This window comes from Natrix helvetica (assembly GCF_964273705.1).
Source record: "Natrix helvetica genome assembly, chromosome: 1".
NCBI lineage: Eukaryota > Metazoa > Chordata > Lepidosauria > Squamata > Natricidae > Natrix > Natrix helvetica.
This window is the reverse complement of record NC_138548.1, coordinates 311,465,899-311,537,987: the sequence shown is the minus strand read 5'-3', so window position 1 is coordinate 311,537,987 and position 72,089 is coordinate 311,465,899. Positions and strand designations below refer to the sequence as shown.

The window sequence follows — 72,089 nt, the reverse complement described above, 5'->3', positions numbered from 1 at the left end:
ATTTTTTAGAGGTAGAAATTATTAGTATCAGGCTACACCTAGCATGGAGGGATAAAGACTGTGGTTGCTTCCAACTTTAAAAATACACCCTGTCTCTTGTTCATGGGAAAATGCACAGAGAGAAGTAACAATGAAACACTTTTCATAGTAACTTTGTGCTACCCTACCAAATGCAGAAAGAAACTGTGTAGATAAACAGTTAACTAAATCAAATTGGTCTACAGTTTATTGCTTAATAGAGGGTCAAACGTTAAAATTATTTCTTCACCCTGCAGCATACTATGCATAATCAAGCACCAACAATGCCTGCCATTTATTATTACTGTTATTACTATTATTGCTACTATTATATTTTCTATTTGGAGATTTAATTTCATTGCTAAAATAGTAAGCTTAGACAAATAAGATTAGATGTAGTAAATGAGACATGTTCGCATTATTTGTGTAGTCACATTGTTATACACACGTTATAAATTTCCACAATAACATGCTTATATATTTTGGAACACCTGGGAATAGTGTTGTCCCTTTGTCCAAGTAATGTGCAAAAAGAGGTTTCACTGTGTGTGCATCTACCGTATTTATTCGAGTATAACGCGCACACATGTATAACGCGCACCCCTAATTTTCGATTAAAAATCGGTATAAAATTTTGTTTCACACCAAGCATTGTAATTGACAAAAAAACGTTGTTGAACACGTGCGGCCATGATAAAAATCATTTATTGACAACGTAAACTGGTATAAACACAATACCGAAATAAAATTACCGGTAACAATATTTATTTAAAATGCTTCAAAGTCAAATTCATCATCAGATACACTAAAGAGTTGTTCCCATTCTACACTGAATTGTACAAAAGCAATGCTTACCGTAATGTGTGAGCTAGGCGAGGAAATGAAGCGGCGACCATACAGCGGATAATAAGAATTCTCACCCCCAGTTCGGGCCGCCCACTGTACGCGACGAGGGGACGTTTTTTTTTCTTCGCCCTCGCATACAGTGAGCGGCTGCAGCCCGGAAAAGGCGCAGTGCGAATTTACAATTCGCCTGCGCCCTCAATGGACCGGCCGCCACTGCCACCCCACCCCTCGTTTATAACACGCACCCAAACTTTGATTTCTTTTTTTGGTAGACAATTTTGCGTGTTATACTCGAATAAATATGGTATATTTATATACAAACATAAAGCCATATAAAATACAAATAACAGAAATTGAAGATAGCAAGATTATCTTCAGAAACAGTATTTCATAGAAGGGTGTGTGTCTTCTAAAACAACGGCTTTGGTAACATGTATGTATCATCTAAAAAATAAACTATGCTTCTGAAAGTGCAGTTTCTGTTTTTTTGATAAACTTCCTGATTGCTTGGAGCTAATAAGGTAATATTCTTTATAGTGGATGGTGGACTACAAATTTCCCAGGGAGACTGACAGGTGCCTTCTATAAAGCCAAAAGGAGCAGGAAGTTACATAACTCAAACAAAAAAAGAGACCCGTGGGGTCTGGGCTTGCAGGTTTACCTTCTGCAGAATGTTCAATTTAGACATCAGAATGTGCTGGGTGGCACAGAAGAAAGACTAGCAAACATTTTAAATAGAGAGGAATTCAGGGGAAATGTTACTTTCATTACACTTTTCGCAAGAAAGAAAAGCCTGCTCAGGAGGTGTTAAAATTGAAACTGCATTAGGACACACACCATCTAGTTGGGCCACCAAGTTCCTTCGAAGAACTTTTTTGCCTCTCTCCAAGTCGTGTTCGGGCAAGTCAGTGCAAATGCGCATCCTGTACAACGAACAGAGTTGAAGAAAGATATTAATCAAATGTAATACATCTTTAAATGACAATTCCCTTCCATTTTAGAAAACCTATGCTTGTTGATAGCAAGGAAACTAGGTTTGTTATTCTACATCAGGGGTGTCAGACTGGAGGGTCGGATCAGCATTGTACTTCTCCTCCGTAGGTTGGCTTGGGAGGGGGGGGCAGACAGGACAGATGCCTCCTGCAGTACCCTGCCAGTCAAAATGGGCCACGGGGAGGGGGGGAGCACACGGCCCCCTGTGCCCCATTTTGGCTGCCAGAGGCACTGCAGGCCAATCCTTTGCTATTTCCAGGCTGGCCCCGCAGGCCAGATTTAAGCACCCCGCGGCTGATTTTCACACCCCTCTTCTACATAAAAGCTGAAGGAAGAAGATCATCACAGTAGAAACATATAGACAGATGAAACAGAAAGAGTAGTATACACTTGAGCTAATATTTAAATCAAAACTCTCTGTAGAGGCATAACAAATACAATTAGATTCTAATATAGAAGCTGCAATACAGTATATCACACTAGGATCTTTCAGAAGAGGTTTTGAGATTATTTTGCTTCTGCTTCATTTTCCCATTTGCAAATATTTTTTTCCCATTAATCCTTGGAAAGCTATTTCCTGAAGTCCATTTTCAGGCCCATATAGCACCATTTTCTTACAAAATAAAAATAACAAAACCAAAATGAAACCATCCTTACCATTCATATCTTCCCCAATCACTTGAGTGTAAAATATTTAAAGGACCCGTGACAAAATAAAAACCAAAAAGTCCTGTATCAGAGTAGGAAAGGTTGAAGGTCTGGAAACTTTGACAGAGGTTATGCTCCGCAAAATCAGCAGCCATTTTGCTGTACAGATTCTACAAACAGATAGTTAAGATTTACTTTGCAAAAATGAAGACATAGCTCATTACCAACAAAGTATTCATTCACAGTAATTAACTTTGAAATAGCCAAGTGATGAAGCCTAACGAAGTCATTAGAGAATTTCTTAAACATAACACGAAAAAAATCCTTGCCACAGAATTCAGATACCATAATGCAAATCAGCACCTGTCCAACAAAATTGGATTCCTAGAAAAAATAAACTGAATGCAAAAAGGGACTTTACTTAAACCAGAATATTAGCTATGCTGTTCATCTGTAACTTTAGAGAAATTAAATCAGCAGTAGATAATCAAGTGTTCCGGATCAGAATGGCTAGTGGAAGAAGGAATGCTCCAAGTTGGCAAAGATTCCTGAAAATTTCAGGCACGGTCAAGAAATGGATCATCATACAAATCAACTCAGAGTTCTCACTCAAGGCATAAAATATCAGGTACTTCGGACACATTATGTAAAAACCCAGCTTTCCGGAAAAGGCTCTAATGCAGGGAAAGGTGGTAGATAAAGAGAAGATGATGATGACCAACAACAAGATGGATGGATTTAGTTACAATGGACATGGGTGCACTAAAGAAGACTTGAAGGACCAGATTAGGGACAGATTGTCATAGAGGAAATGTATCTATGTGGTTGCTAAGTGTCAACACTGACATCATAATCAATCAAAACGAACATGCCAATCACGATGCCTTACCTTACTTCCACCAAAGGTAAGGTCGTAGCGTCCTATGATTGAATTAATTAACAGGAGAACAAGGTTGTCTGGGCTACCCCAGCCAGGCCCCTCCACTGCGAAAGCAACGTGAGCCAAAGGTAATTCATCATCTCTGACTGTGACCTAAAATGTGTATGAAGCAAGAAAAGAGAATAAAAAGCCCAGTCTTATCTTTTTGCAGATAACATTTCCCTTTTTATTTATTAAACCAAAACCAAAACAGAGAATTCATGTTTTATTTTTAAAATATTTTCATCCCACTTTTTTTAAATGAGCATATCTTGCATTGAGAACTTGAGAGTGGCTGTGATAAGCACGGACGTTCAGCCTTCTTATTGCTGTGATAGCCAAGAAAGGGAGGCCAGGAATTTAAGTGAAGAAGTGAACACAAAGAAAGGGCCAATATTAATACCTTAACCTGCTTCAACACTAAATGTATTTCAGATGTAAAATAAGTAGCTACTTCGCAGGAAAGTGTTGAGTTGCTAAAAATAGCTATACTATGCGAGGAGAATATTCAAGGCCAGATACACATTTATTTAAATGATTTATATGGCCGCTCATCTCACAACAGTGATTCTGGGCTGTGTACAAGAAATAAAGTAACAGCTACAATCAGTAAACCATGATGCACAAGATAAAGCAATATACCTCAATGACAAAAACCTACATCAGCAGCAGAGCTTGCTTAACTTTCTGGCCAAAAGACTTGTGTGTGTGTGTGTGGGGGGGAGACAGGATAAGGGCTATCAGAATAGCCAGAGGGAAGCTCTGAGGGCCAGAGGGGCCCAACAAGATGACGTTGTTTAATAGGGAAGATCCACAGCATACTCTGATAGATCTGGCAGTCCGAGCAAAAACAATGGAAGAGCTGGTCTCACAAAGAGCTTGGCCTAGGCCATGTAGAGCTTTATAGATCAGACCTCCCCAAACTTCCTGGCTTTGGAGACCAGAGAGTGGGACGAGAGTGGGTGGTTCTGTGCAAATGGAGCGCCCACAGCTGCCCACCGCTTGTGCAAATGGAGCGCCCACAGCTGTGAGTGGGGATTCATATGTGTGTGCTCACCCAGCATAGAGAGTCTTCCCACAGCCAGCCCACAACCATAGAGTGTAGTCCCAGAGCGGTCTCTGCCAGAAGACTCGGCAGCGGATCTCGAGTTTGGAAGACTGTTAGGCTCGGAGCATGGTGGCGCCGGCGGTAACAGGGCTGTGGTGGAGCCCTGGCCCAGCCCTGCAGGGAGAGCTGGGCATGGTGAGGCTGGGAGGCATACGAGCTGGAGGCAGAACAAGTGCTCGCGCAACCTCTCTTTCCAGCCGGGCAGAGCGCCATGCGGCTTAGCACCTTTGGGATATTACTGGGTCGGTGAGTGGCCTTTCCAGCTGGAAAGGGGCGTTGCTGGGCAGCTGCTCATGAGCGTGGTCACCTCATGGCGGCTTTGTTGCACTGTTGCATCAGCGCAACACAGCTGTTTGCCCGAGACTGTACCCAGCTCTTCGGGTGCCCGCTCGCAAGAGAGCAGCCACCCGGCAACCCCAAACCAATAAGCCTCCCCCCCCATAAGGCCCAAGCAAAAAAAAATTTTTTTGGGGGGGGGGGGGGCAAAAGAAAATAAGATCCTGTCTTATTTTCGGGGAAACATGATAAGTAAAATTTCTATTGCATTTATTTCCATGCACATTTTATTTTATGATAATGCCAGGCCAGGAAGACTCTTACCTGACTCCCACTGAAACGACTTCGGGACAAAATAGGTACGGTACCACTTTTGTAATTAAGAGGAGCATTGCTAAAATGCTGCTGGGCAAGATCCACCAGCTCTTTATGACCAACATCTATTAAAAAACAGGGTCCATATGAATACTGTTTCTTCCAACAGAGGATGCTAAGAGAGAAATCTTTGCTAAACAGCTGCAAGCTATTCTTCAAATTGATATAAAATTAAAACATCCCCACTCATAACTTTTTCTGAACATACCCAGTGAAATCTCCTCTGGATGACAGCCCATTTAACAGACTCTACAACTTAGATCGTGGCTACAGGCAGTAGTAGCAGAATCTTAAAAGTCTGTATTTTTACTCCCCTCCCTCTTATACCCCAGCAAATAACAGTACATCCATTCTGAGCTTCTTTCGCATTCTTTTTCTGTTTCTTGGGCTTAATGCGTTTTCTATCATTATTTCTGCATAGTTTCTCAAGGCCAACTCTGTGGCTCTCTATACTAGGCCCTTGGTTCCATTAGAAATGGTAGCTCGGATGGTAGATGTTGGGGGTGGTTTTTTTCTCTGAGCTTGTTTGGAAATTAAACAACAAGCTTGGAGAACAAACTACCACTAACCCTTTGGTTCTATTGTCTATTCCTAGTGATAGCATTTTTTTACTGCCTTCCTATAATTTCAGTCCATTATTTGGGGTTCCTCAGTAGAGCATTTGGGGGCATTTTGGTTCATGCACAGCATGAAGATATTCTGGATAGAAATTATCGGGGGGGGGGGGGGGGGACAGAAGGGAGAGAACAGTGAAAAAGCCAAAGATATCAGTGGTAGAGGAAGAGGCCACTCCCCTTACAGCAGCCTATTTCCCAGAGAAGTCCATCCCCAACTTTTCCAGTGCTTTGCTTCTGCCATAATAGAAATGTGTATATTCCCCTGGTTTACTTTTTTAGGGCTGAATCTGACTCGATGTGCTTCATTATCCTAAACATATATCTTTGCTTGTATCATATAGTCATGATTACACCCCTCTAGCATTAGAGCTTATTTATAAAAGATGACATTAAAAGAAGACCAGCTTACACTAACCTCCAGCAGCTACTAGGACCATGCGAGGTGCTTTGATATGAATTCCCATGTATTCTGCTATATCTGAACGAGTCAATTTCCTAGAAGAAATAAAATACTTTTAATAATTTACAATTTGTAAAAAGTATGGTGTTGTGTTGAATGTGATATCTGTGAGCTTAGAAACATACTGTCTTTTCATTTTTTTTAAACATATATATTACTTAGTATAATCTAGGGCTGGGCGCCATATTAAAATCGAAAGGGGCAAAAACCTTTTTGAATGTCCAAGAGGACTCTTCAAACCAACTGTCTTCCTTGGATTGCTCTGCATCTGTGTAGAGAAGCCATGAAAACACTGAAAAAGACACAATAACTTTATGTGCCATCTTGTTCTTCTGTCCAAGGTAGCAGCTGGAACTGGAGTTGATTTTACGATTTGGGAAAGGTTCAACTTTGTATTATGTTGGTTTTAATGTTGGATTTACTATTTTGCCTTTTTTACGTATGCTAACTCTTTGCCCCAATAGGATTTTTCAACTTAAATGTGTCTTAGAAATATTTTACAAAAGCCATCAGGTGTCTCTTTTGTTTTATACCAACTTCAGCAGTATGAGGATAATGCTGAACTAATTTCAGAAATACTAAGTGAAGGGAAAAAAAACACAGAATTATTTAAAACAAAGTTCGAACATCTTCCTCACATATTCTCTCAGAATTTGATGCATATATATGTTGTGCACGCACCAGACATTTCCACAGATCTCCATGGAATCTGAGTAAATTAATTTAAAAAGTAATCATGCCTGGAGAAGACCAGTTTCCAGCAAAGCTATTTTATCTCATTTTGCAGAAGGAACTGAGACGGAGGAGAAAACATGGAGGGATATGAGTCTGCAATGAGCAAAGAACTACAATTGTGTGACTGTGTACTTCCGTTTGTGTGATGTGGAAATGTCAGTTGGTCTTACCTGAACTGCATGTCTCGAAGGTGGCGTGGGAGTAGTCACAGCTGGGTATTAACACGGCCCATTTGCCCGGAGACTGAGGTAAATCTTGAGGCCACATTTCTGCTCCTCCTCCTTACTCCCCCAGATTAACCGATGGTCTGGTTGAAGAGACACCTGGGAAGGAAGGGAGCAGGACGGACGGACACACACACACACACACATACACACCTTTCCCAGTCCCTGACTGACCAGAACTAATTACTCAGGCCCCTACGCGCAGAGCCCACCTAACAGGTGGGACTACTCCCACGCCACCTTCGAGACATGCAGTTCAGGTAAGACCAACTGACAGTCTCTGAAGTGGGGCATGGGAGGGGTCACAGCTGGAACATACCAAAGCTAGATGTCCATAGGAGGGATCATTGGGCCTGAGTCCCTCGAGAGTCCAGGACTCCCTGCAGAACCCGCCTCCCGAAGGCAGCCTCCGCGGAGGCAGAGGCATCCAGCCGGTAGTGTCTGATGAATGGCGAGGGCGGCTGCCATTCAGGCAGCTGCTCTGCAGATCTCCTCAATGGGTGCCTGGGTGGCCCAGGCCGTGGAGGTGGCCGCACTCCTGGTGGAATGAGCAGTGATGCCCTCCGGTACCTGGAGCCCTTGTGCCTCATAGTCCTTGGAGAGGGCTAGTCTGATCCATCTGCTGATGGTCGCCGGAGAGAACTTAGCTCCTCGGGTTGAAGGTTGGAAGGAGACGAAGAGCGCCTCCGACTGCCTGAAGGCTGCCGTGCGTTTCAGTTATATGCGCAGGGCCCATCTTATGTCCAGGCAATGCCAGGACTTTTCCCTTTCCCTGGAGGGGTTCGGACAGAAGTCCGAAAGAACTATCTCATGAGCCCTATGGAAGGGAGAGTTGATTTTGGGTATGAAGGCAGGGTCAAGTCTGAGGACGACCCGGTTGTCGTGGAAGGAACAGAAATCCGCCTGTTGGAAAGAGTGTTAAGCTCGGGCACCCTCCTGGCCGAGGTGATCGCTACCAGGAAGACTACCTTGAGGGTCAGGAACTTTAGGCTCACCTCCCTCAGGGGCTCGAAAGGAGCCTCCAGCAGTGCCTGGAGCACTATGGGAAGGTCCAAGGTGGGAAAGAGGTGGACCGCTGGTGGCCGAAGGTTCACTGCCCCTCTGAGGAATCACCTTATGACGGGGTGCTGCGACAAGGAACAGAAGACCGCCCCACCCAAACTGTGGCTAAGGCTGAGACCTGCCTCATGTGGGTACTGTGGGCCAACCCCTTCTCTAGGCCTTCCTGGAGGAAGTCCAGTACCTGGGACACAGAGGCCGAGGTCTGGTCAATCCCCGCAGCCCGGCACCAGGTCGCAAAGGCGGCCCAGGACACGTTGTAGATGCGGGTGGTGGAACCCTTTCTGGAAGCCTCAATGGTCCTGATGACCCTGGCGGAAAAGTGGGCTTCCCTTAGCTGCTCCCGCTCAAGCGCCAGGTGGTCAGATGGAGCCACAGTCACAGGGCAACCTCCCCCTGTGGGATCCTCCAGTGGGGTAGCTTCAACATGTCCACCAGATCTGCGAACCAGGACGACGGGGCCAATAGGGGCCACTAGGACGACCTCGGCCCTTTCTACTACTAGCTTCCTCAGGACCCAGGGGAGGAGGGGAAGGGGAGGGAAGGCGTAGAGGAGGCCTGCCAGCCATCTGCAGCGTAGGGCGTTGGTGTCCACTGCTCCTCGAGATGGGAACTTTGAGATGAATCTTGGAAGCTGGGTGTTCGACGGGGAGGCGAAGAAATCCACTGTCAGCCGATCGATCTCTGGCAGATCTGTTCGAAGATTCTGGGATGAAGCTGCCACTCCCCGTTGTCCACTGTCTCTGCTGAGCCAGTCCACCTGTTGGTTCTCTACCCCGGAGATGTGCTTCGCCTGGATCGATCGGAGGTTCCATTCCGCCCAGCTCCCCAGCCGAAGAGCTTCGTTGCGTAGTGCCTTGGAGTGCTGCCTTCCTTGGCTGCCACGTTGTCCGTCAGGACCAGGATATGCCAACTGGAGACTGCCTTGAAGTGCCGAAGGGCTAGGTGGATCACTCTGATCTCCAGCCAGTTGATGTTCTTCCACAGGTCCGTTGGGGTCCAGTGGCCCTGCGCTAGCTGGGACTCCAGGTGTGCCCCCAGCCGAACAGTCACTGAGTCAATGATGGTCCCTAAGTGTTGGAGCCTGGTGGAGGGGGCCAGATGGCTCTTCTCTACGTTAATGGAGAACCCTAGGGACCTCAAGGTGCTGATTGTGATACCCAGATCCTCCTCGACCCTGGCAGCTGACTTGGCCAGGACGAGAATATCATCTAGGTAGCAATGTAGCCGGACTGGGATGGAACAGAGGTGCCCCACTGCTGCGGCCAATACCTTGGTGAAGGTTCCGGGGGCCGACGCTAACCCAAAGGGAAGGGTCCTGTATTGATAGTGGGTACCCTCATGGGAGAATCTGAGGAACCTAAGGTGCTCGGGGGCGATCATGATGTGTAGGTAGGGCTCCGTGAGGTCTATGGAGGCTAGGAAGTCCCTTGTCGGATACCTTCCAGGATGGACTTGAGGGAAGCCATCTTGAACCAGCGGTAGACCAGTCTGTAGTTTGCTGGGGAACTCCCTCCTTGCAGCCTTAGAGGTGCTCTTCTTGGAGGTAGACCTCCTCCTGGTGACTGGAGGAACCTCCCTGGATGTCCCCTCGCCTGGATCAGAGTCCTCTGGGGATCTAGGGCCAGCTGCTCCCCTGCTTCTCGTGGCCTCTGCCACAATCCTTACTCACGGTCACGCTCACCACCTCGCTCCTGTTGTGCCGGCCTCGGCTTGATTGCACATCCTACGCCTTTAAGAGTTCCGCTTGCCTTGAGCTGCCGATCCGCGGTGCGTTTGCTGGCCTACTGCCAAACAGTTGGGCCCTCCCCGGATTACTGGCGGAGCAAGGACCAAAGAACTCCCTCCCGGGTTCCGGCGGTGGCTTTTGAGCACCCGCGGCGTCTGTGACCAGGCACGCCAACTACGCGCTCCACTCACATGCTCCTCTCAAGATGGCCACAGTCCAAGATGGCAACCACCGAACATGCAGTCTGAAACTGCTCCGATCGGTTGTCTTCCGCCATCCCTCGGACTTCCTGCGATCCTCCGGCCGGCTGTGACTCCTCGGGGATCGCATCGAGCAGCACCTGTGGCGTGCGACTGAAGCCCCCCTCCCCACAACCACCCAGCCGCTCAGAGGCGCTTTGCTAGTGCAGCAAGCTCCATCTGTGCAAAGCTAGCAATCAGAGAAGCGCAAGTGAGGAGAGGTGGTCAGAAGTTGAAACAATGGAAAGGTAAGTAATCTTCAAATCGAAGGGAGAGTCAGAAAAGTACTCCTTCTGGGCCAAAGACTGAGGTTAATCTGGGGGAGTCAGGAGGAGCAGAGGTGTGGCCTCAAGATTTACCTCAGTCTCCGGGCAAATGGGCCGTGTTAATACCCAGCTGTGACTCCTCCCACGCCCCACTTCAGAGACTGAAAAATATAAAATACAAGGCTGGAAGTGAGAGAGGATGTTATGCTAGTGAGTCTGGATTGGGAAAGAGGGTCAAAAGCAACTAAGTGTTTTAAGATGTAGATTTTTAAGAGCGGTTTCTGAGTGCTTAAGGCAAAGTTTAAGAACCCCCATTTTAAAGGATTGTACTAATAAAGATTTAGCTGTAGTTTGTAACAATGAAAACTTATTTCACCACTGTATGAGACACAGACAAAAAAACATTCAAGTACTCCTAGTGACTTACTGCCTTTCTTAAAAATAGCTGGTGAAAGAAGCCAAGCAACAGCTTATTAAGGGTCATAGCTTCTTTTTTAGTACATGTGTATATGTGCACGTATAAGTTATCTACAGGCAATATTTTATAATTATGCCTTAGCCATGTGGGTATTAGCATAAGAGCTAACACATTGGATTTGAATTAAGACACTATCTTCCATCCAGGACATGGCATATAAGCGATGCTTGACCAGGGTCTGGGATGCTACACATCCTCTCCCTGACCTGTTTTCTTTGTTACTTTCTGGGAGGAGGCTTTGCAGAACCTGAAGCAGAACAAGTAGATACTGTAATAGCTTTATACCCATATAATAGCAACCTTGCTAACTCTTTTTTCTGCTATGTATTCTAAATGGTCTGTGATTAATACAGCGGTTCTCAAATAGTGGGGGGTGCCCCCCCTGGGGGGGCGCGAGGCTCCGTAAAGGGGGGCGCGAAGGCTCCCTTTCCATCTGGGTGCAACGGCGGCGAAGGCGTGGGCGAGGCATAATATATCCCGCCTGGAAGTGGCAGCACTTCGGACTGTGGATTTTCATTGGAGCCGCGGGCTGGAGCTGTGCAAGAAGCCTGCTCGGGCGGGGGTGGGAGGGAGGGAAGCATGGGACCGCCCGTCTTCGCCACCACCTCTCCTTCGCCCCTCGTACCGGGATGCCGCCAAGGGCCTGGCAGAATATATCCCGGCTGGAAGAAGCAGGACAACAGCCACCGCTACCAGGGGGGGGCGAAGGGGTGGCGATGGCGAGGACGGGCTGTCCCAGGCTTCCCTCCCTTTCCCCCCCTCCAGCCCAAGCAGACTTTTTGCACAGCTCTGATGAGTCTCTGAGCAGTCCCCAGCGCTGCCATTTCAAGCCGGGAAGCGCAACAGCCGCTGTTGGGGAAGGGACAAAGGGGCGGCGGTCGCCCGATCTTGCCACCGCCACCCCTTCGCCCCTGGTAACGGCGACTGTTGTGCTGCTGCTTCCAGCTGGGATGCCGGAGGAGCTGCTGGCAGGGAGGGAGGGAAGAAGGGGAGGAGGGCAGAAGGGAGGTGGAAGGAAGGAAAGAAAAGCAGACACGCCGGAGGGAAAGAGGAAAGAAGGCAAGCAGGCAGGAAGGAGGCAGAAGGAAGGAGGGAAGAATGGAACTGGAAGGGAGGCAGGGAAGGAGGGAGGGAGAAAGGAAGGATAGGAGGATAGGGAAAGAGGAAAGAAGGCAGGCAGGCAGAAGGGAGGGAGGTGCAAGGAAGGAAGAAAGCATAGATAAGCAGGAGGGAAAGAAGGCAGGCAGGCAGGGGGAAAGAGGAAGGAGGGAACTGGAAGGGAGGCAGGAAGGAAGGGAAGGAGGAAGGGAGGGTGGAAGGAAGGATAGACAAGTAAGAGGGAAAGAGGAAAGAAAGCATGTGACTACGGTGGGAGACGAGGAAAGACCGGTGTGCTATGTTATGCAGAGGTGTACTTATAACAATTTTATAGACAAATGATACTATTTACAGTCGTGCGGGGGGGGGGCGCGAAATGTTTTCTTCTTCCTAGGGGGGGCATGACAGAAAATAATTGAGAAGCACTGGATTAATATATGTGTGTGTACAGCATATGTATGTGCATGCATATGTACAGTATGTGATCATGAAACACCAGGCGAGATCTTCTACTAATCTTCTTTTTCAGCCTCTCCCAAAAGTTTAATAAAAATATTTATTTATTTTTTAAATAAAATATTTTAAAATATTTTCAATTCTGTTCTAGAATTTTTTAAAAATCAAACTGTCACTGGTTTTTTTTCCTTTCAATCAATTTCTTCACCCCACCAGTCATAGTTTATGTAGACAATATTTTTGAATACATAGAACACATACACATTTACATTAACTACTCAGAGATATTTCTTTAGAAGCCAAAAAAAGAAAGAAAAAAGCAGTAAGCAAGTAGAACTGTGTATTTCAGATCTGTATCATAATGCTTGCACCAGGTTGATATTGCTAGAGCAGGAAAGGCAAACCTTTCAGACTTGGCATGTCAAAAATTCAGAATATGCCTAACTTGACTCTTGGACCTCAAGTTGTCCTAGTGCTACCCCTGCCACTCAAAAAGGCCACCTCATGCTGTTCCTCAAGGGGTACAAACCTTGGAAATCGGTGCAATTGCCCCATGGCCCAGAGCTTCCCAGAAAATTGTGTGAGAACCGAATATTCTTTTGAGAATCATTGTTCTCAGATGTTGGTAAATGTTGGCTGGTCATCCAAAAACTGGTGGTGTATCACCTTTGGCATGTGTATAATAGGTTCACCATCACTGGTATAGATTCTTTAACTATAACTCCCAACACTCAGTTTCTCTAATGTATATTGTAGTAATTAAGATAAATGGCTGGCTTTTTTTGTGTGCAAATTGTTGTGTAGACATCTGCAACTTAAATGAGACTTATATTTATCTCACCCTTTCTTTCAATTAACTAACTGAAACCTGTGTGTCTTAATCATGTCACTTCTGTTCAACTCACTTTATATTTGCTGTTGTCCCTTCAGCTGTCTGGGCCAAAGCTGTGCCTTGATAAGCCGAAGCATGAAGATAATTGAAGAGGACATTAGACAGACAAGAATCGGATTCTTTCATCTCCTGAAGGATGACATTCCGCTCCTTTTCAACCTGAGAATCTTCCAAGCTGCAGTTCTGTGTTATATCAGCCAGAATCTCCATTGCTAAAAAAGACGTGCTATTGAATCATCCAGTCAAATTAAATTAAAAAGTTACCACGACATTCCAAGATGAGATAATCAAAAACAAAACTAGAGAACATTTATGGCATTGCAAGCCACGGCCAATGTCAACCCTTTTGTATCTTCTGCCCATAAATGCATTCCCCTCCTAGCCTACTAATTGTCTTCTTCTTCTGCAAATCTTTTGATTTTAACTTCAACCACCCATCTCCTTTGCTTCAGATGCCAATTGCTGAGAAAGTATAAATTATTATTACTATTTATGGAATAGCAATAGTAATGGAAGAGAATAATAGTATTACTACTACTGTTCAATGAAAGCAAACATGCAAACAAAGCAATTTTGTCAAACTCATAGACAATTGTATTACCTTTGGGAAGATCTTTGGGTAGAATTTTCATGTAGAAAGCTGTCTTTTCACGAGAGTAGTAGCTGTCAAGATGTGCACCAATGCTTTCCACTTCCTTTTCAAATTGGGCGTGAGGGTATTTACTTGTGCCCTAATAAAACATTAATAATCAATGCTGTGTTTAGTGCTTGCAGCAATTTCAGTATTTACGAAGTTCATATTATATCGCAAGGATTTTCTTTCTAAAGGGTCTATGGCCACATCAACTAAGTTAGAATACAAGCTCTGGTTTAAATGAAGACTACCTTGAGGTGGCAAATGGTGATATGGTATTACATTCATCTTAACAGACAAATTCAAAGAATCAAAATTCTAGTTTTCAGCCAATAAGATGTCCCAGAAAGCTAATGAGCTTCCTCACTGAGAAAATAGGGAGAGGAATATGAGTTTGTCAGGAAGTTCAAGAAGATAGCCCTAACAAATATTACTCCCAGGTGTCATAGCTAGATTGAGCAGGAAACAAGAAGAAATGAAAACTTTTCTAAATGCATTTACTGTATTCTTAAGAAGCAGAAGTGAAGGAACATGATTCTTCAGTCCTGGTCTGCTGTGGCAGGTTCGTGTTCTTACACAGAGAAAGTTAGAAAGGCCAAAGCTCAAAATGAACTGTACTTGGTAAGGGATGCTAGAACTACTGTGTTTCCCCCAAAATAGGACATGTCCTGATACTAAGCCCAATTGGGCTTTTCAGGGCATGATCTAAAATAAGCCCCCCCCCCCCAAATCGCAGCAAAAAGAGCGCCTGCCCTGCCTCGTACCCCACTTGCCACATGATGTAAAAAAACCGCCGGAAAGACAAGCTTTTCTTCCCTCCCTTCTGTGTCTGTCTTTGAAATCTGGAAGTGAAGCTTGGGAGGGAGTCGGAAGTGCTCTCTCCTCATGTTGGGAGAAGCACTCAATCCATGCCCCAGGCAGGCTGATAAGAGAAGGCCTTTCCTGTGATCCTGAGTCATCTTGGATGGCCTTAGCCCGGGTATCCACCCTCTCCTCCCAGCGCACGGCTGATGTGTACAAAGATGGGGTAGCTTTTCTATTCTGACTCCTTTTTCTCCAGCTACAGCCAGGACTACAAGGCACTGAAGTCGGGCATGGCTTTGAACTTGTCGGCTGAGCCGTTCCGCAGCCTGAAGTCCCAGCTTCCCCATCACCTTCATGGCCAACAAGAGAGCCCCATTGGCTACTTCCCGGGCTCACTTCAGCAACAATCGGCTGAAGCAATGAGCTCTTCACTTAAGCTAGGTGCCCCTGAGTTGGAGCACCTTAACATTCAGAACAGCAACGGTGTGATCAGCACCACTTCCACGCCACCGGGACAATGCTACTATCCATGGGGAGGAGGAAGGCTTCACTGACGGTTTCATCAAGACGCTGGACAATCTCCATAAGATGAACCACATGCCATCCCCCAATGTCTCGAATGGTAGCAGCTTCATTGGCCAGCAGCAGCTGCAGTGCCTCCCTTCCCCAAGAGTCATCTCCTATCTACACCAACCTGACCAGCTATAACTGGCGTCCTGAGTACCATGTCCAGCTTCCCCAGTGCCACCCTGAGTTACACGCCGCAGCCTCACGGCCTTGCTTTGCCCCACTCCGCACGGGGTTTCAAAGAGGAACCCCAAACGGTGCCAGATGTGCAAAGCCCGCCCGTGTCTCCCATTAACATGGAAGACCAGGAGTGCATCAAGGTGGAGGGAAAAGGCTTTGCAACTGCCTGGGCGTCACCAAATGCAGGAAGAGGAAGCTGGAGCGCATCGCTCAGCTGGAGGACAAGGTGAAGAGTTTAAAGAACAAGAATGTGGGACTGTCTAACGCGCCCCACCCACCCTACCCCATCTGCTACCTCCCAAATTGTGTCCAGGCATGAGACGCGTTTCTTACCCTTCCAGCTCTGTCGGGTCTCTTGGCCTGTCTGTGCAGGGAAACACGTTGTTGAAAACCTTCTTACCACACATCTTACCAGAGACTGGCAGCACCGTTGTGTCCAGGGAAGCACCTTGTAAAAAAACCCCTTCCCACAAGAAGTTTGATTGAACTCACGAGGTTTTTTTTTTTTTACATGTTTCCCTGGACACAACAGCGAGAGCTGGAAAGGTAAGACACGCGTCTCAGTTCTCGCCCGCCCCACCTGCCAGAAAATAATAAGCCCCCGCCCGATAATAAGGCCAAGGCCATATTTTTTTTTGGGGGGGGGGGGAGTCAAAAGAAAATAAGACCCTGTCTTATTTTTGGGAAAACACTGTATCTTTTATATATAGCCTTAAATCAGTTGTTGACTCCTGGAGACTACTTCGGCTAGGTACTCTTTTACAATATCTCTATTTTCTTTCAATTCATGTATATAATGAATCCTATTGGATAAAATCATTTATATATAGTTTTGTTAACTGAAAATGATATAAGAATTTTATTCCTTTAATTTTTTCAAAAGGCTGTAAGCTGAACAAATAATATTATCTATATAGTACCGTGTTTCCCCGAAAATACACCATGTCCTGAAACTAAACCCTTGCGACATTTTTCGCGTGCGCAAAAATATAAGCCCACCCTCGAAAATAAACCCTCTGGACAATCCCCCCCCTCCGACCAGGCAGAGCACCGCTCGCCGACCTAGCGGTATCCCGAAGGCACCAAGCCACGGGAATGAGGTGGGGGCAAAGGCGCTTGCGTTGCTTGGTGCTTTCGGGGTACCGCTAGGTCAGTCAGCGGCGCCGTGCCCAGCTGAAGAAGGGGGGGTTGCTGGGCAGCTGCTCTCTTGCGAGCGGGCTCCTGAAGAGCCGGGCACAGCCTCAGGGTCGAATGGCTGTGTTGCGCTGTCGCAGCAGCAACGCAGCAGCCATGAGGTGACCAAGCTTATGAGCAGCCGCCCGGCAACCCCCCTTTCCAGCCGGGTACAGCGCCGCTGACAACCATAGAGCGTACTTCCAGAGCGGCATCCATCCTCCGTGCTTTGAAAAAAAAAACCAAGCGGCGGACGGCGCCAGCAGCGCAGATGCCCTTCGCGCGAGCGGGGAGAGGAAAAGCCGCTGCGAAACTCCCCTCCAGCCATGCAGAGCCCCATTCACTCACCTAGGGGCATTCTGAAGGCACCGAGCCACGGGACGCGGAGGGCGGTGAACAGGCGCTCGCGTTGCTTGGTGCCTTCCGGGTACTGCTAGGTCGGTCAGCGGCGCTGTACCCGGCTGGAAAGGGGGGTTGCCGGGCGGCTGCTCATAAGCTTGGTCACCTCATGGCTGCTGCGTTGCTGCTGCGACAGCACAACACAGCCATTCGACCCTGAGGCTGTGCCCGGCTCTTCGGGAACCCAGTCACAAGGGAGCAGCCGCCCGGCAACCCAAAAATAATAAACCCTCCCCTTTAATAAGCCCAAGGCCATATTTCGTGGGTCAAAAAAATATAAGCCCCTGGCGTATTTTCGGGGAAACACGGTAGTATTTGTTCCTTAATCTTTTTCATTTAAATATAATTCAACTCATACTCATTGAAGGGACATACATTTAAATTTCAGAGTATCACGGCATACAAATGCACTGAATATGTTACCTAGTTTGGTAACGAAATGTCTACAAGAAAACCACCAAGTTCAGATAGGACCAAGACTCCACACAGAGAAATTTCTTAGGAATAAAACTGCCCTAAATAAATTTAAATCAGACTGGCAAGTGACATAATAATGACTAAAAGTCTGTTTCTGAAATATGGAAAGCCTTTTCAAGTTTCTCTGGATTCAGAGCAGTAGATAGCACAAATGTAGGAAGCAATACAATTCAATCATATTCAGCTCACCTTGAATGCCAGGTGTTCCATAAAGTTCCCAACTCCATTATTCTTCTCAGTTTCATAACGACTTCCTACGTTAATCCATACTCCAACCTGATTAAAAAAAGAATTTATTAAATATATTAAATATCAGGGCAGCTTTATAGGAAATAATCCGATAATGTATTTACATTTTTGTACCGTTGCTTTTTTTAAATTTTGTTTGATGGCCAGAGTCACTTGAGATGGGCAGACATACAAATTGAATGAATTATAATAAACTACTGAAAGCAAGAACTTCAACTACATAGAGAATAATCACCCTTAAATCCCTATTGGATATAATCTTGCCATTTAAGTAACTTCCCTTAATTTGCCTAGAAATATAGAAACTGTATGTGTCAGTACCAAGACAGTGTTTTTTTCGGTGAACAAATCAAAATCTAAGCAGAGGCTGAAAGTAACACCAGGATTTGGCCTAAAAACCAAAGGGAGGACAATCCTATGCTGGGGTACATGAGGTTTCAGTAAGCTCCCAAAATGTGCGTGGGACAGACTAAACTTCCTCTTGACCCATTCCATGTGGAAAATTTCCCTTCCATATCAAGAGTATGGCAAGTCATTGGGAAGGTTTCAGATCCCAAGTTCCATCTCTGAATATTGCTGAATTGTATCTCATAGCTATCCCAGCTAACATGGCCAATGCATTCGACAAATCCTATCAAATCCCAGCCATTCAACAACTCCTAATGTAGTCCTGAACCTGCATTCCTTTTAATACTTCTAGATCTTGTATGATTACTATATGATTACTATACCTTTTTAAAAAATTACATTAACTATAGCTGCACTATATTATAAGCATATTTCGTTGATATTGTGGATTGAGTTCCAGACCACTGTAATAAGGTGAGTATCACAATAAAGCAAGTCAAATATTTTTTTTTGTTTCCCAGTGCACATAAAAGATATGATTACGCTATACTATAGTCCAAGTGTGCAATAGCCATACCTTAAAAAGATACATATCACAGAGATGCAAAAAAATAAAAAATAATAATAATGGAAAACAGGGGAAGAGGGGAAGATGAAAAAGTGCAAGATAAAGGGGAGAAGATTCTTTTTGGTGCAGTAAAATAAGATAATAATATACAAACTTAATTTGTTACTTTTACATAATAATATATATTAGCCATTTTATTTATTATTTATTTATTTATTTTCTTGGATTTCTAAACCGCCCCCTCTCCCAAAAAGGGACTCGGGGCAGTTTAGAAATCCAAGAAAATAAATAAATAAATAATAAATAAAATGGCTAATATATATTTTGATAACAACCTAGCTAATTAGAAAAACGCAAAATCAAAGTTTCATTTTTTCCCCACCTCAACAACAAAGTGCAAAAGTGGTTTCCAAGTAGAAATGAAATTAATTGTATTCGTTAATCCAAACAATCAATTTAGCCATCTCTGCTAACTCCATCAATGTTTGCAGCCATTCAACCTTCGTGGGAATCGAAGTATCCTTCCATTTTTGTGCATAGTCTTTCTGGTATCAGCATATTCAGTATAACATCATAGTTCCATTTTTCCCCACTTCTTTATCCATTAAGTGAAAAAGAAAAGTTTTATCTTTATATTCACTTTGAGTATTAAGATGTGAATACTAACACAGTATTACTTTGCTTTATCACATGTTCACCATAAAAGGTAAAAGGTTCCTTCGTTACATTCACATTCCCAACATTCATGTGAAGTATCTTTATAGATTCTTGACAATTTATTTGGTGTTAGAATAAGCAGTTTGAATGTTATTTAAATGGTATGAATGTAAATTTTAAACCTGTCCATATGGAAAAACATTTTTCTCATTGTTCAAGCATTATATTATATCCAAAATTCTTTGCCCACTGAATCATAAAATGCTTCATATACTCATTCTCCAAGTTCAATTTCAATATCAATTTATTAAGCTTAACAATAATATGTTCAACAGACTTTCCAATAAAATATTGGAAATTTTGATATTCTACACTGAAAGAATTCTACCAAAGAAGACCTGTGCTAGCAGAAATTTCAAAGTAACCTAAAGCATGCTACAAATTCACAACATGAAATTGCAAGTCTAGCTGAGCTTTGTAACTGTTCTATCTGAATTGAAAATTAATTATAGAATACACTCACTAGTTAGACATTAAGAAAATAAAAGCAGGAATTGAAGCTATCTACAGGATAACGACCAAACTCAGAGAACTCCATAGTGATATTTCAGAAATCTTTCTGCTATCTTGGCTTTTCTACTGTGGAATCTCTGACTTCTCTAGAATAAAAAAGTATAGATTATATTTCTCTGAATAGCTTGGAAGCAATAAAAGATTCACTTGGGACTCTGCTATTCATTAAGTTGGTTTTAGAACTTTCAGTTTAAGGGAGTTATTTTATTTTGGAAATATATAAATGTAATCAGTCTAGCCACTCTATGCATCTGATGAAATGAGCTGCAGCTTAAGAAAACTTATACCTTTTAATAAAAGGTTTTACTTGTTTCCTTCCATTAAAAATATCAAGCCTGAATTGAGTATAGACCCAATTGAAAAAAACAGGAATTCCAACATTAAAAAAAACCAAATTAAAACTTACTGTACATGTAGGGTGGTTTGACTTTTCTGATGCTATTTGTAAGCCATTGTCTAAAGTAGTAACTTCTGTCTCAGGAAGATTGGATAGCACATTAGCATAGGTTGCAGTGCTGCCTCTTTTCACCAAGCCCTGCAAGGATATCTAAAAAATGTTTATTAATTAATATAATATAAAAGAACAAACATATATATTAAAATTATAGAATACCTATAACAAATTATATTTTATTCTGGGATTATATATTTCAACCACAGTATCTTATGTGTAAGTTATGACACAAATCAAGAGTAAGAAAAGTTTTTTTTAAAAAAAATCAGGCACCAGTCTATGGAAAAGGAATACATTAACTAAACATTAATATCACACAAATATATGAGACTTCAGAAGCTATACAATAAACTGCAATTATACTAAAAAGTCATAATTATTAAGAATGACTTTGACAAGAAAATTAATGAATATTTGAACACAATCTTATATTTCTCTCTGATGAACAAAGGACAATTGGAAAATACAATTGTTAGTACATATCCTCCTGAAGCAAACCAAAATAAAATTCATTTTACAATGCAGAATAATTTAATGCAAGAATATTCACTAAAAGTATTGCTTTCAAAACAAAGATCTATATTTCCAAATTGACACAAAAATATAAATATATTATTCAAAAATAAGAACACTATATGACATAAAAATATGAACAATAACCAATAAACCAAAACATATTTGCACATTTCAGATTTTTTATATAATTGCTCTGATACTTTTTGAATTAAATAATCTAATAATCTAATCCAATGTAGGCTAAAATATTAACAAAGCCTACTTGATTGAGTTTGAGTTCATACAATGTGCTAAAACCTTGCTCATTCATTCATTTGAATGACTAAAGCCACCTTGGGTGGATTCAAAACCAAACATACAGATTATACCTTACAGTATGTTGTATGTTCGTACAGTACAAATAGTTCTAAGATTCCCTAACAAGATTTATATCCCAATTTTCAAATCAGTAACATATCCATATATTCCTTAATAGCTCCTTGATAGTAGCTGCAACTTTTTCCAGACACAACTTTTTTTAATTCAGAAGGCTGAATTAAAAGGGGCAGAGATTTTATTATCATCCATTCCTTCTGCTATTGCTGACTGCTGGCTGCCAGCAGTTTGGCAGTTCAAATCTCACAGGCTGAAGGTTGACTCAGCCTTCCATCCTTCTGAGGTGGGTAAAATGAGGACCCAGATTATTGGGGGCAATATGTTGACTCTGGAAACCTCTTAGAGAGGGTTGTAAAGCACCATGAAGTGGTATATAAGTCTAGGTGCTATTGCTACTTCAAAATTTCTATTTATTGTATCTTTTCAAACAGGTCTTTGGCTAGAAATATGTGGCAATTAGGCCTGAATTCAACAGCGGAACAAAATAAGGCAGCATATAGAGAAACATTAGCATTAAGAAATAATAAGTCCCTTGGCTGTTTCCTCCTATGTCCAACTCACCCACTTGAGCTTTTATTTCCATATTCTTGGAATCGTAACACCAGCAGAAACTTAAATTGTCCTATAATGTACAGAAAACCTGCTTGTAACACAATAGCTGTGCTGCAGCAACTGCTTTCCCCTTGTCTTTTTTGCATCCCCAATAGCCTAATAGATTTGAGCTGCAGTCACCATGATTTTCACAGCCCGGCTTTAATATTACTATCCCATGATAGGATATAAATGAACAATAACAGTGATGAGCTGGTCTGCAGGCTAAGGGGGTGAAAACTGCCCCCTTTCAACATTTGGAAACAAGTCCCCATTTATTCGAATCCACTTCATGTATTCCTAACCATGTTTATACTTATATCTGTTATCTTATACATGCTTGACAAATAAATAAATAAAAGGTTTGGGCCATGCTCTCCAGGCACTGCCACTACTCCTCAGCTGCCAAAACAAGCCGCCCCACGTGCTGGCGAGGGAAGGCGGGATGCTTCATCCTTAAACGGGGCCAAGCAATGTGGCCGTCTGTCCAGTGACTCTCATTTACCACGATCTGCTTTGTCCAGGAAAAGCTAAAACGTGCAGGGGAAGGCTCGTGCCTTTTTTTGGGTCCCAAAAGCCAGGTCTCCTGCAGGAGCAAGGAGTTCGACTAGATGACCTCTAAGGTCCCTTCCAACTCTGTTACTGTTTGCATTAAAGAAAGGCTCGCAGCATTACCGCCCAAAGGGTAAAAGCTGGAGCAGAATGGCTCAAAGGGCGTAAATATCTGCCGGTATTTTATTTTTTCCGGAGAACGCCCGTTATTCGGACCGAGGGAGCGTTTCCCCCGACCGCCCTTTCCTTCCTGTGACCTTCGAGGACGGTGAAGGAGGCGACGCACAGTCTGGCGGACTCCGCCCGTCTTCCCCGATCGGCTTGCTTCCCCCCCCCCCTAGGCACCCCTCCTCGCCCCTTTGCCAGGGATCCAACCGGGCACCGACTCACCGGTGCGCAGGAGCCCCGAAGGAGAGCCCGGCTAGCAACACAACCCAGAGCCCGGTACACCGACCCCGCCGCCATCTTGCCCCTGACAGGAAGGCCAACTGCGCCTGCGTGCTGCGTGAGTTCCAGGGAAGCGCAAGCGCAAGTTCCAAAGGTGGGGGGGAGGGGGCGGTCCCTAGGAGGAGGAAGAACCCTCTTGTGCTAAGGCAGAGGTCTTCAAACTTGCCAACTTTTAAGACTTGTGGACTTCAACTCCCAGAATTCTCCAGACAGCATCATCATCATCATCTTCATCATCTTCATCATCATAATACTGTTAGAAGCGCGAGTCTTTGAATGGTTATAATTCTATAATTCTATCCTGCTGTAGCTCCTCCTGACCGTGGTGACCCAATGAGATCGTTGACATTTTTGAACGAGAAAAGCAATGTTAAATCAGAACTGTTGAAAAAATCTAGGATAAAACTATTGATAAAACCCCACTCAAAAAAGCAAACAAAAAAACATCAAGGTCGGCGAAGACATGATTGGTCACTCTTGCTAGCCCATCTATATTTTCTATGATGTTTTTAAAAAAACATTCTTCCTTGTTATTTATATGCATAGATTTTTATTTAAATGAGTTACTTTATCTGGGCTGTGCTAATACTTCACATAATCTTTTTTTTTTTTTAAAGAACTTGTCTACCTTTTATTACAGAGGTTTTCAACCTTGTCAACTTTAAAAAAAATATTTTATTTTTATATAAACAATCCATTTCCCAGTGTGTTGTCTGGGTACAAATATTTTGTGCCAACATTTAAAATTTACAATCATATTCATTATTTAATCTGTTCTCAGCTTAATTTCCAATATCTTAAATGTCTTATACTATAACAATCCTCATCATGATTTATTTAAACTCTCTTAATTATATTAACTGTTAATACATTTTCTATACCCAACTTCTTTTACTATGTACTTCACATGATTTTGATAGTATTTCTCTGCTGATGCAACCTAAGAATGCATTTCCTTTTTTGCAGCACACGGCCGACTCATATTTATTTGGTTGTCCACTAGGACTCCTAGATTCCTGTCACAGTTATGTACTACGGTTATACCAGGTACCACCTATTCCAGCGATGGCGAACCTTTTTTGGCTCGCGTGCCACAAGTGGGGGGAGCGCGGGGGGATCGTGTGCGGGCGTGCCGCACCCATAATGCAACGCGCGATCCCCAGTGCGCATGCGTGCACAACGCCCCCCCCCCATTTTTACATGCTTTTTTCTCCCTCCCCAGGCTCCAGAGGCTTTATAGGAGCCTGGGGAGGGCGAAAAGAGCCTCCCCCGCCCCCACCCCCGAGGCCCTCCGGAGGCTTCAGGGACCGTCCGGAGGCTTCCCTGACGCCTTTGGAGTGCTTAAAACCACCCTCCGAGCAACCCGGAAGTCACTTCCGGTTTGCTTGGGGGGTCGTTTTAAGCGCTCCGAAGGCGTCAGGGAAGCCTCCGGACGGTCCCTGAAGCCTCCAGGGGGGGGGGGGAAGGCTCTCTTCGCCCTCCCCAGGCTCCTATAAAGCCTCTGGAGCCTGGGGAAGGCGAAAAATAGCTTTTAAAAAGGTGAACTCAGCTGGCCAGCGTGCGCATGTGCGCTGGCCAGCTGACAGGGCAGCGCCTCGCCCTGACAAATGGCTCCACATGCCACTTGTGGCACGCGTGCCATAGGTTCGCCATCACTGACCTATTCTATACCTTTGCATTTGGTTTTTCTTGCCTAAGTATAAAACCTTACTTTGATTGCCACTGAATATTTTCAAAATATTTTCACATAGAAGCTTCTTCACAGACTTCATCCTTCATCACAAACTACCAGTCAAGCAAATTATATTTTGTCTTCCAGAGCCTTGGGGAAAAACAGTGACATTATAGTTAATTGTAACCCTCCCAGAATGCCTTCAAGGCGAGAGGGACAGAAAACAAATTTAATAATAAAAAATAAATAAGGAGAAACAATGGTCATGGTCTGGAATGATGAAGAATCTACGAGGAATCTAAGAGTCCATCCTATTCATTATCAATGTTTTAGAATACAACAGTCTTGAGGGAAAAATCTCCTATAGATTTGCAGAATTAAATCAGTATATTGTATGTATATCTTACACACCAGGAATCTTATTTTTTTTTTAATCAGTGTGATTATAGTTGATGAATATAAATTCCACTTTGACAACACATGGCAGTGTCATTCTCAGGTATGAAAAGCTACAGTACTCCTTATTTAGTGACCACAATTGAGACCAGCAACTTGGTCCTTGAATGAAGCAAATGCTAAATGAAACTCTGTCTGTACTGATCATACTTCAGCTTACCTTTGCTTTACAGACCTGTGAAAATTGTAATTGCAAAGATTGGTTGTAAAGTTATTTTTTTCATCACTGTCGTAACTGAACGGTCGCTACACAAAGTAGTCACTGAATGAGGAGTACCTCTATTGACTTCTGGGATAATGAAGAGTTCATTGTGAGCAACAGACAAGTGGTGTTACACTGGCATATCAAGGCATACCCATTACTGGACTAACTGAAGCTTCTGGGTCATTTTCAAGGGCAGCCCCATATACTATGGTATCAGTGGTGTGATTCAATTTTTTTTACTATGGGTTCTGTGGGCATGGCTTGGTGGGCATGGCAAGGGAAGGATACTGTAAAATCCCATTCCCACCCCACTCCAATGGAAAGTTACTGCAAAATCCCCTGATCAGCTGGGATTTGGGAGGCAGAGAATAGATGGGGGCAGGGCCAGCCAGAGGTGGTATTTACTGGTTCTCCAAACTACTCAACATTTCCGGTTCTCCAGAACTGGTCAGAACCTGCTGAATACCACCTCTGTATGGTATCCATTACAGTAGTGATGACTAGGGCTTAAGTGTTTGTCTAAAGCAGGGGTAGTCAATCTTTTTATACCTACCACCCACTTTTGTATCTCTGTTAGTAGTAAAATTTTCTAACCGCTTACCGGTTCCACAGTAATGGTGATTTATAAAGTAGGGAAGTAACTTTACTTTATAAAATTTATAAAGCAGAGTTACAGCAAACCCCTATCGCCCACCATAAAAGCTGGAATGCCCACTAGTGGGCGGTAGGGACCAGGTTGACCAGCACTGGAAAGTGTACCTGATCTAGGAAAAGACTATACATTTTATATATAATCTGGTAATCATATTTTATTCCTCGTTTATAGATCTTTATTGGTAGGCATGTATTTGAGCATAAGCAAGCTGGCTGCCCAAATGAAAACAGCTCCTTATCATCAACCACAGGCCTGTGTAACAAATCCAAAGCTTTACGGGGAATAAACCCAGTAGTGCTTGCAGTTGCCAACTTGTTCTACATATCTATTATGGCAATGCTGTGACAAGGCCAAATAATGCAGTCCATTGCATTAGGGTTTCATGCTCCATGCTCCTAATATGAGATAGATAGCAGATACAAGCAAAGTTACTAATAAGGGAGAACATTTGTAGCTCATGAGGGGGTCCTTGGTGCCCTCTGACCTTGTTTGTTTTCTTTCATTACCCAAACTGTCATCAGTGCTAGTGTATCAGTGTAGCACTGAGGATGTTATCTAATTTGGGTAACGAAACATCTGCAAGAAAACAGGCAAGCTCAGAGAGGACCAAGGACCCCTTGGAAACAAAGTTATTCATCCGCAATAATGTAACCAGTCAGTTCTACACATATACACATACACAGGAAAAATGGGGACAATTCTGGCATCAGAAATGGCAATTTTCAAAAACATTTGGAGAACCTTGCACCTTCAGAGCTGTCTGTTACTGATTTGTACATGTATTCATCCTCTCATCAGACCAGTAACTATGTCTCTGCAGGGCCCCTGCTCACAGAATGCTAGAAGACATGAGTCGGGAAGGTGCGGCATCTCCTCTCGCAAGCCTTTCAGAAAAGTGTAAAATCCGATCATAGCTCTCCTTAGTCTTCTCATTTGTAAGCTCATCAAGAAAGGAGACAGCAACCCTTAATAAAAGAAGGAAATCCCAAGTTTGGTTTTATATTTCCAGCCACAGATGAGTAAGTATGCACTCGCGAGTGTGTCTGTTGGTCTTTGCTGACAACTATTGCTGTTACAGAATCATGTGAAGTGTTAGCACCACTTTATAATGCCTTGGAATTCTGCATCCAGTTTTGTTCACCACAATATAAAAAAGATGACTCTGGAAAGAGTGCAGAGAAGAGCAACAATGATGATTAGGAGACTGGAGGCTAAAACATATGAAGAACGGTCGCAGGAACTGGGTATGTCTAGTTTAATGAGACATACCCAGGAGTGACACGATAGTAGTGTTCTAGTATCTAAAGCGTTCCAATATCTGCCACAAAGAAGAGGGGGTCAACCTATTCTCCAAAGCAACTGAAGGCGGGAGAAAAAGCAATGGATGGAAACTAATCAAGGAGAGAAGCAAACCTAGAACTAAAGACAACTTTTCTGACAGAACAATCATCGGTGAAACAACTTGCCTCCAAAAGCTGTGGGTACTCCAACGCTGCAGATTTTAAAGAAGAGATTGGATAGCCCTTTCCCTGAGATGATACAGGGTCTTCTGCTTGAACAGTGGAGTGGACTAGAAGACCTCCAATGTCCCTTCCAACCATTGGTGGATTTCAATTTATTTTACTACCAGTTCGCTTGTGCGCGCTTGTACGCTCAGGTGTGTGCGCAATGCTTCTGCATATGCGCAGAAGCGTCCGGGGTGGGTGGGAGGAGCCTCCTGCCGCCGCCACTTCCCACCTCTGCTTCCAACTCTGTTATTCTGTTATTCACATCTATTTCTAGAATAATTTTCTGAAAGTATCTGTCCTTTCTGTAGTTGTACACTAGAGGGCGGTGGTTTTCTTTCTTCTGCCAATTCCTAACCTATTTTAGATGAAGTGTGGCTTTTTATGTAATGATCAGAAATAAGACTCTTGTGAAACAGAATATTCTTAAGCCTCAATTTTAGAAAACACTTGTGTTTGGATTGATTAAGTGCCATCAAGTAGTTTTTGATCTAGATTTTCTCCACAAGGATCTGTCTTTTCACGTCTTCTAACATTGCACCCATTGCCACTGTAACTGAGTCCATCCACCTTGCTGCTGTTCATCCTCTTCTTCCCTTCCCTTCCACCTTTCCCAGCTTCAGAGCCTTTTCCAGATATCTGGATCTTCACATAACGTGTCCAAAAATAGGATAATTTGAGCCTGGTCATTTACGCTTTGAGTGAGAACTCTGGATTGATTTGACTGATGAGCCATTTGTTTTGGTGGGAGTTTTTTTGCGGGCTGTCCATGGTATTCTCAGAAGTCTTCTCTAACGTCAACGTTCAAAGGTATCGATGCTTTTCCTGTCTTGCTACTTCAACTCTGTGGAACTTTAGTTTCCACAGAATGTCTCAGGGACTATCATGAGTAGTACTATTCTTATCATTGTACAGAGACCTCATATTTGAATACCTTTTCGAAGGTCTTCGTGTGGCTGCTGTGTAGTACCATACCAAATATTAGTCTGCAGCATATTCGTTGACAGCTTGTTCCTTTACTGTCAATGATTGATCCTAAAAGGCAGAAGCGACACTACTGTAGTATCTTCATTGCCAATTTTATGGGTGGCTACTTTACCTGTTGTCATTAGTTTGGTCTTTTTTTATATTTAATTTTGGCTCGGGAACTTGCAGATCCTTTGCCTTTTTGGTTATCAGGACAGTGTAATCAGCATAGTGCAGTTTATCGATGTTCCTTCCTCCAATTTTAAAACCAGAAACATCTTTCAATTCATCTCCCCTTACTACGTATTCAGTGCAGGTAGTCTGTGCTTAATTAGCATAACTGGCACAAAGATTTCTGTTGCTAAGTGAGAGACTCATTTGGTAAAACATCACGTGACCACATCACTTAGTGATGGCAGTTCTCCTAGTCTCAGCTGGGGTAGTTAGGCCAGGACCTTGCCACTAGTAGGCAAGAGCCTCACATTTCTCCTGCCTGCTGGGTTCACCCCCACTTCAACTTTAAAACTTAAAAAAATAGTTTATTTATATTTCTTGTCATGACATCCACTATTTAATTTCTTGTCATAACATACACTATTCAATGTCAAAGGAGACTATAGAAGCCAGAAACTGAGGAGCACCTTGACAAATATTTATTTTGAGTGTAGACAGACCACAAGACATATGTTTCAACCAGTGGTGGGTTTCGGATCCCGTTCCAACCAGTACGGTTGCATCTTGCCGTCCAGCGATGCCTCCGTGAGCCTCCACGACGCTCCAGCTGCTCAGAGCTTTGGATGCACGGAAGCGCCAAAGACTTTAAAGACAGGTAAGGAGTGTGGGTGGGCAGGTGAGCCCTCCCGAGCACTGTACCGGAGCGGTACCCGGTGCTCCGGGCAGGCGCCGGTATGCGCGTACCGGGGCGTACCGCCTGCTACCCACCACTGGTTTCAATGTTAAATTACAAACAAACAAACAAAGAAAAGGGGGATATCTATTCAAAGCAGGAGAAACAATAGTACATGAAACGTAGGAGTTAAATAAAGACACATATGCTGATAAAATGAGGATATACCTGAACATTGTGAATTCTTGCCTGATTATAGGCCTGAATATTGAACAGGTTGGCTTAATGTTTCAGGGCAGGTTGTGTAACTCAGAATTCTCTAACACCTTGCAGCCTCACCTCACGACATCTGCTTCTGGAGACAGTTGCTGCATTTTTATATTCATGGAGCTGAGCAGTACACACGTTAATAGGATGTTAATGTTACTTTAACATAATGTCCATGTTCATGTTAATAGGATGCCTACCCCCAAAACCTCTCTCAGACCAGACCTCTGTTTATCTTTTGAATCCAACTCCTGCTCCTCCCTCAGAAATAATGACTTTACAACTCATACATATGTCGTTTCTTACAATTTGTAATAAAAGTCCCATTTCTGTTTCCTATGCATTGTCTCAGTAAATTGTAATCAAATCTACTGAAATGAAGCAATTTTAGTGAAAGAAGAATCAGAGGTCTTCCCAAAGGTGCTTTTTCAAGAGGCAACTGGACTTTCTGGTTTTTCTTTGAAGACGAATTGCTTCTCATCCAAGATGTTCTGAAGAAGCTTCTTGGATGAGAAGCGAAACATCTTCAGAGAAAAACCAGAAAGTCCAGTTGCCTCTTGGGACAACCATGATCTGGTTGACTGAGAATCTACACAGACAACCAGTGGTCTTGTTCACCTTGTTTACCAGTATCACTGACCTTGATTTATGCTGATTATCCAGGATCTTAATCACAGGTGTTCAACTTTCTTACTGTTTGCTATCTCATGCTTCTAACTGGAAATATTAGGAATACTTTATGCAAAGCATGTGGGCTAAAACTCCTTCCTCAGTATTAAGGCATCCAGGCAAGACCAAAGAAATTCAAAGTGTGGAAAACTTATTTTCCAAGACCTGCTATTAAACTCCAGTCTAAGAAGGAAAGAACAAACACGGAGAGTAGATACTTCTGTAAGGGACATGCTCTGCCTTTCCTTATTAATCAGGACTATCCCAAAGGCAAAAACATGCTGTAAATGCTCAGTTTTCTCACCAAATCCAATGGCAGATTGAATGGAAATCCTTATCCCAAGAGCAGGGATAGCAACAAGTTCCAGTACCCGAAAGGGATTCTTTTTTTTAATGCATGAAATATTTTCTCAGGAGAACTAGAAGAATCAGTGCTCAAAAATCCAGAACAAAAGCTTCTCAGCCACAACCAGTTCTCAGTTCCTCCAAAGTTGAGTCTCTAGGAAAAGGCATTTCCAACTTCCAGTTTTTAAGCACTTGCACCTGGTAGTGGTTCACTTCTTCTCTGGATTTGTAATGGTGGTGAATCATACCTCATTAGCAACATGGTTTGGAACATCATCTTGAAGATGTAAGCCTGTTTTCTGCCTTAGGATTACATGTTAGTGTTGTAGTCAACCTACAATGATAAGAGATCGAGCATCTCATATTAGCTGTACATATATATCATGCAAGGAGCTATGTCTGTACATGTTCATGAGACAAAACACCAAGGAAACTACTATCCAAGATAGATATCGTATCTGCTTATAGCCTCCTTTCCACGGAAGATCATATTTCTAATTCTAAACCCACAATACCTTGACACAATTTTTAACTGAATTGCTGTGGAGATGCATATACGTAGAGTAATCCTCCCAATACCTAAAGAGAAATCAAAGCACTTCTTAGAAGAGCTCAATTTGTAGTCCTGATTTACAAGGTAGTCTGAGAAATAAAGGCTTATCTCATCCAATCTAGGGAGTTCATGAGAAGAGTCATTTAACCTGGTCTACATATTAGCCAGTCTGGTGTAGTATACGTAGTTTTCTATACTGCCCAGAATCCACTGGAGTTGAGCAGTCAATAAGAATGAATAAATGCATAAATGAATGAATGAATAAAAATAGATAGATAGATAGATGATAGATAGATGATAGATAGATGATAGATAGATGATAGATGATAGATGATAGATAGATAGATAGATAGATAGATAGATAGATAGATAGATGATAGATAGATGATAGATAAGGCACCAGAACTGTTCCATTTAGGCACAAAGCCAGCTTGTGGCTTCAGATCAGTCACTCAGTCTCAACCCTAGGAAGAAGGAAATAGAAAATTTTCACTTCTGAAAATCTTGCCAAGAAAACTGCAGGATCTGATCCAGGCAGTTGCCAAGAATTAACACTAACTCAAAGGCACATGCACACATTCACACAATTAGGCCTACCTTGATGCCATAGGTTTTCAAACATTATTTTAAACTATATTAAATGGGGAGGGTAAATTATGATTTGTGGGGATGATAAATTATGATTTGGCATGGGGAGGGAGAATCATCTTGGCACATGAATCACAGTTTTCCCTTTACAGGGCTGTGTGAAGAGTGAGTATAAATCCTGCAGTTTAGAGAAGAAGAAGAGTACTGATCTGGCATGGAAACAAAATGAGATCATCAAGGAAAGTGAATAGTTCAACCCTGCTGTTTCAAGAGATGTGCCTGGTGGCAAAATAGCACCAAGGCAGTCTACTAAACCTGCATGATCCCTGTGAGGGGTCATTTTTTTTTCTGAGTTAAGAAGAAAAAGATTGCTTACAATGTCAATGTGTGGCATGCTCTGTTCTCGGTTCCTGGCGATGTAGGTAATTGCATCGTGTACTGATGCAAAAAGGTGGTTCTTGGTTATGGTTTCATTGAAAAAATTGCCTCTTTCCAGCTGGGTAATGACAACGCCTGCAGAGAGAAGAGCAGTAAATTGCCTGACAGGACCCTACAGGAACACATCTACTATTTGTGGTGGGAACACTAGTGATGAATCCAATCAGTGTCACATCTCATTTACTTTAATAAATCTGGATTAAAGCAAGACTGGGGAAAGCGATCTGCCCATTTTAATAAGGTCAGGCAAGAACATTTATTTTGCGAATTTCCTGCTCGTTTTTTCTTACTAGAAAGTCTCTTCAAGACTGGGAACTCTTACACCCCCTTAACTTTGTACTCTCTTTCCTTGATCAAAATTACTTCCAGTTGTTATTACATGCTACATGCCTCCCCCAAACCAGGTGCATTGAACTACCACTCTTCTATTTCCAGCTAGTGTTGCACAATACAACTGAAGCTGGGAGAGGCAATGCTATAGGCCTGATGGGTGGCATGCTATGGGGATACTCATTTATTCTTTTGCTTTAGCAGAAATTTCCACAGGGGTTGAGTTAAATTTGGGGGGAAAAGGTTGATTTTTCCCAGGCTATCCTCATGGGACTCTTAAATAATACCAAACTACAGATATATGTATATCCTAGTTTTTAGTCTGATTGTATCTGGGCTGCAAAGGTATAGATTAATACTTAAAGGCAACAAATAATGTTTTGGTCTCTTCACAGTATTTGCAGCTCTGCCCCTACAACTGTGGCTTTTTGCTGAAACTCATACAGGTAGTCTTTGATTTAAGACTGTAATTGAGCTGGACAATTATGGTCACAAGTCTAGATCGTTGTAAAGTAGATCATCACATGACTGGACCCAATTTTACAACCTTACTTGTGCCAGCCATTAAGCAAATGTGGAGGTTGTTAAGTTAATGTCACAGCTCCTAAGTGAACCCATCATATGCCATTGGGCAATTTTTGCTGGAAACGGGAAGCAAACACTGGCAAAACCATCATAAGTCATGGCCATGTGATTGTGGGGTACTGCAAAAGGCCATAAGTGCAGGCTGGTTGCTGAGTACCCAAAATGTGACCATGTGACGACAGGGAAGGAGCTGATATAAGAACTCTGAAATCAGGTCTTAAGTAGCTTTGGGGGAGGGGGTGTGCATGGTAACTTCAGTCGCTAAATGACCATTCATAAGTCAAGGACTACCTGTAATGCCAGAACTCATAAATGCCCATGAGTCAGACCTGGACTGACACACAAGAGCGAGGGCCTGAAGCCAAAAGAGAACAATTGATTCAAGGTACACCCACTCCCAAGGTCATAACTTCCTGGGTCTTTCTTACCATGGCAACCAGCAAGTAACACATCCACTTCAATCTCCTGGAAATCTTTAAATATCTGCAGAAGGCAACAAAGCAGAAACAGCAGAGTTGAAACACCAGAATAAATATGTGTGTTGTTTGCCCAGTTGGCCAATTTAGCCTAGGTAAGGAAGCTGCTAATGGAGTTTTCCTTTAAGGTACCATGATCCAGATGTTTTGCAGTTGGACTCCCATTATCCCTGAGAGCACACTAAAGGGAGCTAAAGTCCATCGCAATGGGAAGATGCACAGTTGAAAATAATTTCCAATAAAGTTATTTCAACAGTCATATTCTCCTCCTCCATTTGTTCTTTCGGTCCTTTTAAGTTTAGTGAAGCAGCACTGGCCATCTGCCACAGGGAAGAGCCTTATTTTTGAAAAGCTGGGGAAATAAATGCTGTCTTGGCATTTTGCGCGCATATGCGTGCTGGGGAGAAGCGACCAAACAAGAGAAATTGTTTTAAGCAGGCAGGAAGATGCAGGAAGAGCCAAATAGGAGGTCAGAAATTGTAGTGAACTCAAAAAACCCTTCAGTCCAGAAGTCAACAGGAGAATCTGATCACATTTTAGCATTTTGTACATATGACAAATACATATACCGGTAAATGTTGCGTTCATGGAATCTCAAGATCTCTATGATCTTTAAGGGCTAGAAAGTCACCTTTTTCAGATGGGCAATTTATAGGGAAAGACAGAAAGTAGTAAAGATTAAAAACAATTTCATCAGTATGGTGACTTTGAAACAAAGAGCCAAATGATTTTTCTTGGAGAAAAGCACTAAGGAATAACATATCTTTATTTCCAGACATTCTTGATTCAGAAAGAAAACACTTCTTTTACAGTTTCTACCCTCCAACAAACATTGGAACAAATATGGAATTTTTGTCAGAATCTCAGCAATAAACAAAAGCAGCTAAATCCCCACTTCATGTGGGCAGTGGCATTTGTTCTTTGTACCTCCCTCCTACAAGGTCTGTTGGCCTTTCTTCCTAAACGGGGCACAGCCCAGTGGTGGGATTCAATTGTTTTTACTACTGGTTCTGTGGGTGTGGCTTGGTGGGCGTGACAGGGGAAGAATACTGAAAAATCTCCATTCCCTCTCACTCCAAGGGAAGGTTACTGAAAAATCCCCATTTCCTCCCGATCAGCTGGGACTCAGGAGGCAGAGAATAGATGGGGACGGTCAGAGATGGTATTTACCGGTTGTCCGAACTATTCAAACTTTATTCTACTGGTTCTCCAGAACTGGTCAGAACCTGCTGAATACCCCCTTTGGCACAGCCATGCATCTGAAAGCTTTCCTTGTCCTTACATTTTTTAAAGTCTTTACGGAGACAGTGTCCACAAAGGTGACAGAACTGAAGTCCAGAATGATTGTGTGGATAGAAGGTTTTTCCAGCCCCAGACCATTTAAACTGGGGTTGCCACAAGACTGAGGCTGATGGTTACTTGGGGGGTCCGAAGCCATCACAGTCCCATTGCTCTCTGTACCTGCTGGGCCTTCCTCTGGTTCCTGCAAAAAAGGAGAAGCAAGAGTTGATTACTTGGAGGGATTCTCCAGGGGCTGCCTTTGAGTATGTGTGGAGTGTGAGAGGTGTGGACTGAGTTCTGCTGGAAACGGGAAATCCCTTCCCGTGGACAGATCATAATCATGTGTTGGGTTAACTTAACTTAGAACCCAGAAAAAGGTTTGGAATGTCAGATGCTAGCTTTTGGAGACAATGAACATAGGGCTATGATGGTGAACCTATGGCACATGTGCCAGAGGTGGCATGCAGAGCCCTCTCTGTGGGCATGCACGCCATCTCCCCAGTTCAGCCAGCTGGCCATCGGGTTTCTGAGGTGCGCATATGCGCCGGCCAGTTGGCCATTGTATTTCCAGCGCTCTGGTGCATGCGTGCATGAACGCACATGCACACGCCTTCCAGTTTGGGCCCTCTGTACCAAAAAGGTTCGCCATCACTGACATAGGGCGTATGCAAATTTCCTTAGGAAAAAAATATGAACAAACCTGGTGAAAGAAACAAGAAGTCTAAAGCAGTGATACCTCCTTCTTGTATTTAGCTTAGTAGTGGTTGCATCATGTTGAAAGTACTATCATGACAACTTGCCAACCTAGTAAAAAGCATCTCACTACTTTTTAGTACTTGAGAGTAATAACGTCTCTCTGTTTGCATTGTGTGTGTGAGTGTTTGTGCACATATGGTGCATGTGCATAGCTGTGTGAGCACAGAGGTACAATATATCAGAACTGCATTTTTTTGTCAAAATGCATCTGTCAAATGTTGAAAGCTTATTGTGAATATATTATATAGCTACGATTATTACATAGCTAACTGCACAATAATTCTGCATATGATCAGGCACTGCTTAGAATAATGAAAATTAGGTCCATACAAATCAGTGAGAAATCCATTTGTGGGAAGGGATTGTCTAGATCAGCTGAATATTAGGACTGTAAGTATAAAGTTGCCTTAATGGTAAACGTAAGTATGATTTTATCAAGTGCATCTCTATGAACTGAGCGGGATAGTGGTATCTCTTTAGCCTCTACCTAAAGACATCCCTCTCAACTCCAGATCTGATCTGAAATCTCAGGACTTTGAAAACTTTGGCTGGAGAAAGTACCGCTTGTAAATCCATATTGACATAGGAAGCTCAGCAAAGACTTACCACTTTTGGTGCATGGTTATTGAACATTTAATCTCTACTTTGCTGAGTTTTGAAGCCAAAGGTGCTCATTTACACAGAAATACACACATACATTGTACAAATGGATTTACTCAGGTATGGTAATGTCCTAAATGCCTGGGCAATGTTGTTTCCACTTTCTCTTTTTAAAATGATTGTACATGATACAGTACTTGTGATTTTGCATCCATCTCTATATCCTCAAATCCAGGGTTGTTTTCTCCAGATTTTTTAGCCGTTTTCTGCTACCAAAAACAAGAGGAAAACATATATGACAATGATCACAGAACTCTTTCTTCATATGACATTTTAAGAAACACTGAATTAATTTTGGATCAAGGAAGAAAATGACAAAAGTTACGACAACGGCAGCTTATTGCACATGCCATAGTTAAAACAAATCAGAGTTCAGTACAGTATGGGAACAAATAATGATGTGATACCCAAAGCTGAATAAAGACTTTGTTTTTCTGCACATAAACTGTTGATGTGGAACTGATAGGGATATTGATGTTGGCTAAACCTGACTCTTAGGATTTTTGTTCTGTTTGCGTCAATAAAGCAGAGAGTTGTAATCCTGCAGTGCTCTGAGCCATAAGAGTTTTCAATATCATGTATGAAAATGTAGTGATGCAGCAGTACAATCCAGACATCTTTATCCATGTCTATTTGTAAATAATGAGGATGCAGTATACGAAATATCTGAAGAGCTCCAGGTTGGTGAAGGTTAGTTTGAACCCCTTCTTCCTTTTCTCATTACCTATAGATAAACCAGATCCGAGTATCTTTGTGGAAAATCTTCTGCTTGGAATTTAGAAGAAGAAAAAACACTAGTCAGAAAATGTACCTTGGCTTCTTTTTTGTCTTTCTTTTGCTTCCTCTTCAGAGCTTTCATCTTCTTTTCAATGAGATGACACACATCAATGCCACACTATAAAAGAGACAAATTCTTAACAGTGTTCCAATATCTCAGGAGTTGCCACAAAGAAGAGGGGGGGGGGTCAAACTATTCTTCAAAGCACCTGAGGGCAAGACAAGAAGCAATGGGTGGAAATTAATCAAGTAGAGAAGCAACTTAGAGCTGAGGAGAAATTTCCTGACAGTTAGAACAATTAATCAGTGGAACATCTTGCCTCCAGAAGTTGTGAATGTTCCAACACTGAAAGTTTTTAAGATGATGTTGGATAACCATTTGTCTGAAGTGGTGTAGGGTTTCCTGCATGGGCAGGGGGTTGGACTCGAAGATCTCCAAGGTCCCTTCCAACTCTGCTATTCTATTCTATTCTATTCTATTCTATTCTATTCTATTCTATTCTATTCTATTGAATAGAATAGAATAGAATAGAATAGAATAGAATAGAATAGAATAGAAGTAATGGACAGCTGCCAATGTTCTGGTGCGTGATGGGCTATGGGGAAAAAAGTCAAGATGGCAGACACAATGGTGAGGTTGAAACTCTGCTTGTTTTTCATATGCCTTGCATATCATCAATATCATCAATTTGATATGCATCAATGCATATCAAAATCAGGCAGAGCTTTGATTGTATTGTTATGTTTCCCATGTTGACTTTTTAAAAAATCATACCCTGCAGATATTCTTGGAAGACACCAAGATCCATTTTACTCATTTTCACTTCACCAGGCTTCTTAACAGAGGCTTTGCATGGTGGGGTTTACACACTGAGAAGGCCCCGTTCAAGGTATAAGTTGATATTTGAAATAATGTGATGGATTGATATCTGGTAAGAAAAGCTTCACTAAAATAAAAAAGAGTTATTTTGCACTTTCACTTACGCTTCAGTTTATTGGGCCACTAACTTCAATGGGTAAAATGGTGGAAAAAATATGGTCATAAAGTACCAAAAGACAATGAGTGGATAAGGGCTTGCACTAACCCATTATTTATTTTACTAATTGTTTATTTACTCAGTGCTCATTGATTCTTTTACTCATCCAGAACTGACAGTCTTTTTGGAGAGAGAAAGCTATGCATGTCAGGTGAGTTCATGCCATTATAAGGGTCTGCTATGAGGACATGCCTTGAAACAGAATGTATTTCAAAACAGAAGGTAGGAGCTATTAACTGGCACCAGTCATTGATTAAGAAGACTGTTGATCCGTGATAAAGACCTTCATTTGTTTTTGGTCAATTTCTGAATGCAATTCAGGGAGCTGCTATTTACTTACACAGCCTGGGACAGACTGTGGGTGGTTGGGGAGTCGATCGCAAATGGCTTTTCTTATGTCCACTTGTCATCATTCACAAAGATCTTCCTCAGAGACACCTCTGGATGTCTGGGAATATGGCAGAAGATTTTGGGGATGGGAAGAAGGTTTCTGGTGAAGATGACTGCCTGCAAAACTCTCATTATCTCTCATGCATGTGGCAAACACAAATTTGTTTATCCCAGCTTTTAACATCTCTCACAATCCATTCATTCACCAGTATTATTTTCTTTCTTATCATCAGTTATTGCTTACATAAGCTGTAAGCTGTAAACAGGGAAAGTAAACTCTGATTTTAATCAGAACAGCAACATTGAGACGGCTGGGCAAATTAAAGTTCCTATAAAATTTTTCTAGTCTGAATCATCAATTAAAAATTTATTTTACTCCAAGAGAGGAAATGTATGTATCAGTGGTGGGTTTCAAATTTTTTAAGAACCTCCTCTGTAGGTGTGGCCTGCTTTGTGGGAGTGGCTTGCCAGCCATGTGACCTGGTGGGAGTGGCTTGCCAGCCATGTGATGGGGTGGGCGTGCCAACTTGTAAAATGTGGTGAAACTCACTTAACAACGCTCTTGCTTAGCAGCCAAAATGTTGACTCAGAAACTCTGGCATTTGAAGCACGCAAGTCTTACAGCTGTCAAGTTACAAGACCCTTGCACCCCTAACCCTTTAGAAAAAAAAACCCAGGGGTGTTCAAATTTGACAGCTTTAAGACTTGTGGACTTCATCTCCCAGAATTCCTCCTCCAGTCATGTTGGCTCAGGAACACTGGCATTGAAGTGTGCAAGTCTTAAAGCTGTCAAGTTACAAGACCCTTGCACCCCTAACGTTTTAGAAAAATACTCAGGGGTGTTCAAACTTGACAGCTTTAAGACTTGTGGACTTCAACTCCCAGAATTCCTCCTCTCGCTCTTCATCTTGATGATGTGTAGATGGGCGGGGGGGGGGGGGGAGGGAGCTGGAACCCGTTCTAAACGGCACTGTAGATTTGTGGAACCTCTTCTATAGAAGAGGTTAGAACTGGCAGGAACCCACTCCTGGTATGTATGTATGTATGTATGCATGCATGCATTCATGTATGCAGTGGTGGTATTCAAATAATTTAACAACCGGTTCTCTGCCCTAATGATTTCTTTCAACAACCAGTTCACCAAACTGCTCAGAAAGTTAACAACCGGTGCAATTGATTGAATTCCACCACTGTATGTATGTATGTATGTATGTATGTATGTACGTACGTACGTACACACACACACACGCACACACACACACCCTTAGGAAAATTGGTAGCAATTTTGACATGCCTGAATGTGGATTTCGATAAGAAATGCAGGTTGACCCTTGCCCTGCTTTTAATGTTGCTGCTTTAATTCAGAGCTTTTCATCACTTTGTAACAGCTTTATATTCGGAATAAAAATGCACAAAGTGAAGCATTTGATGCTGTTTATTTCAGGTCAATGATTCAAATGCACCACAAGGGCCCTCTCACATGAGAGTTGAAAGAGCATCTGTCTCTGGGTTCCTTCTCAGTGGAATACAGCCCAAAGCTATTTTACAGGTCGTAGATTGCCATGAATGAGCAACCAAGCAAATACAAGAACAAACTCTAAGTTTTCTCACCTTTTTTTTCAGGGCCTCTGCATACAATTCAGCATTAGCAAAATAGATAGTAGCAGAGGAGTGGAAAATTTTCACACCTGGTATTTCCTTAGCCTGGGGAGAAGGAGGGGGGGGGGAGGAACCCAAATGTTAAGAAAAGAGAATTACTATTCAAAGATCAGAATAAATAGAGCTCGATCAGAAACCTGTTTATTTTTAAAGAAAAATCAGGAACGTCAAGATATTGGTAGATAGATAGATAGATAGATAGATAGATAGATAGATAGATAGATAGATAGATAGATAGATAGATAGATAGATAGATAGATAGACAGAGATAGTGATAGATAGATCGAGATAGATAAATAGATAGATATAAATATAGATATAAAGATCAGATATACAGATGATAGATAGATAGATAGATAGATAGATAGATAGATAGATAGATAGCTATAGCTATAGATATACAGATAGATATAATAAATAGATAGATATAAATATAGATATAGATAAAGATACAGATACAGATATACAGATGATAGATAGATAGATAGATAGATAGATAGATAGATATAAATATAGATATAGATAGATAGATAGATAGATAGAGATAATAAATATATAGATATAAATATAAAGATCAGATATACAGATGATAGATAAATAGATAGATAGATATAAATACAGATAGATATATAGATAGATATTATATATATATATATATATATATATATATATATATATATATATATATATATATATATATATATATATATATATATAAAGATAGATATACAGACAGACAGACAGATAGATAGCTAGATATAAATATAGATATAGATAGATATAGATAGATAGGTAGATAGATATAGATAGGTATAGGTATAGGTATAGGTATAGGTATAGGTATAGATATAGATATAGATATAGATATAGATATAGACAGACAGGCAGACAGGCAGACAGGAGACTAGCCTCCACAAAAGAAGCAGAAATATTGGGCAAGAAGATTGCTCTTGACATAATCACAGCAGCTTTACTGATCATTTTCTGTTATTTTGCTGGCCACATAATTTCTCAGAGACCACAGGCAAGAAGTGTCAGCTGTGTCATTTAAACCTAACATAATAACTATAATTCCTGACTAGAGGAGGTTTTCCAGAGGATTAACAAACACAATATGGACTTTGCCCCTGCAGGGATTGGGGCCTAATTGGGTGTTCACAGTGGTGATCTGTATTTGTGGAACAGCTTGCCCACTCCAATCTGCAATACTTCTTCCCTGGTGGGTTTTCATAGGACTTTAAAAACTTGACTATTCAATCAGACCTTCAGGAGACATTATTTAGCCCTGCCCATGGATGTTATTTATTACAATAATGTTGCAATAACATAAGCAGGGATTAACTCCAGAGGAACAATCAAGCAGAAAATAATACCCTAATCAAGGAACTACCAAGGAGAAAACCACATTCCCGCCAAAACTGGCAGGGCAAACCACTGTAAATAGGGAGTAAACCCCACAGTCACTAGCACTGATGATGTTACCTACTCAGGTAATGAAATGTCTGCAAGCAAACAACCATGCTCAGAGAGCACCAAGGACTCCACAATATTATTTGCTGTGTTGCCTGTTTCTTTTTTTAAAAAAATTAATGCATTGCCTTGTAAATTGCTCAGAGCCAGACTGGGAAGAGTGGCATAGAAAGTTTAGTAGTAAATAAATATATATATTTTTCGATACAGTTCCTGACAATCATCTCCTTTAATCATTTTGATATACTTACTTTATGATACTCAGCAATGTCTTTGTAAATTCCTGTGGTGGACACTTGTCCCAAAATGGAATAATAAGGCCTTAGAAAAGGTGATAAAAGAGAAAAAGGACTAGCAAAGGGTTTGACTGCTCTCACAATAGGAATGTGACATATATCTGGAATTCCTCATGGAAAAGAAGCTGCTTGCTTTATATAGTTATATATTAAGATTTCTTTACTGGATTTTGTATTAATTGTTTATATAAGTAATTTTAATATATATAAGTAATCTATCTATCTATCTATCTATCTATCTATCTATCTATCTATCTATCTATCTATCCATCCATCCATCCATCCATCCATCCATCCATCCATCTATCATCTATCTATCTATCTATCTATCTATCTATCTATCTATCATCTATCTATCATCTGTCTGTCTGTCTGTCTGTCCGTCCGTCCGTCCGTCCGTCCATCCATCCATCCATCCATCCATCCATCCATCCATCCATCCATCCATCCATCTATCTATCTATCTATCTATCTATCTATCTATCTATCGCACTTAGACTTATATACTGCTTTATAGTGTTTACAGCCCTCTCTAAACGGTTTACAGAGTCAGCATATTGCCCCCAACAATTTGGGTCCTCATTTTATCTACCTCGGAAGGATGGAAGGCTGAGTCAACCTTGAGCCGGGTGAGATTCGAACTGCCAAGCTGCAGGCAGCTGGCAGTCAGAAGTAGCCTGCAATACTGCATTCTAACCACTGCGCAACCATAACTCATGGTTCCTGTGTGTGTGTATGTGTGTGTGTTACTTAGCACAGTTCTGCCTCTCAGTTTCTTAAAATTATGTTATCTTCGAATAAACCAATCTTTTGAACTGAATCTTTTGAAATGGGGAAGAATATAAATGCCTCATATTGCTGCACTATAGAAGTCTAGCAGAAAGCAATTCACAAATCTTTCTCCCATGCTCTCACTAGCTGGTGCAATACTCACATCTGAGTCCGGAAGATGACAGTGAAGAGTGAAAATGTCACAGCTGCTGCCAGTCCCAAGTCAAGATTCAAGAGTAGTGTAGCAACAAAAGTTACAAGCCAGATAAGCTGGAGGTATGAGAATGAGAGAATAACAGTACTGAAGGCATCACTGGAATTGCCATTCAATTTTAGAAGAGGGAGACATTTCAGTAGTTATTATTTTTGAGTTATGTTAGCACATGTGAATTGGTGCAGTATAGCATGTCATTGCAGCTGGCCAGTGGTCCTGCCTAACCAGTGGTGGGTTTCAAAAATTTTTAGAACCTCCTCTGTAGGTGTGGCCTGCTTTGTGGGAGTGGCTTGCTGGCCATGTGACCGGGTGGGAGTGACTTGCCAGCCATATGACTGGGTAGGCGTGGCCAAATTGTAAAATGTGGTGAAACTCACTTAACAATGCTCTTGCTTAGCAACCAAAATGTTGGCTCAGAAACTCTGGCATTTGAAACACGCAAGTCTTAAAGCTGTCAAACTACAAGACCCTTGCACCCCTAACCCTTTAGGGAAAAAAACCCAGGGGTGTTCAAACTTGACAGCTTTAAGACTTGTGGACTTCAACTCCCAGAATTCCAGCTCTTGCTCTTCATCTTGATGATGTGCGGATGGGTGGGGGGAGGGAGCTGGAACTGGTTCTAAATGGCACTGTAGATTTGTGGAACCTCTTCTATAGAAGAGGTTAGAACTGGCAGGAACCCACCCCTGTGCCTAACCTTGTTGACCTGAAGGTACATGGATAACCATGACCTGGATGACTGAGAATCTCCATAGGCAACTAACCTTGTCTAAAAAGTTGAAAACAATTGGTTTTATATCAGGTAGGCTACTGATGGTGCAGAGATGCTTTTTAATAATCCTATAGGACATTGTTATTGTTAGACTATGTCTTAGCTATGGAATACATAAGCATGAAGAAAAAATAACACCCTATTGCAAAACCTATAGCATTAAAGAATAACATGGAGATACAACCACATCAGCAAATATTTTAAAATGACATGAAGAATCCTGAAATCTTCTCTGTTGGAGGCAGTAGAACAATGTTGTGAAGTAGGTGCAGTAGGTGCTTTAAAAATACAAATTACTTTGCAGTGAGATTACTGCCACACTCTCTTCATGGTTTTTTTTCCTGTTGGATGCTACAATTGGTAGAAATTGGTTTCAGTCAATTTGCCAACCTAAGGGAACAGATCCAGCCATTGAACACCAATACTGCAGTGACCACATGATTACTGATTTACTCCCAGAACCCATTCAGACTGCTTGTTATTTATGTTAAAGCGATACCTAGCTTGATTCTGGGTGTTTGCAGGACGATCTCGACTTTGACCTGCCTTGTGTATTCTTGCTGAAAAGACCATGTGAGGTGGGTGTTGTAGTTTGTGGGGGGAAAAAACTTGCTTTGGACTATCTTAATCACACTTCCCATCTTTTTTTTAAAAAAAATGTTTCATTGTAATTTATTTGAATGTTGTGAGGCTGTCCAGAATTGCTGAGATTTGGATAGCATACAAATTTAATAAATCATCTTCATTATCTCACCTCCCAAAGTATGGAACACATCCAGTCTCCTTGCCTATGGGAATCAATGTGTAACAGCCTCAAATCTATGGAAGTAGATGGTCTATAATTTACGCATCAAATAAAGTAATTACTAAGGATCAATCAGGATATGAAGACTCTTGTATCCGAATGTCCTTTAATTATGACATGGTTTTAATCTTGCCACAGAGGGGAAAAAAAGCTGGCATGTCTTGAAACTAGTTCTACAATATCATTTTTCTAAGTATGTTCAGATTGCTTTGTCCAAGGTCTGCATAATTATTATGGGTAAGTAGCGTCCCAAACTATAGGATAAAATTGTACGTGACATTTCTTGCTGCACTCTAGAAACAGCAATATTTCTCTTAAATATAGTGCAGGACACTATCACTTGTAGCAATGTTGGGTGATGGTGGTGGTGGGAGGGTAGAAATCGGGTTTTGTTTTTTTTTTGCTATTTTATTCCTTTATCTACTTGTTTCTATAATGTTGAAAATTAGCACATTTTCCCTGGAATTTTCCCCCAGATGTCCCTTACATAATACTGTTATTCTTTGCGGTTTCTGAGTGTGAGAACTGTATGATGCATCCATGTTGCATGCATAATCTAAATTACGGTAGCTCCTTGTACAAAGCAAAATTTATGGTCATCCATCAGTCTCTTCCTGCCCTCAAATTCCTCTTGAAGTCTCCTACTTACTTACCAGGTCGGTGAAATTACATCTCCAAAGTGCAGGAATATCTTTGAACTGTTTGAACATGCCTTTCAAGTTGACGATAACAATGGCAGCTAAGACAGCCTAAAAGAAAATGGCAAAGATACTATTTTACACTATCTAGAGTGCGAAGTTTTAATTCATGTAATGGGTAAGAATAGAAGAACCTTCGCATAAATATAAAGCTTTCCAATTATATTTACTTTTTTTTAAAAAAAAGAACAGCCTAATTTTGGAACATACTTTGGGTAGTTCGCGGAAAAGCTCTCCAATCTTCAAAATGGTTGCCAGGATGATAAGAGAAGAGATAACTGTAGCCATCTGTAAAGTAGAAAACAGGGAACAACTGACTACAAAGCAGGCTTCACGTAGCAAGAAAATAACCCCAAATTTTACTTTCCTCCAGTTTCAGCTTATCAGGTTTTAAAGACAGCAGATGGTAGCACTTGGCTGACTTTAGGCCCCAAAACTAAGCAGGGGCAGGCCTGTCTATTACATGGATGGGAGACCCCAGAAAGTTGTAGAACTGTGAAAAGAGGAAAAAGAACCTGGGTAAGGACTGATTAGTCAGTATGATACTGAGCAAAACATTGGAACAGATTACAGTTTGTGAGGATTCAGAAGACAATGTCTTGCTTGGCAGTGCAGGTTTATCAAGAACAAGTCAGGCCCATCCAATGTGATTTCCCTTTTTCACAGAGAGACCGGTTTAGGAGATTGCTGTGTTTTGATGTCAGCAAAGTATTTGAAATCCATGAAATTCTAGCAAAGCAGGCTGGGCTATACTACTATTAGAGGAATATAGAGGTGACTCAAAAATTGTAGTTAATAAGCATATGTGAATGACTTTTTAAAAATCAAACTAGATACACAAAAGTGTCAAGTAGTGTACTGCAGGCGTCATTTTAGGCCTGGTACTGACCCATATATTTAAAAATGTATGAAGAGATTTTAAAAGATTGTAAAATTTGCAGAAGATGCAAAATTAGAGAGAATAACAAACCCTTTAGGAGATTATGTGGGCGATCCTTGACAAGCTGGGCAGAAAGATGATTATCAGCATAGCCGATAACAACCTGTTACATTCTGGTAGAAAATGTTTTGGGGATAAATATAGGATAGGGGGAACCACACTTAGTGCTACATGAGAGATGATCTGAATTTATCACAATCTGAACATAAACAAATAGTGTGATGTAGCTGCAAATACACACACACACACACACACACACACACACCAATATTAGGCTGCATCAGTGAATGTGAAAATGTGGAGAAATCCACCATCTCTACTCTGTTTTGGGTAGACTGTAAGCTAGAACATTTTGGATGGAATATTGGCATCTCCACTGAGAATGTTGCATCCAGTTCTAGGTACTGCATTTTAGGAGGTATTTTGACAACTGAAGTGAGTCTAAAAGAGAGCAATCATGATTATCAGGGTCTCGGAAGAAACAATTTTTAAACTTGTAATCTCCATTGGGGTTTTAATTTTAACTTATTTTAATATTTCTATGTTATTATAATGATTGTATTGTGTTTTATACCTCCTCCGTACAATGTGTAATTTTATAATATGTGTTTTTATTTATTGTACGCCGCCCCGAATCCCTTTGTGGAGAGGGAGCGGCTAACAAATTTAATAAATAATAATTAAATAATAATAATAATAATTAAATAACTTATGAGGAATGATTGGAGGCAATGGGTGTGTTTAGTCTGGAGAAGAGAAGACTGCAAGAGGAGTTCAAGTATCAGAAGAGCTGTCATGTAGAATACAGGGCAGAATTGTTCAGAGATGTTTCTTAAGACAGGAGAAGAAAAAATAAGTTTAAAATGCGATTTAGTTGGACATCATTTAGTAAGAGCCAACAGTGGAAGAGACTGACTTGAGAGGCAGTAGACTCTCTTTTGATAGGGATTTTAAAAGGGATGAGATGGCCAACTTAACCGGATGCTGAAATAATTGATTCCTGCACTGGGCAGGAGATTGGACAAGATGATCTCCAAAAGTAGTTTCTAAATCTCACAATTTATGATACTATAACTGGAATGAAAAAAGAAAAAAGGAAGTAAATGGCAAACTCTTTCCATATCATTATCAGAAAACTGCATATATTTATCCACAATGGATGTCTGTCTCAGTTCGAGGGTGTTAGATACTGGTATCTACTACACAAGGGCCCCTGTTCTGGCGGGAACAGAGGTTTAATCCTATTGGTCGAAGGGTCTGACAGCTCCCTATAAAAGGGCTGCTGTCCGACTCAACCTTCGCTGGATGGTTCTTACTTGTTGTACTTTAATAAAGAGCTGTTGTTGCCTTTTAGCCTTGTGAGCCTTTCCATTACCCGATCTAATAGAGACATATTTACTTTTACTGTTTACTTAGTCTTGAGCTCTATTTCCTGTCACTCCAATTGTCTGAGCAGTCTGGATATGGAGTCATAGTGCAAAAAGATCTGGAAACATTAGGTGTAGAAAACTGCCCACTTTTGTGGTCATGGTCAGTGACGTGCGGTGAGGTTTACAGCTTGTGAGGCAGCAATTTTTTTAGACTTGTGGACTTCAACTCCCAGAATTCCACAGTCAGGCATGCTCAGTTGCGACCTGCCGCCCTCTGCCCTGGGATTCGGCCACGGCACCGCCTGCCAGAGGTGCGCGGAATCCGGGGCGCGCTTGTCGGGTGAGGGCAGTGCAGATGGGGAGCGGACGGAGTGGAGGAAGCCTCTCCCCCTCCCGCTTCCCACACCTGAAAGAACAAAGGGAACCTCTGCCGCCGCCCGGGCAACCTGGCCGGCCTCTCTCGCGGCGGCTCTCTGGTGCCGAGCTTGGGAGTCCTGCAAGCACCGCAGGCTGGACTGGAGCCTCGAGTCTAGGGCAGCGAGTCATTCGATAGGAAACTTGCCTCTTGGAAGGAATGACTCGGCTTGGCTCCTGCTTTGCCTTTCCTGCCTCTTCGCTTCTCCGTTCGGTCGTTGGGCGGCAGATCGAAAGCGGGAGCCAAGCTGGGTCATTCCTCCCAAAAGGCAAGTTTCCCATTGAATGACTCGCTGCCCTGATGATGAGAGGTTAGGCTGTGCCTCACCTGACTGCATGTCACTGGACTCATGGTGGATACTGTTTTTTTTAAAAAACAGGAAGCCAAACAGTCCTCAATAAGTTATGTGTCTCATGCATTCAAAGATAATAATGATGAAACAAAGTTTTGAACTCCATGTTAATTCTAGTAGCATACTCAAGGCTACTTAATATTTGTGGACAGATACATGGCCCAGTCAAGCACTAAACACTAAAAAATAGCCTAAATGTATTTTTAAAATTATATTTCATAATATAAATAAAATTATCTTCTAGGGATAAACAAGCCCATCCTCAGTCCACAGCAAGAGTAATTGATGTACTTTCTAAAGCTAACTGTACCACAGCACTCATCAGTGAAGAAAGTGTGATCTCATCTATCCCAGCATGCCTTTAAATTAGTTCTCACTGATTTCTCTGCAGGTCTGTTCTGCTATCCAACCATTTGATTGATTCCAACTTCTGCACAATTCCTTCCTCCTATCAGAAAAAGGCTACAGGCTTATCTGGGTTTTACCTGGCTGTGTCCTCCTGTGCTTTCTTGTACTAGGGAACGGGACATGGAGCAGCTGATGCTGTAGCAATGGAAAAAGCTACCAGTGATGTTACTGAGACCCAGGGCTATCAGTTCCTGCAAGAGAGTTGAGAAGAGCTCAAGGTATGTTTCTTTATTTGGAGAGAGGGGGAAAAAAGTTTGGAGGAGGCTATATGCCCATCCCTTGATTTAGAAATAGATTACAGGTAGTTCTCGACTTAGGACGATTATGAAGCCTGCCCATTAAAGTCGTAAGTCATAACAGTTATAACACAGGTCACCCACGTGACTAATCTGATTTTACAACCTTTTTTGTGGCGGTTGTTAATTGAACTGCAGTCACAAAACAGTTCACTGCACGTGTTAAGCAAGCACCACAATAATTCAGTGAATCGATGGTTTGTTACGGAGAGGTTTGGCTGAAAACCTGAAGTAAATGCCAGGTTTTGGCAAAACCATCATAAAATGTGGTCATGTGAATGCAGGATGCTGCAAATAACAGTAAATGCAGGCCAGTTGCTGAGCGCCTGACCTTCAGTCATGGTACTGCAGAGTGGGTGAGGTGGGAGCAGCCCATGGAATTTCAGAGCTGGGCTATTAGTATTCTTGGGAGGGTTCTTCATAACTTTGAACCATTGCTAAGCAACAGTTGTAAGTGGAGGACTACCTGCAACAGGAGTAGATAGATAGTGGACAAGGCAATCAAGAGAGAAAATAAAGTCAAGGCAAAGCATAACAAATGCCTTACTTGGTTGCTGTCCACACTATAACCGTGCTTGAGTGCGAAGATTTTCCCAAGGGAGATGCAAAGGACATAGCTAATAATAGCAATGGCAAAAGCATTCCCTATCACCTGCCCAAAATAGCTTCCATTGGGGACTTCAGGAGATCTCAAACTACAATAAGGAAACATAGATGCCACAAAGCAACACTGCTGTACAGGTATCACAAGGCAGAAGAAGAGAGGAACAGACGATTTCCCAGGGCTGGGGTGGGAAGAGGAGTATTAACCGAACAGGAACAGAGCCTCCAATTCGTGCAGTCCAAATGAGACCTCTGTCAGTTTTGAAACCAATTAATGTGGCATATTATGGCTCTGCGACCATAAGTGGCCTACTATGGGTTCGCCCAGGTTCAGGAGAACCCATAGCTAATGTTATGGCCGGTTCTGAGAATCTCCAAATCCCACCCCTGGCTGGTCCTGCCCACCCCTCTCCGCTCCTCCCAGGAGACTCCATGTGGCCTATTTTGGATGTGAAGCAAGTGCAGGGCCCACTTGGAGGCTCAGGGAGGGGGGGGAAATGAGCCTCCCGGAAGTTCCAGAAGGCCAATTTCCAGCCTCCGGAGGGCCTCTGAAGCCTGGGGAAAGCAGTTTTCACCCTCCCAGAGGCTTGGTGCCATGGTGCAAGAGGCTGACTAGGCCATGCCCACCAAGGCCACGCCCAACCAGCAACTGGGCAGAGAACCTGTTGCTGAAATTTTTGAAGCCCACTCCTGTTTATTTTATTTATTTATTTATTTCTTGGATTTCTAAACCGCCCCCTCTCCCAAAAAGGGACTCGGGGCGGTGTACAATCAAATAAAATGCATAAAATACAATAATATAAACAATTAAATACTAAACATTTGGATGGAGGAGATAAGACTGTACAAGAAATAAATATACTATAGAAACCCTAAAAAACATCCCCAATTAAAATACCCAAACCCAATTAAAATATATCCCCGGGAGGCAAAACTAAGAGAGTGTCAGGCCAGCTGATTGAAACAGGTGAGTCTTTAATTTTTGACGGAAGGAACGGAGGTCGGTGGTAGTTCGAATGTCGGGGGGGGAGGTCATTCCAGAGGGTTGGGCCCATCACAGAGAAGGACCTACTCCTACGTGTCGCCCGCTGGCATTGCCTAGCGGATGGCACCAGGAGGAGTCCCTCCCTGTGTGAGCGGATTGGTCGTAGGGACGTGTGTGGTAGGATGCGATCCTGCAGATAACTAGGTCCTATGCCATGGAGCGCTTTAAAGATGGTAATCAATACCTTGAAACGCACCCGAAAGGCCACAGGTAGCCAGTGCAGCTCGCGCAGGAGAGGTGTTACGTGGGAGTATCGTGTACTCCCCATGATAACCCGCGCGGCTGCATTCTGAACTAGCTGCAGTCTCCGGATGCGTCCCAAGGGAAGCCCCATGTAGAGGGCATTGCAGTAGTCCAGGCGAGACGTCACCAGCGCATGAGTGACCGTGCGCAGGGCACTCCGGTCCAGTAGGGGGCGCAATTGGCGCACCAGGCGAACCTGGTGGAACGCCCCCCTTGCCACGGCTGCCACATGGTCCTCCATTGATAGCCGGGCATCAAGGAGGACGCCCAAATTGCGCGCCCGTTCCACAGGGGACAGTTGTTCGCCCCCTATGGCCAGTGATGGTGTCAGCTGGCTGAACCGAGGCGCCGGTATCCACAGCCACTCGGTCTTGGAGGGGTTGAGTTTGAGTCTGTTGTCCCCCATCCAGACCCCGACGGCTTCCAGACACCGGGACATCACTTCGACAGCCTCGTTGGGGTGGTTTGGGGTTGAAATGTACAGCTGAGTGTCATCAGCGTACAGGTGGTACTCAACCCCAAAACCACGGATGATCTCACCCAGCGGCTTCACATATGCGTTGAACAGGAGAGGCAAGAGGACCGACCCCTGCGGCACCCCACAGGTGAGTGGCCTCAGGGACGACCTCTGCCCCCCTGTCAACACACATTGCTTCCGGTCGGAGAGGTAGGAGCCGAACCACCGCAAAACGGTGCCTCCGACTCCCATCCCCTCCAACCGGCGCAATAGGATACCATGGTCGATGGTATCAAAAGCCGCCGAGAGGTCTAATAGGACCAGGATAGAGGAACAACCCCTATCTCTGGCCCTCCAGAGATCATCGACCAACGCGACCAAGGCTGTCTCTGTGCTGTGCCCGGGTCGGAAGCCGGACTGGCGTGGGTCTAGATAGTCGGATTCGTCCAGGTGTCGCGGGAACTGCTGCGCCACCACATTCTCAACAACCTTCGCCAAAAAGGGGAGGTTGGAGACTGGACGGTAATTAGCTAGCTCCATTGGGTCGAGCGAAGGTCTCTTGAGCAAGGGTCTCACCACCGCCTCTTTCAAGGCGGTTGGTAAGTATCCCTCACCCAATGAGGCGTTCACCAGGCCCAGAAGCCAGCCTCGTGTCACCTCCCAGGCTGCCAGTACCAGCCAGGAGGGACACGGGTCCATTGAACATGTGGTGGGCCGCAGCCGTCCACGCAACCTGTCCAAATCCTCGGGGGCAACAGAGTCAAACTCCTCCCAGAATGGTCTCTCAAGACTCGCTGTTGACGGCTCGTCTGGTCCACTGACGGAGGTCCATCCGCTCCGGATCTGATCAATTTTGTCCTGAAGATATTCCCCAAACTCCTCTGCTCTTCCCTGTAAGGGTGTCTCCCGTGTCCCCTGCGATAAAAGGGAGCGGGTCACCCAAAACAGGGCGGCAGGGCGGTTATCCGCGGACGCAATAAGGGCGGCACAATGCCTACGCTTGGCCGCTCTTATTGCCACAAGGTAAGTCCGCAAATAGGCTCTTACCTGTGTTCGGTCAGATTCGGAGCGTGAGGACCTCCACCTGCTCTCTAGACGTCTCCTATGGCGCTTCATCACCCTTAGCTCCTCAGTAAACCAAGGAGCCCGGGTGGGTCGATGCCGCAGGAGAGGTCGCAAAGGCGCAACCCGGTCCAAGGCCCCAGTCGTCGCCCTATTCCAGGCAGTCACTAGGTCCTCGGAGCGGGAGCGGGACAGGGCTACAGGTATTGGCCCAAGCTCCGTCTGGAATCTGTCCGATTCCATCAGGTGCCTGGGGCGGTACCAGCTTGTAGAGTCTGGTTCCGCCTCCTCGCGGTGGGGGATAGCGCCAGGGAAGTCCAGCCGGAGGGATGAGTGATCTGACCATGACAGGGGCGTGATGACTAAGTCCCCTATTCCCAGACCACTCGTCCACTGTTCAGATACAAAAATGAGGTCCAGTGTGTGGCCCCCTTCGTGAGTGGGGCCCTGAACTAATTGGGTCAGGTCCATGGCCGTCATGGAAGCCATGAACTCCCGAGCCACCTCGGAAGCCGCTCCCGTTGACGGCAAGTTGAAGTCCCCCATGACCAAAAGTCTGGGAGTCTCAACCGCCGTCGCTGAGATTAGCTCGAGGAGCTCGGGCAGGGCTGCTGATGCATAGCGAGGAGCCAAGTATACAATCAGCAAGCCCCACTGCCTCCCTGGGCCCCAGTTCACACCAAGGGACTCACACCCGGGTATCTGAGGGACAGTGAACTCCCTCGGCTCTAAACATTCCCGAATAACCACCGCCACCCCACCACCCTTACCCAGGGCCCGGGGCTGATGGAATGCCCGGAAACCTGGTGGGCACATTTCCACGAGGGGTAAACCACCCTCGTGGCCCAACCAGGTCTCCGTTATCCCTGCAAGGTCTAGCTCCCCCTCTGAGATCAACTCATTAATGAGGGGGGCCTTGTTGGTAACAGACCTTGCATTGCAAAGCATCAGCCGCAGGGCCTGGCTCTGTAGTTCCTGTCCACCTAGACTGCAGGGGTTGGTACAAGCGACCGGGCGTAACCAGCAGCCACGGTCTCCCAACCGACCTTGGGATCTTATCCTGTCCTCGCATCCCCTCCTCCCCACGACCGTTATAATAGGACAACCCTCTGCTCGAGTGACCTTTGTTTTCCCCCCCTCCACCGCATCCCCGTCCTTCCTGGACTCACCTGTTTGTCTGGCACTGGCTCTCCTCCCGGTCTGATTGGCCCTCCCCCCCACCCTGGAACCCCCTAAAAAAGATAAAAAACATTTTACTAAAAATCCCCTTAACTTCCGGTTCCTACACCTGTCTGAGACCAATGGATTTGGGGAAGCAGCAAGAACACTTACCCCTTGGGAATATCGCCCACAACACTAATCCCAAATTTGTTGTTCAGGCTGGCACCATAGCAGATTGCCGTGGAGACAATAATCTGAAAAAAGAAGGCAGTAGGAAAAATATTCTTTGGTAATTTAATGCTGCTCAGGAAGGGCACAAATGAAGGAATTTCATAGGTTGCAATGTCTCTAATGTGATGGCCTCATTCTTATCTATTGGGCCAGAATTTCCCAAATGCCAGCTAGCATGAATATCTCTAAAGGCCATTAGATTGGGGAAGGTTGAGCTAAGCGTTCCTCAGATGCATAATAAGAGCGGAGGAGACTCAGTCATTGCAGCACTCTAACCCGTTTCTTTTTGGTCTCAGAAATGGAGCGGCAATGGCTGCTGACAAGAGAGGCATTGCAGTGATCTCTCAGTTTGCAAAATCTGCCAGTTTTGCTTAGTTTTTCATTTTGTTTCATTTTGTTTTAATCTTAGGTTCTTTTCGAAAGAGTGTATAAATTGGTCAATTGTTGTTATGAAAAAAATCAAACACAATTCTATTGTGTTACAAGAATAATAATAGCAAAATACCATTGGCATTCACAGTTTTCCTTAGAACAGCTTATAGCCTGCCATGATATCTGTAACCCCATCAAACATATGCATCTGCCTATCCCACGTCTTTGGGAAGGACTCAATAGGTGGACAAAAATACCAAATCCAGTCTGAACAACCGGCTGAAGGTGTAATGAATCATAGCAACAATAAAGCAGCAGTGTGTATAATTAAAAGCATATCCTTCGGCAACTTAAAATCTCATAGAGATATTTTTAAAAGAGGAAATTACCTACCGGTAAACTAAATGACATAATGAGCTGTGGTGGTGGTGATGGTTAGAGTGCAGTACTGCAGGCTACTTCTGCTGATTGCCAGCTGCCTGCAATTTGGCAGATCGAATCTCACCAGGTTCAAGGCTGACTCAGCCTTCCATTCTTTCAAGGTGGGTAAAATGAGGACCCAAATTGTTGGGGACAATATGCTGACTCTGTAAACCACTTAGAGAAGGCTGTAAAAGCACTGTGAAGCGGTATATAAGTCTAAGTGCTATTGCTATTATCAAAGTAATTAACCATCGGTCTCTTATTTTTAGTAACAGGCAGTTCAACAAGATGACAGGTCATCAAAATCCTTGGCCTTTTGACTAAAATCAAGTATAGTTGAATGCTCGGGAATTGAGACCTAGATTTTAAGAACAAGCTCTCTAAACTATTCATTTCCTACTCTTTCAATTTCTCCTGCCTTTCTTTAAAAATAAAACCATCATTTCAATGAAGAGAGTGTATTTCTTCCGAGGAAACAGAATAAAATTCTTATTCCTCTCTACCACAATGTAATAGAAGGGATGAAGCTAATTCTAATTCCTTCCAAGAATTGCTTGGAAACAAATTCCTTCCAATGATTGCTCTTTAAAAAAAAACCCACAACAACTAAAAACTCATCCCACCCAAACATTGTTCCCAAAGGATATTTGGGAGGTATTTTGCTAGTTAGTTTTTTCTTATAATTTTAACAGATTTAACAGATTATGTCAAGACTTCTGCACTGCCGGTTGTATTTTGTCCCATTATCATTTTAGGAAAAAAACAAGCAAGCCAATGATCTTAGAACATCAGCAAACAAATTACCATGATAAGTTCAATGGGGATAGGTGCTGGAAGCTTCTTAGCAAATTTGTCATTGAATAGCTTGATCAGCAAAAGGACAACCATGGAGATCAAGGCAGTGACCATAGTACCAGTGTGAGTGCCAGGTAATTTTGAGCAAATCTCCACAAAGGTCTGTGGGAAAATAGCAAGATAGAGGAAGTCATAATTTGCAGACACAAGAATACTGATGAAACACAACTTCTGTGTGTCTATTTGTACTTACATAGATCAGTGACAATGGTCCAGATTTATCTTCCAGGCTGATTCCAAAGACATACTTTAGCTGGGAAACCAGCACATGGATTGCAGCAGCTGTGGTATAGCCTCGCACCAAGGGCTCTGAAAGATAGGTGGCCACAAATCCAAACTGCAGCAGGCCAAGGGCAACCTAAAAAATGATCATTGGTGAAGTTACATCTGCCGAAACCGAAACTCTCCTGGGATTTTCTAGCGCATTTTTCTTAAGACATCATTAGCTCAGAAAGCTAATGACACTGGAAAAGTGAAGAGATTCCTACAAATGAGAATGTGATCAGGAAAATATTAGAATCTGCAGAAATGAATAAGTTAACACTTGCAATTAAAGAGAAGGAGTAAACCGAATATTATAGCTTGTGGGAACTATTTTATCGATGGTTAGAGAACAAATATGTACCAAGCATCTTTTTCCCTCAAAAAAGAGGCTGAAAATCTGGGTGCGTCTTATACACTGAATACAGAATTTTTTTGCCTCCTGAAACCCCGCCCTGTCATCAAAATGGCCATGCAGAGCCTGTAGAAGGCTTTCAGAGAGCCCCTGGGGGCTGGGGAGGGCAGAAATGAGTGAAAAATGGGCTGTTTTTTGCTCACTTTTGTCCCCCAGCCCCCGGGAGCACTCTATAAGCTTCCTAATGCCCTTTTTTGACGGCGGGCCCGTTTTTTGCTCATTTTTTGCCCGCCAACTCCCCAGGAACACTCTATAAGCTTCCTAAGGGCTATTCGTGCCCCCTTTTTTAAAAAAACAGGCCCGTTTTCGGAAGGTTTGCAGAGTGTAAAAACTTTTTTTTTAATTTGCCTCTTCAAAACTTTGGTGCGTGTTATACTCTGTTGCGTCTTATACTCCGAAAAATACAGTAAGTTAGAAATGAAAGTAGATTAGTGAAATGCAGAAAATATATTAATAGAATTAAATAATTCAAGAAGAGGATTGTTATAGTATCAGATATATTATGTATATCAGTATTACTGTATTTTTCAGATTATAACATAAGCGGAGTATAAGATGCACCAAGGTTTTGAAGAGGCAGATTTTTTTAAAAAGTAGGTAGTTAGATAGAGGGAGGGAGGGAGGGAGGGAGAGAGAGAGAGAGAGAGAGAGAGAGAGAGAGAGAGAGAGGGAGAGGGAGAGAAATACAGTAGATAGGTAGGTAGGGAGAGAGAGTACGTAGGTATGTATGTAGGTAGATAGAGGGGGGGAGAGAAATACAGTAGGTAGGTAGGGAGAGAGAGTAGGTAGGTAGGTAGGTAGGTAAATGTTTCCAGCTGTATTTATCCATGTGCTGGAGAAGGAAATCGCTGACAACCTGAAGCACCTAAGACTTTGTTTCTGCTGGTACAACACTTAATCAATCTAATTATCATCAATCATTTTAACTAAAGAGCTTTCCCAAAGGAAAAAAAAGTTTTTTGCACTCTGCAAATCTCTCCAAAACCGCAGTTTTTCGTGAAAATGGGCCCGTTTTTTGTCAAAAATATTACATGTATAGCGTTATGGAGACTTATAGAGTGCTGTGGGAGCAGTGGGGGGGGGGGGCAAAATTGAGCAAAAAATGGCCCGTTTTTTGCTCATTTATGCCCTCCCCATCCCCCAGGACCTCTCTGAAAGCCTCCATAAGGCTCTGCAGGGCCATTTTGGTAAAGGGGCCGGGCTTCAGGAGGCAAAAAAATGCTGTATTCGATGTATAAGAGCACTCAGATTTTCAGCCTCTTTTTTGAGGAAAATAAGTGCGTCTTATACTCCAAAAATACGGTAAGTCATGAGCAGATAAACAATGAGTATGGTTGTAAATTCTAAATACTATCGTACAAGATATTTGTACCTAGATGACAGACTGTTTAATGGAAGATGGGTTGTTTGTATTAAAATAAAATAATATTGTTTAAAAAAAAGAAAGCTAATGACCCAGAAAGCAGAACAAATGCTTAACTACTGCTAAGCAAAGTTTCAATAATTTGGAAGCCGGTGCGTTCCCTGGGATCAAGCTATTTTTAAATTCAGACTGCTTACTTAGCAGAAAGCACCTACCCACAACTCAGTCACCCACAATGGGCAATCAACAGCTCTTAGAACACACACTTATTAACTATTCAGGAGATGGTATGTTTCATTCCTCACAATTCTCTGCATTTTCATCTTGTATCTTGCCTGTTCATTCTTCCCTTTTCTTCCTGTTGACTCCCTCATCTCCTGTTAATTTGCTCTGCAAATAGCTGCCTTCGAACGTACCTGTGTCACCATCCAAATTAACTGCAGCTACCGCCACCCTGTCTAATAACAGTAAGACCGACATTTTCAGCCTTAGTAGCAAAACAAATTCAATATTTCTTACTTTCAGATTTTAGGTATTGATTCAGCTTACACCACCAGGTTTTTACTGCATGTTTATCTCCCTCTTACCTGGAATAGACCCATTAAGCAGGTGACTGCAGTTACCAGCTCTACTCGGGCTGCATCCCTCCTGATCTCATTGACAAATGTTTTATTGGTGCCAGTGATCACTTCCAGGTATTTTCCATTTGGTTCTAGTGACTCTGTCATACTTCCTAACATCACTGAAATGACAGCAAACGGACCTGCAGGAAGAAATCCAAGGTTTCATCTCTTCTTCTGGTTCAAAAGATTTTGGAAAGAATGTCTATTTTCTTAGAGGTGTTAATAAACATAACATGATACAACAAGCATAAATCAATTGGGCAGATAAATAAATATGTGCAGCAAAATTTGTTAATAGAGATGTACTATTCAGTATTATGTTTAGGTGTTGCCAAATTTAAGAGGGGGGATGACAAGGTACTTTGAAGCTCCTGCTGTCTCATCTTCCATCTGTGGTATCATTTATCTCAATCTCCCCTTCTCACTTCTTCTTCCCACTGCTGTGGCCCTCCTCACTTCCCCTCTATTGCTCTTCTCCTTGCAAAACTTTTTCTGCTTAATGTGGAAAAAGTACTGTGCTAGCCAATTGGAAAATGCAGCACATTTTAAAAATAGAGTCTAAAAAGGATACCTGTGCAGCTACGGCTTCCAATTGTCCAAATAACTGCTTTCTTTAATACTCTTTCTGTAAGTCTTTTGAGGGCTTCCCAAACTAGTCCTATGGTTCATTGCTAGCAGTGCCATTGGAGTTCTACCTCTAGTAAATGTGATCCCATCAAGCATCTAAAGTAGCATTCTCTACTTACCAACGGAGATGTGTCTGGATGTCCCAAATAAGAAATACAGCAGAACTGGATAGAAGGCTGAATACAAACCATGGACTGGAGGCAACCCTGCTAGGAGTGCATATGCCAAACCTTGGAAAAATAGAAGTGGAAGTTATCTCACATGTCATTAACACTTCATTTTTATTTCATGTATTCTAATTGTATTGACCCATCAAGCACTTGTGTAGGAAATGTTTATGGCCTCTTTGCTAATGTGTCTCAATTGCTTTGGACAAGAGTAGGCAATACTGCCTCTCCAGATGTTTGGGCCATAATTCTCATAAGCCCAAGATCAATACACCTTACATCTGCAGTCCTTCCTCATTAAAAACCTTTTTTCTCAAGTGGTTTTTCCCTTAAGCAAATCAGTTCCATTGTTTCAAAAATAATGCAAAAGCCAAGAGAAATTTTCAGTAGGTTTTCCTACAGCAGAAGTGGACAGTCCCCTAAGATAATGAGCTACAATTTGATCCTATAGCCGCCTGGGAAGCTACAGGTACCTTTACCAGAAGAATACGGTAGGTTTATCAGGTTCCTAGATTTGGTATGATTAATAGAAGGAATGAGAACAGAAAGCCTCTGGAAAACAAATTGCCTTCATTTCCATCCTTAAACAACTTTTTCCAAAGAGCCCAAATCTCAATGTGGAAATGTAGAAATAATTCATTTAAATCACTATGGAGAGAAAGCATGATGTGTGAAGCTTTGTGTCCAGAGGCTTCCTACAATTTCTATAAAAACCAAGCCAAGTTCATCCTGCTGAGGTCAATCCCATTGCTATTGAATTTCGCAAGTGAAACCTTGCAGGGCCAGGGTACAGCTTTCCAACTTCTTTTCTGTGCCTATTTCTACCTATCATTCATTGATTACTATAGCTTTAGCATGAGAAATTCTCTAACTGAATCCGTCATTTCAGAGAATTCCAACTGGCAAGATCATGGAAGAGGGCCAAAGTTTGGTCAGAGGGTATTTTTGTTTTTCAAGATCCCAGGACTCACAAGAAGATCTCAGATAACATACCCTGTGGGAGATGCATAATTCCCACACTGAATCCTGAGATGGTGTCCCCTAGTAACCATTCTTTGACTGGGTAGCGTGGCAACCAGCTAAGGATGGGCAGGAATCGAAATAGCAAGCTCTTGGCAGTTGATCCTGAGCATCTGAAAAAGAGGTCGACAAAGGCCTTTGCAAGAGGAAAGCAGTGTCTTCAATTTACATGGAGTTTGAGGGGTGTGGAGGAATGAAAGAAGCAGAAATCTGTTCCATTCCATTAGGTAAATGTGTGCATCATTCCCACAACCTATCACAGATGTGCACTCAAGGAGGTAAAACACAATGGCCATGCCACATTATCCTGCAGTAAAAAAGATCAAATTCCAAAGTTGCAATATTGGAATTCTAGATATTTTGATGGCTAAAAGCAGAGGTGGAGCTGCCCCACCTACCCCCAACTAATTGTATGCAACAAATGGCCACAACCTTTCCACCTCTTTCTTTTATTATTCTAAAAGTGCAACATGCAGCTGTTAGACAAGGTTTTGCTCCAGCCCTTGGCAAAAATAGTTAGTTACAATCCAAAGAATCATATTTTTAAAAAAGGGGGAGGGAGCTGAACAGTGCTAGTTTTCAGATGCTGGTCCATATGGATACTTGGGTGGGTTCCTGCCAGTTCTAATCTCTTCTATAGAAGAGGTTCCACAAATCTACAGTGCCGTTTAGAACCGGTTCCAGTTCCCTCCCCCTGCCCGTCCGCACATCATCAAGATGAAGAGTGAGAGAGGAATTCTGGGAGTTGAAGTCCACTAGTCTTAAAGCTGTCAAGTTTGAACATCCCTGGGGTTTTTTTCCTAAAGGGTTAGGGGTGCAAGGGTCTTGTATCTTGACAGCTTTAAGACTTGCACACTTCAATGCCAGAGTTCCTGAGCCAACATGATTGGAGGAGGCATTCTGGAGTTGAGGTCCACAAGTCTTAAAGCTGTCAAGTTTGAACACCTCTGAGGTTTTTTTTTCTAAAGGGTTAGGGGTGCAAGGGTCTTGTAACTTGACAGCTTTAAGACTTGCGTGCTTCAAATGCTAGAGTTTCTGAGCCAACATTTTGGTTGCTAAGCAAGAGCATTGTTAAGTGAGTTTCACTACATTTTACAAGTTGGCCACGCCCACCCAGTCACATGACTGACAAGCCACTCCAACTTGGTCACATGGCTGGCAAACCACTCCCACCCAGTCACATGGCCAGTAAGTCACTCCCACCCAGTCACATGGCCGGCAAGCCACTCCCACAAAGCAGGCCCCACCTACTGAAGAGGTTTTAAAAATTTTTGAAACCCAGCACTGGGATACTCCCACCTGTGGCAGCTTCATTTCTTCATATAAAATCCAACCAGGGACATGCGGTCAGGGGAGGCAGGGGAGGCAGAGCCTCACCTCTCTTCATGAAATAATAGTATATAATATTATATACTATATATATATATATATATAATATTATAATATTATATACATCCGTCCGGCCGCGCCCGGGAGCTGCGGAGGCAGAAATGTTGTCGGCGCTCCCAGATGACGAAGGCATGAAAGCGACTGGGAACCTAGTCGCTTTCGTGCCTTTGTCATCCCGGAGCGCCGACAACATTTCTGCCTCCGCAGATCCTGGGCGCGGCCGGATGGAGGTAGCCAGAATGGCGGCGAGGCAGTCTGGCGGGCGAGCAACCGAGGATCAGGCTGCCTTGCTTGCTCTTTCGTCCACCCGGACCGCCTCAGCGTCGCTGTGGCTACATCCGTCCTGCCGCGCCCGGGAGCTGTGGAGGCAGAAATGTTGTCGGCGCTCCCAGATAACGAAGCCACGAAAGCGACAGGAGCACAAAAGCGACAGGAGCGCGCGAAATCCAGCAGAGGCAGGAAGGTTCTCGTCGTTCCCCAGTCGCTTTCGTGGCTTTGTCATCCAGGAGCGCCAACAACATTTCTGCCTCCGCAGCTCCCGGGCGCGGCCGGACAGATGTAGCCACAGCGACGCCAAGGCGGTCCGGGCGGACGAAAGAGCGAGTGAGGCAGCCGAGGCAGGAGCTGAGAAGCGAGAGGGGGTGCGTGACGGAGCTTTTACGCTCCCACGCGCTTTCGCTACGAGGCGGCTGGATGATCGGCAATTTGAAGGCTACAGCTGAAGTGCGGTGAGATGGGAATCCTCCCCAATTCTCCTTTTGACATTTAAATGAAAGAACATCAGCTTTTTAAAAGACTCTCAATCTTTTCCTGGGAAGTGTGATTGGAAGTGTGATTTACCCCCCCCCCTCGGAAAAGCGGCTTTGAATTTACCTCCTCTCTCTCAGAGGAGAGAGAGAGAGTTTTAAAAAAGAATCTCACTCTTCATAAGCAATGCCAAAATGACTTTCTTAATGCAATTGTGAAAGAAAAGTAATGATCTGACTCTTTTAAAAAAATTTGAAAACTTTTGACCTGTTGTTTCCTGATCTCCGGTGCTGGTGGGGCAAGATGGCATACTTCCTCCTTCTTCATGCACTTTGAAATCAGATCCTTCCTTTGAAAAATCCTCTGGCTTTGTGCTTATGCCTCCATGATTCCCAGATGCATCTCTGGCCATAGAGTATCTTGGACTTGAAATAACTGATTTTTGATTGGATTTGAACTATATAAAAGGTTTCTATTCCTCTCTGGACTGCCTGCCTCCTGGACTCTCTTGGTTGTACTTTTCCACAGTCGCCATTTCTTTGTGTGGACATAGATCTCTGAACTTTTATGATGGCTCCAAAGAAACCACCGCCTGGGAAGTCAGGATCTGCTCCAACATCTTCAACATCCAGCCCAATTGGACAACAGCCACTAACTTCGTTTCTACAACCAAAAGCTCCTGAAGAGGACTCAGTAACTAACCAGCTGCTTCAAAAGATTTTAAAAGGGCAGGATGAATTGAAAAAACAATTGATAGAAATGAATGAACAACTCAGAGAAAATCAAAATCAAACTGTACAAAACAAAGAAAAGACGTTCTGGAGGAGGGGGCAACTGAGATGAGGGGGGAGGTGAGGGTAGCTCAGACAGGGAATTTAGAACTTGAGAACCACATGATAAAAATGGAATTTGAAAGGATGTCTTTTTTCCTTAGATTTCAAAACGTAATTGAAACTGATAATGAAGATTTGAAGGAGATTATGACAACAATGTTAGCTGAATATATTAAAAAAGACAAACAGCAGTTAGGATGGGATATTGATTTGGTTTGTAGAGTTAATTCGGCTTATGCTAGAACACACAATGTTCCAAGAGAGGTTCATATTAAAGTACACAAGATATGAAGGAGGGAGGGGCCGAGGCTTTGCTGGCAGGCGGGGGGGGGGGGAGGAGGCAACAATGAGAAAACTCAGATCACAAAAGTAAGCTGGATAAACATTGCAATTGTTGATACAATGAACTGTTTATTAGATACAAAGTAAATGATTGAAACTATTGAAAGATACAATGTAAAAACAAGCTGTTAAGATTTAGTCAAGTAATAATATCTTGTGTTTATTTTGTAAAAGTTATGAGACCTGGGGTGAGTACCATTTTCTGCACGATGTAGCTGTCAAAATTTTTATCTATACCTTTTACCCCAACCCCTAAAATCCTGTAAAACCAATAAAAAACTTTTTTTCGAAAAAAAAGAAGATTGAAGTCACGTCTTTAAGTATTTCTTTCTTTTTTTCTTGTTGTTGCTTTCAACAACTTCCTTCCTTTTATTTTCTTCTATATTGTTTCAGATTTTTTTTAACTTTGTAAAACAAATTGTATATATATGTGTATGCCAGCACACACACATATATGAAATTTATACACACACAAACACACACACACACACACACACACAATGCATGAGGAAATCTGACAAGTTTGAATGTTTGCAGACAGAAGAAACCTTGCAAGAGGACACTGAAGAGAAAGCTAAAACTTTTTTCTAAAGGTCAAAAATCCCATCTCACATACTCTTACATACAAGCTTTCTAAATATTTGGAGGTGCCAAGTGATTCTTTTTCTGAGGCATGTTCTCTATGGAGCACAATCTGGAACCTAACATGGCAGTATGAATAGTGGTGGGTTGCAGGCGGTACGCCCCGCTACGAGTATGGATCAGCAATGTCACTGCGTTAAATTGTTTGCTAGCTTAAACTGAATAATTACTGATGAGTTACTGCGCAGGTCATAAGGTCTTATCTGACAATGATGTACTGCGCATGCTTAACATGTTTATTACTTCACACATTCCAGAGACTTCTCTTCCCTTTTGATCTTTGTCCGTCTACCAGGAAACTGGTAGACAGAATTGCTTCTTCCAAAATGTAACAATTAGATAGTTTTGTTTTATTTTCCATTTCTTATTTTTGTATTAAAGTTTTTTTTAAAATTAGAATATGTTTCTCCAGAATTTTTATTTCTTTTCTTCGCACCTTAAAGATAATGCTGTTTGGAAACGCCGCGATCTAAGCCTCATTTAGTTCAGGGTGAAATCTTCCCCTGACAAGCAATACTTTACCTTATTTTCCTGATCTGGGTAGAAAGTGACACCCGTAAAATCTGTTTTCTCAGGCCGATCTTCTCTAGCTCAGATTCACTCAGCACTTCACCTGCAGTTTCTGCCTTGGGGTGACCTGGCTCTCCATTTGCCTCCATGCCCACCTCAGCAAACGCACCTGTTTTGTGGTTCAGCCTTGGGACTAGGAAGAGAAGAAGAAGCGCCATCAATACTAATGTTCCAGAAGTGGACCTACCAATATTTGGTTGCCTTCAAACATGCTGGCTTCTCAGAAAACCGTAAACACCTGGAGGTTGAAGTGAGTGGAGCCCGCGAGAGGTTGACATTAATTTAGCGATGGCTGGTGTTACCTACTGTAGTTACCGCATGTATGTGTGTTTGTGTTTACACAGCCATGTGTTTTAACAAACCCACGGGTTTTTACGAAGCCACGTGTTTTTAACCCAGAATAAAAATGTGATTTTAAACAATTGGTCATTTTCTATTCTGAGTTCTTAAATTTTATCTTAAACAACTAGAGTTTGCATTGCAATATAATTTAAGCAATGGAATAAAATGCATAATAAACATGATCTGCTGGTTTGGGGAAAAAATTGAAACCAGGATCCTTGAGTTTTACCTTGAGTTTTTTTAAATAAAGGGCTCATAAAAAAAATAAATAGAACCCGACGTTTTAAAATCCGGAGATATGTTTTAAAGCAACTGGTAGATATCCAAGTAGTTATATAAATGAAATGACTTTAGAGGAGAAAGGTTTTTAAAAAGGAAAGAAGAGGGAGGGCTGAGCCATGCTTGCTGCTTGGCCCATTGCCAGTAGAAACCACTTATAGCAGAGGTGTCCAAACTTGGGAACTTTAAGACTTGTGGACTTCAACTCCCAGAATTCCCCAGCCAGCATGGCTGGCTGGGGAATTCTGGGAGTTGAAGTCCACAAGTCTTAAAGTTCCCAAGTTTGGACACCTCTGACTTATAGCTCCCTAAGTCCAAGAAAGGATGATGTCATCATTCTCCCATCTCCAGCTCTGGGCAAATGCCCCTGCTTTGTTATTTCCAGCTCTGGTTCAAAACTGGCCTTGGCTGACCCCAGCTGTCTCAAACCCTTCAGAAGAAAAACAGTCTTTGTTCCATTCTAGCGACAGCCTCACCTCCAACTGGCTGTGTGCTTTGGCACACCCCCTCCTGTTTTCTGAACAGTCACTGCAACCTTTTCCTCACCCAATGGGCACTCTGCCACGCTGGGGTGACGTATCTTCTCCTTGCTTTCCCACCCCCTGTCTGTCCATGTCCTTTCTTTTATTATTTTACAAAAATCTGATCTGTAAATTGCAATTTAGGGACGTTGCAATTTTTGTTCCTATAAAGCTTAACTATCGATTCTTGTGTGCCACGGAGCTCCCTTGGACTAGAGAAGATGATAAACGGGAAAGCACAATATGTTATTTTTATTTGTTTGTTTATATCCCACCTTTATTATTTTTATAAATAACTCAAAACAGCAAAGATATAGATAACTCCTTCTTCTTGCTATTTTAGCCACAACAACAACCACCCTAGTATTCTGTTGCTTTGATTATTGTAGCATCAGAACAACAATAAAGGGGAAAAACAAAACGTAAGCGTCTGTTTTACTGACTGGTAATGTGGGAAGCAGGACGAGGTGGCCCAGTGACTGAGATGCTGAGCTTGTCGTTCAGAAAGGTCCGCAGTTTGGCAGTTCGAATCCCTAGTGCCAGGTAACGAGTGCTCTCCTGTTACTTGTCCCAGCTTCTGCCAACCTAGCAGTTCGAAAGCATGTAAAAATGCAAGTAGAAAACTAGGGACCACCTTTGGTGGGAAGGTAACAACGTTCCATGCGCTTTTGGCATCTAGTCATGCCGTCCACATGACCACAAAGTCATCTTCAGATAGCGCTGGCTCTTTGGCTTTGAAATGGAGATGAGCACCGCCCCCTAGAGTCAGGAACGACTAGCACATATGTGCAAGGGAACCTTTATCTTTAATGTGGGAAGCGGCTGTGATAGCATCTTTGTGTGCAAGCATCTGGGAAAGCAAAGGAAAGGTGCAAGACTAATAAGAAGGGCCCAGTAGACCAAGACCATACAGAAGCTAGTCAGTGTGGCTTCCCTTCCCTACATGGATGGGAAAGGCAAGAAGCCGAAAAATGATCAATCAGGTCTTGCAATAGCCATATTCTAGACTGAGCTCCGGTTGGCCCAAGTCACTGAAACCCAGATTGGAATTTCTGAAATCGACCTAAGAAACCATTGGAAGCAGCAAGGGAGGCAAGCGGCTTATCTTGCAATGCAGAATTTTCCAGAGCAGCCACTTTGAGTCAGCCTTCCTCTCCCTCTTCCCATTGCTTCTTATTTAAAGTCAGGAGGGGGAGGAGGGGGAGGAGGAGAAGAAGGAGACTTCAAAAAACACACATACACACACACATGTCACAGCAACTGGCATGCATATAAGATTTCGTCTTCAGTGCAGAATAGAATACAGACATTTCTCCCTGTAACAAATAACTTTGAGTAGTACATTATGCCACAGATAGGAGCATAAAGCTTTTTGTTTTAATGGAAGATTGGGAAAGAAAAAGTGCCTATTTCAATCACATTGGCTACTGTTTATACCGGTAGCAGAAATAATTCTAAGGTGTACTTTACAATAGATGATTGCAGAGGAATACTCATGCATTTATCTGGTAGCTTGTGGGTTAGGTCTAGATATTCTGTTTTGCTAATGTTAAAGTCATAGTTGAAGACATTTTTGGTTGAATAAAAGATGTTACATGTTGTAATTTACTTAGCAATCATTTTATAGCAGGATCAGAGGTGGATTTCAGCAGGTTCTGACCAGTTCTGGAGAACCGGTAGCGGAAATTTTGAGTAGTTCGGAGAATCGGTAAATACCACCTCTGACCGTCCCTGCCCCCATCTATTCTCTGTCTCCTGAGTCCCAGCTGATCAGGAGGGAATGGAGATTTTACAGCATCCTTCCCCTGCCACACCCACCAATCCATGCAATGTCCACCGAGTAAAAAATTTTTGAATCCCACCACTGAGCAGGATGTCTCATTAATAATCCTGGTTGAGCTGAAGACCCATTATTCTGCCCTGAAATACTGAGCTCTCTCTCTCTTTCCCTCCCTCCCCCCTCCCATCCATAGGAAGTAACTGTTTCTGGAAATTAAATGCCATACAAAGGAAGTTTAAGGCATGAAAGGACAAATGACTAAATGCATAGATTCTGATCTCTTAAGGAATTTTGGTTTTCAAAATTTCCCATAGCATTTCAGAACCAAGGCAAGTGGAGTTCCAAGAAAGACATACAATCTGCAGGTAAAAGAACTCTTCTTACAGTTGTCTATGGTGATTTTCCGTCATCCAAGTCATGGTTGTCCCAAAAATGCTTTTTTTCAAGAGGCAATAAGGCTTTCTGGATTTTCTATGAAGATGTTTCACTTGTCATCCAAGAATCTTCTTCAGCCATGACTGGATGGCTTCAAGTAGTTCTTAATGCCATAAGCATCTGATTCCTGGTGTGTGTGTGGGGGGGATGCTGTTGCTGGTGGTAGTGTTGGAACCTGATAGTGAATAAGGTTAGGCAAGGGAAGGCATTTCATTTTTTCCTGCTCTGTTGAAGACCTGAGGGAATAGCTTTCTTTTGAAATAAGAGTTTGGTTTGAAGAGATATTTTTCACTTAACAGAAAATGTACAGAATTCTACCGGAAGCAAATATCAGCTTTGGAAGAGAGATTTTTCTCTGCCAAAAGCAAGGAAAGAATGCATCATAGGTAATTAAGGTAAAAGTAAAGGTTCCCCTTGCACATATGTGCTAGTCATTCTTGGCTCTAGGGGGCGGTGCTCATTTCCGTTTCAGAGCCGAAGAGCCAGCTCTGTCTGAAGATGTCTCCGTGGTCATTTGGACGGTATGACTAAATGGCAAAGGCGCACGGAACACTGTTACCTTCCCACCAAAGATGGTCCCTAGTTTTCTACTTGCATTTTTCACATGCTTTCGAACTGCTGGTTGGCAGAAGCTGGGAACAAGTAATGGGAGTTCACTCCATTATGTGGCGCTAGGGATTCGAACTGCTAAACTGCCGACCTTTCTGAACGACAAGCTCAGCGTCTTAGCCATGAGCCACCGCATCCCTTGGATCCTAAGTAGGGTCTCAGTTAATATTCTGATCTCATTAATTATTACCTTCCAAACTGAACTGCATTAGATATGCATCCCTGCAAATATGTGGAGTTTGACCAGTTCCAGGAACCAGAAGAAGACACTCAATATGATTAAACACCATAGAACTCAGGGGAGAAAAATCATTTTGAACATTAAAAGGGGCAAAACATCTCTCTTTCAAATGCAACCATTTGGCAAACCCCTCCCCAAAAGTACGTCCTGCTAAGTTGACAGACAACTGGGACAAGTAATGGGAGCGTTACTCGATGCTAGGGATTCGAACAGCTGAACTGCCGACCTTTCTGATCGACAAGCTCAGCATCTTAGCCACCGAGCCACCATGTAGTCATAGTCATAGTTAGCCATAGTAATTCCAATTAGTTTCTATGGTGTGGGGTAGAGAAGTCACCATCTCCTGGATGGCATCAGGAGATGAGCATTTCAGAGTTACACCCTGGTAAGTTTAAACTTCCCAACTCAGTCCTCTCTATGCAAGGGCATTCCAGAACATGATGAAGGACATTTGGGAGATGAGTGGGTCAATTGCTCAAACATGTTTTCAGACTCTTTGTAGCCTAACCTCTGTTATCTTCAAGAGCAGTATGATAGTAGCATCAGTAAAAATGTCAAAAGGAATAGAAGATGGTTTGATGAAGGGATTTTCCTCTCCTTTGGTTTTTCCCATGATTATTATCAGTCAAGAGTAGAAAAATCTGCTATCAATCTTTGTTCTTTTTTTCCCAGAGGAGGGAAAAAATATTTTATGCTTTCTCACTAAAAACAGTTGAGGTTTTACCATGGATGGCTTTTAATTCTCTTAAATATGAGTGCAAATCAACAAACTCCTTTCTTCAAAACCTATGTAACTGCATTCACAAAAATGCAGATATTTGCATGCTGTCAGAAGCAACAATCACACTCCAACTACTCTTTGTCAGGTTGCTCTGGGGGCTTTACCGAGGTTATCCTCATTACAAAAAGTGGGAAAGGTGTTATCTCTTCCGCTTTGTTGAGTCCAATAGTTGACTCGATAAGGCTGTACACATCCTACATTTGTCTCTCATGGTCAACAACCCCGTGTTTGCTTTTTGCATCACATAGAAATTACCAAATGTAGGTGTTCTGACCTAGGACCCTTCATAGGAGGAAGGTGGTTTTACATGCTGGGGATACATTATCGGAGGCTACATACTGTCCAGACCCTTGGTCATTGTCCCTGTTTTGGTTTCTATTGATTTTTTTAACCTAATACAAAGAGCTGGAATTATCTCCAATTTTCTTAATGTAAGATTACCCATGGATTTATCTCTTGATTCCAGTCACCAAAACATCCACATATTTCACTAAGGGATAGGATTTGGACCAGAAACAACGTCCACTTTAAAAGCTGGATTTATGTTTTGAAAAATGGAAGCCAACAATTATTTTCTTACTTCAACCCCAGAAGCCAAAAATTCTTGTCACTCTTCTACTTGAGCAGATTGAGTGTTCATATTTGCAGACCTTCCTCTAAAGCTGCACACCAGCCACATGTTATCTCTTTTTTAACATTCTTTTAAAGATTATTCTTAATCGATTGACTGAAAAAGGGTTTGGCAACTTGGCAACTTGTTCATTATTTTGCAAACCTTCCTAAGTCTTAAACATGCTTTAGTTTTGTCAGGCTTCCCTTAATTTGAATATTATAATCTTTTCTTTCTCATGGTCAAAAATTGTTTTTGCTTTTTCCTGAAAATCTCATGCTATTTTAAAGTCACCAAGAAACATAATACTCCTTTGATAATAGATGGTTGCTTAGCCTACAAGGTCAGAACTATGTTTTTTTCAATTCTGTGATGAAAACTGGGTCTATATCTCAGCTACCAAGGGAGAAATGTATACTCAACATGCACTCTCTCCCTATAATTCACTGAGATTGTTAAACAACAATTAAGGAAGATCCTATCTTACTCCCCACACCTCGTTCAGGAACTAATTAAATATAAATATAGTAGTTGCAAAAGGAAAAACCGATATTTAGGAAAAATAGCCTATGACGAGTGGCACAACCATTCTTGGCAAGCCGGGAACGGTGATTAAAACTTACAAGGGAAGCCTGGAAATAAAATGGGAACGGAAGCAGGAATGATGGAGCATCTGGGATTATGGCATGCTACAAATATAACCTGGATTGCAATATTTTATGAATCCCATTCGTACAACATTCAACATAAGTATGCAACACAGTAAGCTTTAGAGTCAATTCCAACTCTTCGGACAGGTGGCCAAAAGTACTGATTGATAGCATTAATTTTTAACATTTCTGTAACTAAACTCAAAGGAAAATAATTTTTAACCTTCAAAGAGTTACTAAATTCTTACCTCGATCTCAGCTCTTTACCACTATCCCAACTACCCCAACAGAACTATCAATTTTCTGCTTATTTATCTGTTCATTACAGCTCTGCCTTTTCTCAGGGAACGTAGAGATTGCCCTCTCTTACCTGAGAGATGTCACACACAACTGCTGAATTGATGACACATGTTGAAGACAGACAGCTTTATAACCTTGGGCTCTGCTTGGCTCAGAATTAATCCCTGACAGTGATCTTTGAAACACCACTCCCTCCTTGCCTTAATGCCACTACACTGGTCCTGCTGCTTCTCCGCTTGGTTGAGGTTCCAGGGGCATTTTGGTTGTGCTTCTTGGATCGGAGCCCTGGCCTAGCTGATGATTTGGCCTAGGGCTCTGGGACTTTATCAGAGTCAAGACAGATGGATGAGGGAGGGTGACAAAATTTGAGAGGCTGCCAGTTCTTTTCTCCTGTTCTTTTAAAGAAGATGCAGGCACTGTGCATTTGGTTAGATGGGGCCATCCAGATAACCTTTCCACCGATCAGGGATAGACTGGGCTTCTCATCGCTAGCACTGATATTACTTAATTTGGATAATGAAACAACGGCAAGAAAACAACCAAGCTCAGAGAACACCAAGGACCCTTCATTCTCAACCTTTGCTTGGGTAAGACCAGTCATAGCTTTTGGGTGTGGGAGGAAAAGTGACAGATCACCTGACAGAATAAAGCCTTTTCCAGAGCCAAGGCAAAATTCAAACCTTGCTTAGAAAGAAGTAAAAAGAAGTATTCTGAGGGTAGAAGCAATGGGTGGAAACTAACCAAGGAGAGAAGCAACTTAGAACTGAGGAGAAATTTCCTGACAGTTAGAACAATTAATCAGTGGAACAGCTTGCCTCCAGAAGTTGTGAATGCTCCAACACTGGATGTTTTTAAGAAGATTTTGGATAACAATTTGTCTGAAGTGGTGTAGGGTTTCCTGCCTAAGGAAGGGGTTGGACTAGAAGACCTCCAAGATTCTTTCCAACACTGTTATTCTATTCTATTCTGTTCTAAGTCATAGATATTCAGGATCACAGCCATTTTGATTCAGAAGCCTGCTAGGGACAGGGTCTGACCAGAATTCTCTTCCTGAAACCTGAAAGGTGTCAGTTTGGGGAAATAGTTGTCTGGAGATTAATGGAAAGGAGCGGGGAAAGATCAGTAAAAGAATACCCTCCTGGAAGTAGAATGGAAATGGACTTGGG

The 72,089-nt window shown here is 42.7% G+C and overlaps 2 protein-coding genes and 1 pseudogene across 3 annotated transcripts in view; 1 reads left to right on the top strand and 2 right to left on the bottom strand.

Annotated features, from left to right (window-relative positions):
• UQCRC1 (ubiquinol-cytochrome c reductase core protein 1) overlaps window positions 1–23,087 on the bottom strand; it is a 25,549-nt gene extending 2,462 nt beyond the window's left edge. The window contains exons 1-10 of the mRNA XM_081939855.1: window positions 22,944–23,087; window positions 20,472–20,612; window positions 17,860–17,946; window positions 14,038–14,167; window positions 13,450–13,648; window positions 6,216–6,295; window positions 5,133–5,248; window positions 3,395–3,538; window positions 2,515–2,675; window positions 1,702–1,787 (exon numbers count right to left, since the gene is read on the bottom strand). Of these exons, the coding sequence (XP_081795981.1) occupies window positions 1,702–1,787; window positions 2,515–2,675; window positions 3,395–3,538; window positions 5,133–5,248; window positions 6,216–6,295; window positions 13,450–13,648; window positions 14,038–14,167; window positions 17,860–17,946; window positions 20,472–20,612; window positions 22,944–23,018 (1,219 nt within the window). The 5' untranslated portion in view covers window positions 23,019–23,087. The remainder of the gene's footprint in view (window positions 1–1,701; window positions 1,788–2,514; window positions 2,676–3,394; window positions 3,539–5,132; window positions 5,249–6,215; window positions 6,296–13,449; window positions 13,649–14,037; window positions 14,168–17,859; window positions 17,947–20,471; window positions 20,613–22,943) is intronic.
• On the top strand, window positions 15,081–15,940 carry LOC309384143 (transcription factor JunB-like; annotated as a pseudogene). The gene has a single exon. The product of its transcript is annotated as a transcription factor JunB-like (transcript).
• Window positions 23,088–30,887: 7,800 nt separating the features above from the next.
• Window positions 30,888–64,464, bottom strand: SLC26A6 (solute carrier family 26 member 6; the record flags this gene model as incomplete). The annotated part of the gene is made up of 20 exons (XM_081967298.1): window positions 30,888–30,921; window positions 32,105–32,241; window positions 33,510–33,564; window positions 34,840–35,040; window positions 36,392–36,463; window positions 37,066–37,149; window positions 40,070–40,162; window positions 41,839–41,908; window positions 42,818–42,924; window positions 45,099–45,194; window positions 45,354–45,431; window positions 48,706–48,819; window positions 49,472–49,619; window positions 53,667–53,749; window positions 55,326–55,478; window positions 55,570–55,734; window positions 58,003–58,178; window positions 58,785–58,895; window positions 59,826–59,965; window positions 64,328–64,464. 20 exons carry the CDS (start codon window positions 64,462–64,464, stop codon window positions 30,898–30,900), a joined length of 2,244 nt encoding a protein of 747 aa, XP_081823424.1. The 3' UTR covers window positions 30,888–30,897.
• Between the last annotated feature and the right edge of the window lie 7,625 nt (window positions 64,465–72,089).